At 39.8% G+C, this 72,089-nt stretch overlaps 1 protein-coding gene across 2 annotated transcripts; it reads left to right on the forward strand.

Moving 5' to 3' along the window:
• The first annotated feature begins 6,881 nt into the window (after nt 1-6,881).
• Nucleotides 6,882-33,817, forward strand: insyn2ab (inhibitory synaptic factor 2Ab). 2 transcript variants are annotated; one of them, XM_027008884.2, is made up of 5 exons: nt 6,882-6,968; nt 14,100-15,192; nt 19,388-19,462; nt 32,147-32,622; nt 32,749-33,817. In XM_027008884.2, exons 2-4 carry the CDS (start codon nt 14,105-14,107, stop codon nt 32,328-32,330), a joined length of 1,347 nt encoding a protein of 448 aa, XP_026864685.2. In that variant the 5' UTR covers nt 6,882-6,968; nt 14,100-14,104; the 3' UTR covers nt 32,331-32,622; nt 32,749-33,817. The 2 variants fall into 2 exon arrangements, with proteins under 2 accessions (XP_026864685.2, XP_026864686.2); XM_027008885.2 differs by having other exon boundaries at nt 19,391-19,462.
• Nucleotides 33,818-72,089: the final 38,272 nt, after the last annotated feature.

Below are 72,089 nucleotides of genomic sequence, written 5' to 3' on the forward strand. Positions count from 1 at the left end.
CAAGATGAAATTTATATGTACATCCTGCCCTGTCCTGAGTGTCTAATTAATCTGTGATAATTATTCATAGTACTGCAGAGATTTCCTGTAGGCAGCTGAACTGGCATGGAAGATGTACAGCACATAGAGTACCCTGTTCTCAGACAGGGAAGAATTCAGGCCAGCCGATTTCTGTTACTTTCACAGCTTGCATGCGTTATCTTCATATAAAAGCACAGGTTTAACTGAGCAAGCACTGTATGTAACAAATGCTTTGGAGCATTACGCCAATCACTTTTTTTCAACTGACTCCACAATTCACAGATCTGGCACAGTAAAAAAAAAAAAAAAATCTCAGTCAATAGGCAAAGCACAAATTTTATCCAAAGCCTACTGAAAACCACATTTGTTTAGAAAACACACCATTTTGCACCCAGGCAAGCAGAGTTTGATGGCACTCCTTTATCTGGGCACACTCAAGGGTACTCACACAGCTTTGAAGCTTGGCAGTGCGAATGTGCAAGCCATGAAAAATCTCGCAAAGTTCAAGTAGATGAGTGCAGGCTAGTGGAGAGGTTAATGCATTGTCTGTTCTCTTCTGTGATCTGCGTGACAATGCACTGATTGTAATTGCAGAGCTGTAATAATGAGGAGGTGCTTCTGCGACTCTGGCACTAATTAACTTTCAGATGCATGCCGGCCCACTCTTCGCACCACAAGGCTTAGAACACATGCAACACTATTATTGTGGCTTAAGTCAGGAACTCGAAGGAAAAAGCAATTGCTACTGTGCTACTGATGAAAACTGAATGCACTTCAACTCATCTAAATGGTTTCTATAGTTACCAGATAGTAGCAATGATTCAGATATGTTTGGTGAACAATTTATTATTGATTTTCACACACATAATTAAAAGTGGACTGGAGTTTAAAATGACACTATAGACACCTATGCCTCAATTGTTTTTATTGCTTCATAAAAATACTTTTTAGAATCTTTTATAAACAACCAAAGAAAGCCATGCATTTATTAGATCAGGGGCAACCTATGCATGAAGGCTATTGCAAGATGACATGTGAGTCATAGAAAATCATCCTTCAGTAGGGGGTGGGAAAATCTGCAAAGTGAGCATATAGCATCATGCCTAAGTATTGAACCAAATGCTGTTGACATCGCTGCACTCTCAGAACACATGGAGAGTCATGCTGTTTCTGTATCGTAAATGTGGCAGGTTGCATTTCAAACCATCTAGAAAAGGTGCCATAGGCCCTATGACATGACTGTGACACTGTACCGGGCTGAAACACTCACAGACCTGCCAAAATCACCAGACATCACCGTCACAGCAGGCTACTCTGCAACTATTATGTCTCAAGGAGTTTTGTTAGGGAAACATGAATAAGATGTGTATTGCACTGAGAAAATTACTCATAAAAGACTTGACTCACAAAAGAATTCCCACCTTGTCATGCTATTCTTTTTAAAAGAACATTTTTTAGAAGAAAAAGGCAGACTTGTTAAAAAAAAAAACTTACACAACAGAGTGTCATTGAGTTTATTTGCTAAGTGTTAAAACAAGCGTCTACAATCTACAAACGCCAAGTCTCTCTATCCACAAGGGTCAACGACTTTTATCCATTATTTGTTAAATCGGACATCTCAATCCACGACGGCTAGGCCAGTCGGTTATTGGTAGAGCCTGCTCAGCTCATTCAATAAATTCATTTGCCAGCATGTTATATCCGATTCATCTCTGCCTATATTTTAACAAATCCGGCAGCAGCACAAAATTAGTTTACATCATAATAAGTCATAACGTCTGGAGCTACGGCTTGTTATAATGTATTCCGCAACCCAAAGTAACAGTGAATTGTCCTGATTTCTGACGATGCCTGATTGCACACAGTATAAGCGCAGTGTCCCAGTACATTTTTTTCCAATGTGTTGCTTTTACCGATATTGACGAAGCGCCCTCGGAAGCAACCAGTGGATGAGTAATGAGGTAATCTGAGACCATACGATCACTTGAGTTTATTATAGCGGTCTCAGTAGCGTGCTTTGCGCTTCCGTCTTTTCTCTGGTCGCTTTACCCTCAGGAGTAATGCAATGAGTGCTAACACGCTGTCATGTCACGCCGCATGTTATAAACAAGTGCGTTTTGAGAATACTTGTCGGCTCATAGGTTCTGCCGTTGGCCATTTCCATTGTTGAAATTTTTTTGGCGCTGGGCGGCAAGTTCAATTTTTTATCTCGAGGTGGTAAAAAACCCTGTGGGGACGCGAGGTAACATGCTCTTATAAATCTCGCCGGTCGTCTGCTACCGCTGTTCATCTTGCTAGCAATTCACCTAGTTCTCACATGACCACCGTTGACTCTTTTCACTTTCACAACATTTCACAGTCATTTCAAACAATGATCCCAAGCGTTCAGGAAAGTACTTTCATCTCTCCGTCATGCATCTGCTGCGACTTTCTCCACAAGCAAAGACAGGATAGTGCTGCATTATAGACAGAATTAGCTTTGATACTTTACAGTTGTTGGGTCTCTTTAGTGACACTGGTATTTTTGACAGCAGCATGGTGCTCACCTCCAGGAACCTGGGCCATTGAAGCCTCTCCTGATGGAAAGATGTGACATGTGGCATGCTTTTTACGTCTGTATCCGTGGTAGGTGGAGAGGTACAGAGACTCCTTGTTGAACATGCTGATGCATTGTATAAGGTGTGCCACAGGTTGACATGCTTACCACCAAAGCTTCCTCTGCTCTGCCAGAAGGCAAACATAGGCTGTACTCAAGTCATAACATGGTTATTGGGATGGGGGAGGAAGACATTGAGAAAAGTGGTATGATACATGGTAACGACTCATTTACACAATGAGCTGGAGGTAGGAGATTCGGCTTGTTATAGCTGTTCCAGATTCACTGACATTAAAACGCTTTTGGGCTTGGAGTTAATGCTTTGAGTTTAGCCTGCTGAGATACACCACAATGCTTTGTGGCTGATTGTTAAAACAGATACATTTTCAGGCTGCCTGTAGAAAAAGTTGAAAATGAAGAAGGAATAATAGAAGAAAATAAGGGAAAGACACATATCTATAAGTACATTCCATCTGCAAATGCTAGTTGAGCTGCATTTAGCTGAACAAATGTATTTTAAACCACATGCACTTAGCATCCAAAGCAAATGGCTCTTCCTCTGTTATTGAAATTAAGAGAAATTGCTGAAGAAACATAAAGATGAGCCCTACTGTGCAAGGACCAGGGGGTATCAATTAAGGGCTACATGACAGAGTTGCAAGCCTGAATAACCAGTTGAAATCTTCCTGTGGTCATGGGGAGATGGCGGCTTTACCCTCTCTGAATGCCTTACTCAAATGTCAGTCCTTCTCTCGGGAGAGATTGGGGTCATTGTGACCATAACAAGTAGAGGAAATTATTAAAGTTTGGCCATTTATTCAGCCACCATCTGTGTCTAACAAGCCATACAGTCCCTGTTATTAGTTGGATAAATTTGTGTGTGTGTGTGTGTGTGTGTGTGTGTGTGTGTGCGTGTATGTGTGTGTGTGTGTGTGTGTGTGTGTGTGTGTGTGTATGCATGGACTAGTAAAGAGGTAAAAGACTTCTAAATGTAGAAGCCGGTATTTCACTAGCTCTAAATGTCCAAATGTGAGAATGTGGAAGACAAAGACATTTATGTCTCTACAGAGATAAGATGTGCATGGCTAGCCAACAGGGAAGCGACTTTGTTTACCATTCAATTCTTACAGAAATGTCTGGCAGTAGTTATGGGGCAGTTGTATGGTATCTATGTATGGTAAGAGTAGCAAAATGGCCATTTTGTTTTAAAGGTACTGTCTTTTCCTTTTCTACACTGTGTGAATCAGATTTTTTAGTCGTGATGCATCCTAAACTGTATATATTGCTTTAAAATGCTTTTAATTATAATCATCAGTGTAACGCGTGGTGGCCTGAGTTCCGTAGGGCAAGGGGCAGGACGCACAAACTCCTGTGACATGGACGAACATTTAATTACATAAATGACAGCGGCACTCACACGTATTACAAACGATAAACATGAACATGAAACAATTGACATTAAACAGACACGATGAACACACAAACGTTTAACAATGACGAAAACACCATTAACCTTATATTAATACATTACATCAACAATGACCAACAACGCTGCACACCCTGACGTGAGTTTTAGTACACACAGACGAAACGAAGTACAGATGTGCAGGCGTGGCCACAAATGAAAGTCCTTCCACTGCACGTGGCTGGCCAAACCACGTGCCTTGTGGGAGGCGAGCATTCCGTGACAGTCAGCCTCTAGAAACCTGCCATGGGCTATCTCTGAGCTATTGACAGCACAGTGTTGTCAAATTCATGTTCATATTCATAACTATTTAATGTAAAGAGGAAATAGTCAATGGCATAATGAAAAGGAGGTGACCTATACTGCTCAACAATTAAAAAAAGTAAAATGGCATTCCAACCCTTGGCTGAGTCAGCAGGGAGTGAGCACATGCAGCATCTCTAACCCTCTCAGAGAAGAAAGCCTGAGGATAGAGCCAGAGCCTTTAGAGTGGTGGGGAGCAAAGGGAAGGACCTCCCTATTCATCTTTGCTCTTCTCATTAGCCCATTGAGCCTGGTTACAAATCTCAAGGTATGACTGTAAAGAACTTGATGGCCTCTCTTTCACTCTCACAGGCTTATAGGCACGTTCAGACAAGAGGAGAGGCAACTCCAGCTGCAGGGGATTTCCTCCCAGGAATATTCTTGTTCTTATTTGCCTGCTGGTCTCATGCAAAGGTCTGTGTTTTGGTCATTCTCAACCAAAGCTGGAACAAGCTAGAACTGAATGCTCTCAGATACATTATTTGTTCAGCACATAACTGAACATAACTTAGCATAACTATGCTAAAGCAATACATAACTTAGCTAAAAGGAATGGAAAGTTAGGAAGGATTATGACCTAATTTGTGTAATACTAGGTTACCTGACCTCTAGCAGCTTTTATTAAGTATCAGAAAACATTTCTGGGTTACATTCTTTAACTCACAGTTCACTGTAGGACAGTGAGAGATATTTCATTTACTTTCTATATTATCAGCAGTTATTGAGGAGATGTTTCTTATGATGTTTCATTATGTTTCATTGATGTTTCATTATGTTTCTTGCAAGGTCTCCTGCACTGTATCTCTAGAGAGTTCCTCCAAGAAGTTGAGGATATTGAGTGGTGCTCCACATATGCAGCGAAGCCCACCAAGGAGGCCCAGTACATTGAATATTATGCTTCATTCTTTGAGAACCATGAGCTCCAGGTGTCGCTAGTCCTTGGTGGTCTGGGCCATGGTGTCCAAAAGAGTATGGAGTTCCCATCATAGAACGGCAGAGACCGTGCTTACACCAGCAGAGCGACAGTGATGAGCTGCAAATCTTCTTCTCCTCTGCTCCTGCAGAAAGTAACAGGGCTCTCAGAGACATTTGACAGACAGCATCAATGAAACTCTCCCAAAAGCACCCCCCAGACTTTCCTCTTTGGTCATATTACAACAATTTTGAATGAACACTTGTATGATAGCTGTCACTAAGCTTGCCTTTAAAGAATGTGATTCTCACAGAGTGAAGCTCACAGTGTACAAATATGTAAATCTTTACTATGACAAAACTAGGTTATTTAAGCAAAGTTAGGGGTGTGATAGATCATTGTCTTGTGACAAAAGAGGCTGCTAATAAGAGGAATAAGATACTAACGAGAAGAATATTCTGTAATGCAAATGGTGTTACAGTTGCCAACCTGTGTTATGCGTGTGGAATATATGTTTGCTATGTCAGAAGCAGTGGTGGGCAACCATATTGATCCCGCCCCAGAGGAATACTTCTAATTATTAACCACAGCATTGACACACATTAATTAACAGTCTAATTACTGTTACCTCTACCTCTCCTCTTTTCAATTGTCATCCCCCCCCCATAATATATGTCATGTTATAATAAGTTAAAAACAGTATGACAGTAGTGAAGATAAGCCAGCTACTTATCCCAAACGCACACACATACACACAAAGACACATGCACACATACAATCTTTCTTTTCTCTCTCTTCTCCTGCCATATCACTGATTATATAACCCTGTTCTGTAGGCTCAGATCACATCAGCTCCCTTTGCTGCTGGTATGTGAGCATGCTGACTCAAATAACGGTGGGCTTCCCCAAACAGCTTGTGTTCTCGCGCTCTGTCTCTCTATCTTTCTCACGCAATCTCTTTCATTCATTTTTCTCCTCCCCCTTTCACATACCCCTTCCCTCTCTCTCTTGCTTTCTCTCTCCCTCCCCTACCCCTTTCCAACTCTACCTCCTGCTCTGCCTCCCCCGTCCACCTCTGCTCCCGCCCACTTTTACCCCTCTCTCTCTCTCTCTCTCTCTCTCTCTCTCTCTCTCTCTCTCTCTCTCTCTCTCTCTCTCTCACGCACTCACGCACTCACAAACACACACACTCTCCACACAAGGACTGCAGCAACGGAAGACAGAGATCCTCTGCGCATCTGCGTGTGAGAGTGTGTGAGTGTCGTGTGCTGAAAGCGCGTGTGTGAGTGTGTGTGTGAGTGTGTGAGACTCTCTCTCAGCGTTGTGCAAGCCAGAGTGGGATACCCTAGACCCTTCTGGAATTTGAGCACTCCTTCCCCCAGGGCAAACCTCTCACCAACGCTTCCAAGCCCTTTGGATGTGCAGCTGCATCTGCACCTCCAAAAGCTTGACCCCTGTGCCGCGCAGACGTACGTGTGCGTGAGCTGGGTCTCTGCCATCCACCGACCCCGCAGTGAGCGACAGCGAGCAACACCTTGTCCGCCCGCCAGCCACCCGTCGTACATGGCTTGCCTTCCCAAGCTCTCCTGGTGTGATCCATTAGCTGCACGGATGAGTCCCAGTGCCTCAGGAGGCTGCCGCTCTCACTCCGCTCTCATGGTCCTCTCAGGGTGAGTCCGCCATCCTCCTTCTCCTCTGCTTTCAGATCAGGCACTGTGGCCGGGAGGCTTCCATGGTTGAGCTTTGCACAGAGCTGTGAGCTGATCTCCAGACAGTTGTTAAACGCTTGATGGAGATCTGTTCGACTGATGGTTATTTACTGGGCTGGAGCATGGGGAGTAAGTCTTTGGTAAGAGAGTGGTGAATCACACTTCAGCTGCCGTTCCATTATAAACTGATATTTCATGTTACTTTTTGACCTTAGGGTACAGGAGCAATACAAAGTGTCTGTGCAAGACCAGGAATCAGTATTCGTAGTAGTAGTTGATTTATGTTTTTAGGATGATTGTAACCATAAGTTATGAAGGACCACGATGTTGTGATTGAAGCTGATTGTCAGTTATTTGTTCTGCTTTTATGATGTTTGTTTCCTAAAATGTCAAAATAATGTTTCAATTTCTTTTTACAAGAAATCCACATAGAAATAAAAAATGCAATTTCAATATTTAAAAAACAAATAGCATTAAAATATTGAATTTTTTGGCTAAGTATTGGTAATTTAAGGAAGAGGATATGCGTCAGCCAATGGATTGATTAGTTGATGATGTGACGATTTGTGTGCATTTACTATATGCGTTTAATGTGAACGCACTTATTTTATCCTGTGTGTCATGTAGAATTATGTTTAGGATTATTTTGGTCACATATTGCCTTTGTCTTGTGGTCCAGTGTGTGAGCAGCAACCTCAAAGACCTCAGGTAAAATCTCGTCTATAGGTTTTAGACTCTGGAGAAGTTGTTAAATTCAGCAGTGTTCAGCAATAAAAGCACTGAGTGGTCAGTGATGAGTGATGGCTGCTTTACTGGAATATTTACCAATGCAGAATACAGAATGTGTGTGTGTGTGTGTGTGTGTGTGTGTCTGTGTGTGTGTGTGTGTGTGTGTGTGTGTCTGTGTCTGTATCAGTAGACTTTAAATAAGGAGAGAAACAAAGGAGGCAATCTAGGTACTAGTTACACATGGTTAATAATCAGGTGATTGAGAGTGGGTCAGGTGTATGTGTGTGTGTGTGTGTGTGTGTGTGTGTGTGTGTGTGATAAAGAAGAGAAATTTCCTCCCTGTCACATTCTGAGCATGTGATGATATGCTCCCCTCACTGTAAGAGAATGATACAGTGCCTCTGTATGAAGCAGCAGATCACATTCTTCCTCAGAAAATAACTTGCCCACTCTAAGGCTTGCTCACATACTCTTCAGTGGGAGAAACACCCTATTACTTTTCTTCTCGTTCTCCAGGAAGAGATTAAACTCACCTTTATTTCTCCTTCTCAATAGCCAATTCACATCTTTCTCTTTCCCTTTGTCTGTCTATCTCTCTCTCTTTCCCTCTGTCTGTCACACACACACACACACACACACACACACACACACACACACACACACACACACACACACACACACACACACACACACACACACTGCTTACCTCCTTCTGCTGCCTTCCAAGAGGACATATTTGAATCTTTTTGTCTTGTTTCCTGACATTCGGTCATGATTCCTTCCCCTGGCAGGATACTAGGCCAGGTCAGGTGGTGTTCCATCACTCGCATCTCTCTGGTTTTCTGTTTGTGCCATTGTCTACCTCTCTGCTCCTCATGAGCCTTTCCCTTCAAAACCCACCTTTTGCATTTCTCCTTCTCTGTGATTTCTCAATTGGCGTTTAATATTTCAAATGCTAGTTCACATTACATTTGGTACATTAGAAATAATAATTCCTAAAGATCTATGACATTGATGAAATAATTAGAGATGGACCAAGATGAGCACAGTCAGTCAATAGTTAATAAACATCAGCAAGCTTTGCCTCTTTACCTTCTCTCTCTCTGATTTTCTCTCTCTCTCCCTTTCTCCCCCCATTCAAAAGGAAATTAATCACTTCTCTCTGTACATCGAAAATCCAGAGCAGGATTTTTCAGCACTTCAGCTTGTTAGCAGGATTAGCCCTGCACGACTCATTTGTTTCTCCCTGCGCAGGGCAGCTGTAATAGCAGCCATCTGATCCCACTGGCTTCCTCCTGTACTTTAAAACTGTGCCTTGCCAATAAGATGGCTAATCCAGTGTCAGGAGGAACATCTTAACATGTAGTTGCCAGGCAGAGAAAGAAAACATTGGTCTTTGTACAGCAGGAGAGAATGTTAAGGGTGGGAGAATACTCATTCATCTAAACAGCTGTAAGTGTCTGCACAAGAACAAATGCTAACCTAAGTCTTGTGAATATTAATCCACCAGTGAAGGCTACAGCAGGCAAGCCTCGTCTATATGGGTCATATGATGTGTGTAGCAATACATTATCACATCATGGTTATGGCAAGCCCATGCAAACAAATATAGCATACTGAAACATGGTATCTCTGTACCAATTAGTAATTTAAGTACTGCAGGCAAAATCCACCATTTTACCATAGTTTTTGTTCCAGTTATTCAGTTATACCATCAGCTGGGTGGCATCTTGATTAAGGCTACCTAAAATGTTCACCTTTTAGGCTGAATTCTTCAACAGCTAATTGTATATAGAGGTGACACTGATCTAGCAACTTTACTTTTCACTTGTTGGGGATTTTAGGTTGGGCAACCATGTGGAAGAAGCTCAATGTTACGCTAGCTTGAAAAATCATTACACTTTTGCCTATGCTAAGGCTTATAGATACAGTCCTGTCAACCTTGAATCCTGTGCAAAAAGAGAGGTAGAGATCATTTATGTGGAGATAGGTAACCAGAGAGAGCGAGGGATTAAAATACATTATGTCTAATGAAGAGAGAGAGGGGTCAGTTAATAGATAATTTAATAAAGTGTTTTGTTTTTTATATATAGTAAAGGCAATCTTAACGTGCATACAGTCTCTACAGGCCACTGTCTTTATATAGTATTACTGCAGACCTGCAGAGACATTTAAATGTCTACCAGCATCTACTGGAAATGTGTGCTCTTATGGATGGCCAGAATACAGTCTACACAAAATGACTCAAATTCAATATTATATTACAGTAATGTCTTTTTTAAAGATAGAATGAAATATGACATTTGAGTGTGTTCTCAAACGAACCACAGTGCCAGGCATGGCTCGAGACTAACCTGGTTAGACTGCTTACCATTTACACTACTACTATATGTCTGGGGAGTAGCTATGACATTTCCCATTACTCACATCATATTTAACCTTCGTAATATGACCGAGACCAGTCCATTTGTAAAATTACTCTGCATTGTAAAGAGAGAAAAGCTGAGGAAAAATAAAAAATTGTGAAGAGAAATGACTGGAACAGATAAATCATTGAAGTGGATTAAATGTGCCTGTGGGGTAACACTGGGCTCATCAAATAGTACGCTATGTTGGCCATTACAAATAACAGCCTAACCAATGATCACTAGAGGTCCCTTGACCACCTTATTGAAATGATTTTCTCCATGAAGTCATGTTTCTGTGAAACATATTATTGAATATGATTTGACTTTTGATAATATGCTGAAAGACGAAATGATTGAAGACAATTTTGAAATGGACAAAGTGTACCAATTATAAGCACACAGAGATATAAGGTAGAGTGAAAAAACTGTTGATCGTATAGGAATGAAAATATATATGAGATGTGGTTTTAAAGGAAAGAACAAACAGGTAAAGTTCAAAACCTTTCTTCCACTGCAAAGAGATATCCATATCTGTATTTAAGACTATTACAGTAATGGACAATCATCTGTAGAGGGTGAAGTATATTTAATTTCTATTGAGTGATCTTATGAGAAACTGCCAGCTCGTTTGCACAGACAACACGGTCTCTTAAAGTACACGAGGAGATTTAAGAGGATTACTTTTGCAATTTTAGATTCAATACATTATTCATAATCCTGGGGATGACTGTGGCCAAATCACCACTGTCGAAGGGGGACCTCTGAATAATAGCACTTACATAGCGAGAGACAGAGAGAGAACAGAATCTCTGCTCTGTTTGCATTGTATGAATCCATATCGGGTGCTTTAATAACATTAACTGTATCAAAATAAATCAGAGTAAATTATTTAATAGATTACTGTTATCAAGCAGTATTATTATAAACACTGAGTATTTTAGGGGCCTCTGATGTTTCTGATCCATGCACACCAAAATGAGCAACCAGAAGTCAAGATGGCCAGATATGACCAGTGGTCTGAATGGATGAATTACATACTAATACTAATCAGTTGAAATTTCTGCAGTTATATTCCTGCTATTTTATACTTTCTAACAATTATTCCATGCAGTATTTCTTAAATGCTTGATTAGGTGAGAAGACAAAGTTATTATATTTATAATTTGGGTTTAGAGACAAATTTAGAGACAAATACTGAATCGTAATCCACAGAAGTACGTAGAAGTCTAAGGCCACCCAGGAAATATGTTATTATCTGGACAGTAACTTCAGGCCAATTTATGCATGTGTATTCATGATAAATATTACTATACATTCTGTTATACAAACCAAACTACAGCTAAATTATGTTCTAAATAGAACAGTACTGATAATGAGTGAAATGAAATTTTTCCTTAAACTTAATCCAAAATTAATTCCACTTCACAGGTGAGATACAAATGTGGCATTAATTGAATGATCAAATCAATTAATCAGTCAGGCATGGCCATCTGTTTGTAACAAGTAGATGATATTAGCAAATGAGACATAGGTGGGACTGCAGATTCTACTAGAGCTCAGGCATGCGTTGCATTATCTGCATTTAGTTCTATCATAGTTCTGATTTCTAAATTTTGTCAATGGATTTTTGGTATAAGATCATGAGATTCAGGATCAACAAAAGCGGTAAATACATGAAAGCTTCCACATTTTGTATCACATTTTGCAGCAGTGACTACGTGAATGTCTCTCTTCATATTTTCAGTGCTTTAGCAGTTTACAATCGACATAGTACTCTGCTCGTTATTTTGAGAGGTGGAATAGAACTGATTGTATCTTGAGAGAGGACAGCTCAATGCCATGGCAAGCAAAAGTGTATCACCGCCAACTCAGATAAGCTTACGCAGTGAACATCAGACACATAGAGACACTGAAGCTGCCTGACGGCTCAAAAGCCAGGTGTTCATGCTCTCACTGAGTCGTGCCTAGATCACTCTCACTGATACTGATCGAATGTCCAAATATATTGATGAATTAACTATGCTCACAACAATCGAATTTCTTATAGGATCAAGTGTATCTGTGGATAAAGTGCATGCAGCCTTTTAATGTTATTAAAAATCTTAGTGATCTTTCAATTGGAACAATTTGTTAGAGGAACGAGGTGATGGGAATGAATCTATTTCTAAATCTGCTGCTGTAACATTTATATTCTAGTGAGATATTCCTAATGGTGAAATACCTGTTGAACTGAACATGTAAATGATGTACTCTGAAATGACTGAATTTGTATTTGAACTGAGTGAATGGGTATTGGCTGCTATGATGTACAGTTCATTTGTTTTGTTTCGGTCGGGCTTTGGTTTCTAAGGACCAGCTGATCACTGGTTTCCAGTTCACTCTAATCACATATTCATGTCTAGTCAATTGTGGGTTATTTCGGTGCATACATAATTTATTTGTTAGAGCAGTATAGTACATTAGCTACAGAATACAATACTAAAAGTATGCTGTATAAATTTGTCTATTGTAACGTGAATGTACAATTCAACCATTTTTGGCCCATTTCATTTCTGAACTGTCAAGAGATACTCTTAAATTTCATCTATTACAAAGTGCCCTCCCCATTCTAGTGTAACTAGGGATTTGATTTGGCATTTCCTATTTTGATGTTCTAAAGCATCCTTGGATTTCTGAAGTGTCTTATAATTTCTTATGATGATGCTTTTGTGACATTTTTGGTAATATTACTATATATATTCTGTTTGGATTTAAAAGTTGATGAAGTGGATAAAGATATCAACTTCCCTTTGTTCTAATTTATTTTGTCTTCAGGAAATGGTCTTATTGGAAACAGTTAGAGATTACTAAGGATTAATGCATGCCTCTGCTTCTAAAAGGTTCAGGTTCCCATTAAACCAGGTTGCAAATTATTGGGCTTCAGGTTTGGGTTTTCTAAATGGCAGCTCTTCTCCAATGATCTGTTCTGCAAAGCTGACACATTGTGGCTGTTACAGAGTTTTTTCCCCAAAATACTTTATTTATGTGCCTGACTATCCCTGTCAGTGAAATCTGAGTTGTAACCAACTGTTCCTTTTTCCTGAGGCAATGCACTGGACTGTGCAGCTATAACATTTCCCTTGACACATTAAGGGAACCAGGTATTCAGTCACTTGTTTGATTATTTTTGCACTCTGGTAATATATCTAACATTTTTTCAAAACTCTATATAACTAAAAAATGTTTACAATTAATATAACCATTAGCAAAGTATATGTGAGGCTTTAAAATGGGATTTAGAAAATTCTAAAAATATGACTTTTAATATTTTGTTCTTTCACAAGCCAAATTGTCTTGTATGTCCAGACAATTTGCCATTTCCAAGACAGATCAAATGGTGAAAAAAATGTATGGACAAATGAATAATCAGTTAAACCAAAACTTAAACCAAAACCAATTTAAATGGACACCATTGTGTCTGAGGTAGTTGAGTATGTGTCAAGGGGAGTCTGTACTCATAAGGTATGCATCATGAGGAGAACTGCATTATGATGATGATGATAAGCGCATTCCCTTAATGCTCCCTGCTAGAGTGTTTGGCATACTTTTTTGTCATCTCTTAATTGCATTTTTGTGGTTTTTTATTTGCTGCTGGGTGAGGAGCTGCATTTCTGATGCAATGCCACAAAAGCATTGTGTCACTCTGTATGCTGCAGCCACCTCATTCACAGCTCTTCAGCAGACGTCGCATCATTGAAGAGATGAAACCGGAGTGCACTGAATCTGAATACGGGTCGCTCTGCGTCAGCTGTGACTTCCACTGCTCAACAAAACAGTGGGGGGAAACGAAGCTTTGACTGCCAGGATGTTGCAAGCTGGTGAACACATGAAACTAGGCCATCTGCGCTTGAGCTGCAATCACTACCATTTTACTCATTGTACTCTCTCTCTCTCTTTCTCTCTCTTTCTGTCTCAGGAGTGATGGTCAGTAAAGAGGCAGGCCGCTTTGCCCTGTCAAACTCTGAGTCAGACTCAGAGTGTGGAGGTCCGACCCTTGGGGGAGAGAGTGGCGTGTGTGCGGACGTAGCACGCAAGCGGAACAAAGCCCTGCAGGTCCGCTTCAAGGACATCTGCGAGGCCCAGAATGAGGTGGCACGCTTAGCCCGGGTCACTAGGGGGCGCTCTGTCTCATGCAAGATTGTACACAGGAGGTACATGACCATGCCAGCACGCCGTTCCATCCCCAACGTGACAAAGAGTACTGCAGTGCAGACCTCACCCGACCTGAGGAAGCGCTATCAGACTTTCCCCTTCGAGCGTAAGAAGGGACACACTATCAAACACACAGCTTTGGTGGAGAATTACCAGGGCCAGAACAATGGGTTCTTGAGTGATGTGAAGGGTGGGGAGGAGGAGCAACCATGCAGTGACAATGTACAGAAGACTCGAGTGCTTCTGCACAGCATGCCACCATGCAGCAACATGCAGGACTTGTGCACTGGGCCAGACTGCCCAGAGAACAAACTCTGCCCCAGCAGGGAGATGAACACAAACTCTGACCAGTTGGATCTGGGGATAGAGGGAGGAACCCAGGGAGGCAGGTCAAAGCACAAAGGATTACCTAATGAGAGTGAAGAGGGGGCAGGACAAGGCCCAATCTGTTCCAAGACCTCCTCCTCCACTTACTCAATGCAACCTCTGCAGGACAGGGGGGGCACTTCAAAGGTCACTGGCCCCATTGCATGGACATCTTTGACACAGGTAGAATGTCTGGAGAGTCCTTCTACACATTGCAAGCGCATAACAGAAGCAGCACAGTTGAACGGCCTGCAGTCCCAGGCCCGGGAGGCCCTCCAGGCTCACTATCATGGTGGCCACGGGAGCATGGACCCTCAGGTGGCCACCAGTGCTCGCAAGTGTGTGCAGGTGATTCCACTGCCCGGGGTGGAGGGGGATGTGAAGGCTAGGTTGCAAGCCATGGAGACTCTCATCAGCTCCAGCCAGGAGACCATCAAGGTGCTGCTGGGGGTCATTCAGGAGCTGGAGAAAGGAGAGGCACAGCGGGAGGGGTGAGTCACAGCCTATATATAAACACGCATGCCATTCAGCTGCAATCACCGGCTTCTTCGAGGCTTGGCATCCACAAAAAGGCGTGAGATGAAAAGCCAGTGATTACATGAACCTGAGATTGGTTCACAGGATGGTGTGTGAGCTTTTTTAGTGATAAAGCTTTGTAAGACATCTCATCCTCTGTCCAGGGGGACCTCTGAACCATACCATTTGGTTTAGTCCCTACTCTAACACATGATTAATCTCATCTGGTAATTAGTAAATCAAGTGCATCAAGTATCAAGTACAACAAGAAGCAAGTGCATGAAACCAAAGACAACAATAAACTGTGCAGTTAATTTACATTATGTTAGGCAAGTTATTTAATTGAAAAATATTTCAAATAACTAATAAAATTATTAGCAAAAAATTCACCTTCAGCTGACTAAATACGTCTCAGTATTTACACAATTTTCACAACTTTCCCATCAAATCACCAAACTTCATGCAAACCTGCTATTCATCATTTTTTTGCCAATACCTTTAAAAATTCTAATTAAATCTAAACAATATAATTAGATATTTGGTCACAATAATAGTGGGGTTAAGCTAAATGACCCCAGGGTGATTCTACAAGGCTTGTTTTCAGGTCAGTGGTGTGAAAACAGGGAAAGCTCAACTAAAGTAGCCTCCTACTTCACTGTGTGGGGACTTTCACAGGCATGAAGCCAAACTTCACCTACCATCTCCTACCACCTACCGTCACCAAATGCCAACCCATGAAGAGAAAAGAGTGGGATACAGTGAGAGCCCCTCATGTTTAATAATGTCCCTCTGTTAAAGGCTCCTGCCCAAGAAGCTGAAAGTTCAAAAATCAGAACCTGACTCAGCTCTTGAATAGACTGGAGTTACATTAGGAGATATTTCTCAGCAAAAACCCCAGGGTTGAATGAACAACTACAGTGTTTAACTCTTACAATGGTCATTGTGTCTAGTTTGACTTATATAAACACTGAAGGTGTAGGTGTGCAGCTGTGACAGAGTTAGATATAATGTGTTATATGCAAAGAAGCTTTTGTTACACTTGTACTAAGACACCAAGGTACACATTAAAGACATCACTCTGCCTGACTAGTCAGACACTGCAGCATTATCATTAATAGTAGAAACAAAGCATGTCCACTGGTTTGTTTACCCTTAGGACCTTGGGTAAATGGCTGTGGGTTTCATGAATATAAACTGTCCTTGACGCCTTCCTTGAAGTATGTCAAATTGCCAACTCACCCTGGGCAGTGAACCTGGGATAAAAACCCCTCTGTCTGAGCATTAAAGGGCCCTCAGGCTGCGTGTAGGGCAGCTAATGGCTCTTAAGCCTGCTCCATATAGACAGGGGAGCAGCGGCACCCTGGCTAATCCTGCAACAGGAGAAAAGCAGGAGCCCTGCCTGGTCTCAGAAGCACAACCCCCCACACAAACAGCCTCAATTAGCAGTGCCTCATCAGGCAGGCCTTTAATCTTATGGAGGCGCATGGGCCTGTGTGTGTGTGTTTGCATTTGTGTGTCAAAGTGCCTTCCTGCCATTCGGGAGTGAGGGTGGGGGTAAGGGTGGGGGTGGCCCCTCCACTCTCTCTTGTCTGGAGCAGCAGCGTTGGAGGTGGAGAGTGGTGCTCCGGGAGCACATGAAAGGCCCGCACTATGCTCTGTGGGCTGGGAGAGCCACTACCGGTCGAAGGCTATTATGTGCCTCTCAGGGTGCGAGCAGTCCAGTATTAGAGCACAAAAACTGGCTGTGTCCGGACAGGCAGGGCGGGTGGGTCTGGAAATTGCTGAGCCCCCTAGCAGTTCCAGCAAGCGTGCTTGCGAAATGGCAGGCCGTGGTGCTCAGATGCTGCTCAGATGTCTGTTTTCGTGTCACCTGTGTTGGGTCTAAACTGAAAGAGAACCTCAAAGTTTATACCGCTTGCTTTAGTGAGATGAGCTGATGTTAACGGCTGCTGAACCAGACCTACCAGAGCATTGCTGCACTTAAGCCAGGGTGTCAGAATCCTAAGTTTAATAGCTTTACCAGTACAGCTCAGAGTTAGAGACCTGGATTTGAACCCAGCTTTATCCTGTGTTCCCTCAATTGGCCATCACAGTCCATCACCGCGAGCAGTCATTCTGCGGTCACATTAGCCAATGGTGAGCTTTTTCGTCAGCACTGACCCTTTCCAAATAGAGTCCAAATAGGGATTCAGCCCAAACTTCTTTTTGATTATAAACTGCTGGTTCATTAGTGTGTCAATTACTCCAACAACCTTTCCAGACTGGCAGCAGATTTTCAGTAGCTGGCTGATGATCGTGATACGACTGTGTTTGAGAGGACCTGTAGTCTCTCAGGGCCTCCTCATACATTCATACAAAGTACCAATGACTGATCCAAATTTATAACTAAATCAGGGATGATCGGGCTATATAATTGGTAACCCAATACTCCAAAAATAGCTATTGGTTTGCAGGTTATTTTAGGACACGGTGGTGTTCATGGTAAAGCAGGTCTGTTCTTGGCAGCAATGTGTTTTCCGGTGATCATAATTTCCTAAGTGCACAGCAAGGCAAGCGAGGACCCAATGGATCTTGCCAAAGTAACACATTGGAACACAACATGTTCACACTTTAAAACTACGTTAGCATACTTTTAACTAAGTGTGTAATGTCAGGAATGCTGCAGCAGCCAGGCCACACTTCACAGGTTTACTGACAGAGCATGGCATCATACTCCCCTACTGTACTGAATCCAGGGCTCGCCTCCAACCAGTGAGCACAGAGTGCCTTTCAGCCTAACTGACGTCCGCTGTAATGCAGGGGGATGTGCCAGCTACTTGCAACAAAGTGAAGCGCTTATGCGAAAGGCAGGAACATTTTGCTAGCAAGATGTGTCCAGCATCTATTTTAAGCCCTCTTGGTTCATGGTTGACAAGCTTTTTGGAGTTAAAGAATAAATACCTTTTCGACTCTAATTAAGGACTTTAACTTTTTGCCAAAACAAAGTCAGTGTGACATGCCTGTTCACATGCCAATTCACTTAGGAATTGATTCCTTATGCTGTCAACATCATAATGTTGTTATTTGGATAGTATGCCAATGAGGTCTTGCATTGCATTATAATTTCTGTCAGTGTCTGCATGTCAAATTATGAGTCAGCTGGCCTGGTCAGTTTCCACAGAAATGTTGTACTTTCAGGTAGAGTGAAAGGTTCATAGCAGAATGTCAGCTATAAAACCCTTTCTTACCTGTCACTGAAATTACACAGAGCAATGCTCATGCTTTTGTAAGCTTTATTTATCATACCATCTTCTGAGATGCTACAATACCTGTAATTACAGTGTGTAATTAGGAAATGAACAAAGGTTTTCTATTAAACCTGACATCAAGAAGACATTTAACTGGAGGATATTTCCAAAAGTGGGCACTCTTGCAAAGTGCCTGTGAACCAAAACCAGATTTTGCCTAGTACTGTATACTTAAGTGATCTTCAAATAATGGTTTGTCAGAAAGTTCCGTAAATATTGCATGTACATCAGAAATTCTTGAACAATGTCTGCATCACTCAAAGGGCCTCAGTGCAAGGTTATATAACTGCTGCACATATAAATACCCCAGCCGCATTACATGGAAATGGGTGCAGAATATCAATAGTCTTATGCTTCAGTGCACTGAAAAATAAAATGATCCAATTAAGTTTTCATTAAGCTGTAATGAAAGTGCAAAACTCTATGGCTTTCAGGTCCAGCGTGCTATTGTCCCAGGAGAAATGCGAGTGTCATGTCACTGCAGCACTCAAATAATACATCAAACCATGGCGACTTGCCCTGGCTGGTGCATGATCCAGCTTCTCTGCTCACATTGACAGTGCTGTAGCTGGAACGACAATGACAACATCGGACACCGGACAATAGGCAATGCCGATCCATAGCTCTGGGAAGGTCTCAAATGCTGCTCCCTTGCAGCTATGAAGTGAGCTTGTGATATTACACAAACTACACAAACTTCAAAAATGAACTGTAGTGAATTAGATGTCTATTGTTTTGATTGGGATTGTATATTTGACCTTCAGCAGAACAAAATTTCATCACTGAAAAAAGTTGAAAACATTTGTAGATAGATGATATTTGTGTGAGACGGTGTCAGAATAAGAAATTGACTTTTCACGTGTGTTCTGTATTTTTGTTTCAGCAGACTGTCATACCGAACAGGGCAGGATACAGCCAACTGTGACACATGCCGGAACAGTGCCTGCATCATCTACAGGTGAGACATTGCAGACAGTGGTTAGCATAACGAATGTGTATGGTTTGAGCCAGATAAAACCTTGGAGCATGACTGCTATTCTCTGCATGTCTTGATTTTTTTTCTTTTTTTAAAGATCTAAAGAATGCTTTGTAAAGTATTAAAAATGTTTATTTGATCCTAAATTATAGTAATATATTAAACATCAAGCAAATATTTAACAAACAACAACAGCAGAAATATAATATTTCTCATCAGAAGGGGAGAAATTCTGGTGAAATAACTTTTATCATTTACTGGATGCTTGAATGGTATTCAGAGCACGCACTTTGTATATGTACAATATGCACCAAGATGAGCAAGATTAACCTAATTAGAAAGAAAACATGATTTAGGTTTCCTGGGGCATGAACTGAGCCTCTTTCTCTATATAACCTTTATGTTATAAATGTGCATTGAAATGTGGGTAGGTAAAGGCTTTTATGTACAAAAAGCCAGTAGCAGCAGAACATGATAAGATAAGGGTAAAGCATGTTTGCTATTAGGGCAGCTATACAACAGTTTAGTAGCAGCCAGCTGGCCACGGGTAGGAACTCCCTCAGTTCCATCATGCTGCTGCATTGCAGCAAAGCTAAAAGGGTCAAGAGAAGATTTTCTTATCTGATATGTTTCTTTATGGTGTTCCATGACACTTTACAACACTTCTTAACTTGCATACAACTTGAATTCACACATATATCTGGCAAACATTCCGTGACCATCAGAAAGGATAGATTGTTCTATAGCCCTGCTGGAGGAAGGAAAATCCATTTTGTAGTCTCTAGCCCTTTTAATCAAATGTTTTTGTCAGCTGCATTGAGCAGGACATGTGAATTGCCCCACATGTCTAAACCCACTAAGCCAATATTGCTCTGTTGCCGTTTTTGCTGTCAATTTTTTTAAATGAATATCACTGGTTGCCTTTGGGGTTGCATCAGATAAAATAAAATAAAATAAATAAAATAAGATAAAATAAATTCTGTAAGAAATTAACGTTTTACCGTTCACAAAAATATCATAATCACACGCAACTTTAATTTGGCAATTAACAAGAAAATCAAAATTAAATCCTTATCACACAACATTGGGCAACAAAATTTAATTTCCCATACTAAAATAGTTAGACCTTATAGTACTTTTCATGCTGAATTCAAACCTACTTTTAGAATTTTTATATCATGTTTTATATCAGTTTTTAACTGACAGGGCACTTTTACATGTGCTAGATTAAGTATATATGACTTATCCATAAATAAGGCTGTTGTTACACTTAAAATATGTACAAACTTGCTTCTAAAATGTACAATGTCTGATTTTTGCCCATATGTGGCCTCTGGAACATCCATCTTCAATGTATAGCAACAGTCCGCCAAAATGGTACTGCTTTTCCATACTATACACAATGAGATACAAGTACAGTATACCAGGACAACAACAACAGCAAAAAACTGTGGGTGATAGAGAAATTTTGAAAAGATATTTGGGTTCAGTGTACATATACATAAGAAACCAGGAAACAAAATCATATTGTCTCATATAGTCTCAATCAGTTGTCAGTGTTTGTCTCATACAACTTACCTCTGAATTCATTACCTTTTTTAAAACAATTCTTTAAACAAGTATAGTCTCTCTTCAGTGAATTTCAATTCCTTTAACATATATACACAGACACATACACAAACACACACACACACACACCTCATTCAACCCTGCAAAGTAGACATATTCATGAAGTTTTTTTCAGGATCACCCCTCACATTGTGCCGCTTTAAAAAAAAAATTATTCAGTTGGACCTTTACATCATCAGTGCTGAAATGTATGTTAGTGATTCTCATTAATCATTTGGAAAATGTAGCTCTCCCCCCCTCACCTTTCAGACAGTGGTGGGAATAATTTATCTGGATTTATCACATATCAATTTAAATGTATGCATCTCATTCACATACTCAGAGAAATCAGTTAATGCTCATATGTGCATGTGCACATACATTAGCTCAAAGCAGCATCCTGTTTTTTAGAAAAGTACACTCAGTCCCATTTCTGTTGCATACACAAATACACACACACCCATGCAAATGCACACACACACACACACACACACACACACACACACACACACACACACACACACACACACACACACACACACACATACACACTTATTAGTGAATATCATAGCGAATATCATGGGGCAAAACCAAAGTATTCTTTCACCAGTTTAATTAACATGTAAAAACATAAGGGGAGATGTATTACTGGCTGTAGTTGTGTGAACTCAGTGTTGAATAGCAAGGGCATGCATATTTCTTGTATCTTTTTTTATTGCTAATTTTCATGACTTTTAATTGTTCAGTATTGTAGCAGATATGCACAGCTCTATATTATTATTATTACCTGGGCTGCATCACTCTTACTGCAGTTTACATTTGGAATGGAAAGTGAATTATGCGATATATGACACTGTTAATGTAAACCATTTACAATTACTCTCTACAAATTGCAGATGAGGATAAGTGTGTAATTAATATGTAATTAATATACTAAGCAGGACAAAGTGATATATTTAGAGTAAAGGTTCACTCACTGTTTGCTGTATTAGAAAAAAAAATATTAGAAACCCCTGGTAGGTGTACAATTAGAAGGTAAAGGCCATTTGTTACCATGCACAATTTGTTAGTCATTACACTCATCAGAGCAGTGACACTGATGCATAAAAACATAAAAGGATATATGTAATAGATGAGGATATATGTCTAAGTCAGTTGTGTTAGGCTGAATTTAATCATAGTCACTAATCTAATCAAGAAAGTGGTAGGAGTTAAAACAAAGGTAAACATTTACATTTACATTTACTCTTATCCAGAGTGACTTACAAAAGTGCTTTGTCATTTACTCATAGAATAAATCCTAGCCAGTACAGTAGGTTAGAGTTCAATACACCAATGCAATAGAATACAGTTGAAATACAGGGATCAATGCTGATGCCTAGAAGTGTAGAATACACAAGCTCTATCTCAGAAAACAATAAGTGCAATAAACAATAAGTACTAGAGTTTGTTAGTCAACTTCAGTGTAATAAACAATACCCTACAACTAGTTTCAGTTAATCAACATATGAGCAGGGTCAGTGGTAATTTAAATATTCCACAAATAGGTGGGTCTTCTTTCTGTGTTTGAAGACTGCAAAGGACTCTGCTGTCCAGACAGCAAGCAGAAGTTCATTCCATCACCTCGGAGCCAGGATAGAGAATAGTCTCTATGTTTGTCTTCCATGAGACTTGAAGCAAAGTATTTCAACCCGAGCTGTACTTGAAGTACTCGAGGTATGGATCGGGCTTTGAGCATTGACATAATGTATGGAGGGACTTGTCCATTTTTGGCCTTGTACGCAAGTGTCAAGGTTTTAAATCTGATGCATGTAGCCAATGAAGGGAGCAGTGAAGTGACATGTGTGAACTTTGGAAGATTAAAGACCAGTTGTGCTGCTCCATTCTAGACAAGATGTAGAGGTCTGATGGCTCTTAGAGGAAGACCAGAAAAGGGCCGAATCCTTTATATGTTACAAAGGAGAAATCTGCAAGACCAGGTCAGATTTGAGACTTGAGTTGAGAAGGACAACTGGTTGTCCAAAGTTATGCCCAGGCTACCAACAGCTTCAGATGGTGATACCAGGGAGTTATTGATGGAGACTGTGAGGTCATGGAAACGGTTAGTAGTTCCTGGGATGTTTAGAAGCTCAGTTTTACTGAGTTGGAGATTCAAGTGTTGGGCTGTCATCTATGATGCAATTTCAGTCAAGCATGCTAAGATACATCTGGAGACCTTTGTGTTGGAGGGTGGGAAATAAATAAATAATTGGGTGTCATCAGCATAGCAGTGGTAGGAGAAGCCATGAGAAGATATTACATCACCAAGGGAATGGGTATACAAAGAGAAGAGAAGAGGGCCTAATACTGAGCCTTGTGGGACACCAGTGGTGTCTACATGGTTTGGATGTGGATCCTCTCCATATTACCTGATAAGACTGTTGCTCCACGTAGGACTGAAACCATTTCCATGCAGTGTTAGTCACACCAAGGCTGAAGAGGACAGAGAGGAGAATGTTGTGGTTTACTGTGACAAAGGCTGCCAAAAGGTCCAGAAGAATCACCAGAGATGACAGTTTGGCAGTTTTAGCAGCATGAAATTTCTCCATCACTGTTATGAGGGCTGTTTCTGGTGTGCGGGTTTATAGCCAGACTGATTGGTATAATGCAGCTGGTTCTGGATAATTGATTGTAAACTGCTCATTCAAGGCTTTTTGATAAGAAAGAGAAAGGTGATACTGCTCTGTATTTGATAACGTTGGAGCCGTCAAGTGTGGCCTTCTTGAGGATTGGTACCACCCTGCTGGTTTTGAATGCAGTTGGTACATGTTGGCACAGAAGATAAGGAGTTGTTGATGATGACAGAGAGAAAGGAAACAGATCTCTTGAGATCATCTGGAACAAAGTGGAAGGAATGGGATCCAGCAGACATGTAGCCCGGTTGCTGGAAGTCATGAGTTGATAATAATCTTAGGCAAATCTAGAGTCCATACACAGGCAACATTGTCAAATATCAAGCTAAAATATAAAAGCCACAAAGGTTCCCAAACAAGAGTCTCCATGACAGAACCCCCTTACCCCTAAACACACATCATTTTCAAAGCATGGGAGCAACCGCTGAGATGGTAAGACTGATGGTGGGACTGAGGGGAAGGCCAAAGCCAGGACCAAGGCTAAGTGTACAGGAAACCAGTGCACCATCCTACAGTGGGGATCCAAACATGGTTCACTGTGCAATGCCATATTGTAGCAAGCAGGACATAGGGAGAGAGTGAGGACAGGACATGACAGCCAGATTAAGAGGCTGCAGGGATAACAGTTCCCCTGTACCACGCAGCATGGGTCATCCTGCACAAAAGCAATGGAATCCTAACAAAGGCAGCATACTCAGAAGAGCAAATAGAGACAGGTATATATTGATGTATACAAAAACACAAAAGTATTGGATCTTTGGTGCAATTATAACCAATTGTTACGGATCCTCTACCTGATTCATGCTTACATTTATAGTTGAGCACAATCGGCCTTGCTCAGGAGCGGCAGCAGTGGGGCTTGAACCAGCAAGCTTCTAATTACAAGTCAAGTACATTAACAACTGAGCTACCACGAATGCTCTCATTAGGTCTTCTATTTAATTACTCACTATTCAGCTGTTTGTGAATATGAGTATATGTGCAACCAAGCTATCATTGGGAAGCCACTGAAGAACACTGACTCACCAAATCATGATGTCCCAGCCTCAGTTTCTGGGCCAGTTCCTGTTTGATTGCTGGAGCAACATGTTTGTTGAAGTTTATTTTAAAGTGGTGGTTCTTTATGAAGATAGCTGATTGCTGTTAATTAGACCTTAACACAAAGTGGGGCCCATGGCATCTATCTAATTGGGAAAACGGCAGTTGGAAAAACAGACAGAGAGCCCCAGAAACCACCATGGAGCACAGTAAATTCCCTTGGTGGCTAGCATTTAAACCAATAACCTTTCCCAAATGTAGCCTATTTACTAGAGCCTTGGGATAACTATTGGACTAGGGTAGGGCCATGGTGATATTAAGGGTCAGCAATACCAGGCATCACATTATAACTAGGGAGTCTAGGACAGAGTAAGAAGACAGAGGTTGAAAGGTAAAAGAGCAATCAGGAATCAAACTAGAGAAAGCAGGAGCATTAGTATGAGAAAGCAAAAGCAAAAGGGCAGACAGGGCAGACACTGCTGAAGCTAACCCAGAATGGAGACCTTGCTTATGAGCAGAGTGCACTGCTGAAACAATGAGTGAGCACTGGCCTGCATTAGAATTGGATTAGAGGGCACTGTTGGAACCAGCAACTTGGTCTGAAAAATGAGTTAGGGCTCATAAAATCTCTAATGAACACAGCTGGGATAGCTGATCAGTAGGAGAGTAGAGACACAACCAAATGGGAAAAGTAGCAATTGTAGCAAAACATTCCTACATAACAATTTACTCGTCACTGAAAGAAGGACCACAGTAATGTCCTTAGTGTGCACCGGAACACTGGTTTGGACTAGAATAGGCCATGGTGTAGTTTGTGTTGTGGAGGCAAGGAATGTGTAGTCAGCAGCACAGGTTTTTCTATCTCCCCTGTTATGGGCTCTTGGCACTGGGCCACAACAGAAAGATGGGACAGGACAATATACAGCCAGACCAACAGTGGTTGGAGGACTAATGGCCATTAAGGAGAAAGGTGGACAGCCCAGACTATTCAAGGCATCAACAGGGTAATAGGACATCTTAAGTATATGGAAACTGCAAGTTGTTCCTGCACAAATGGAGGCTGAGTAAACTGCAAAGCAGCTTTGGAAGCTGATAGAGCTGGACAGTGATGATGAATCAGGGGATTCAGGACAGCAGTCAAATGCAGTAGTGGTCAAGGAAAATAGAGTGAACTGAACAGTTGAATTAGTGATGCCAGCAGCAGTTAAGACAGTTCTGATATCTTTTCTTTGTATCTGCTGTATTATGATGTGTATATACTAAACTTCAGTTTGTTATGTACCTGTCTGGCTGCATCCATTGACATGATGTCTGACTTGTTGGAAAGTACAATTTATGTGAAAGTGAAATTTGTGTGAATAACCTTGCAACTCTGTATGCTGCACTGCTGTGATGAGGACATGGGGGGGAAAAGTGCATGAATTTGCAGTGTGAGTATTTGGACAGCTATATATATATAGAGAGAGAAACAGAACACTTCGGACAGAGGTCCTTCATCAGCTGTGCAAGCACAGTTCTTTTATATATATATATATATATATATATATATATATATATATATATATATATATATATATATATATATATATATATATATGAGTGAGAAAGAGCGAGAGAGAGAGAGAGAGAGGGATGGGCTTTGAGTCTTGTTCCTCTCAAGGTTTTTTCCTTATGCTGTAGGGAGTTTTTCCTTGTCACTGTCACCCTTAGCTTGCTCACTGGGGGCTTGGACTTGGACATTTGTAAAGCTGCTTTGTGACAACATCTGTTGTAAAAAGCACTATATAAATACATTTTGATTTGATTTGATATATATTATATGGTTTGTTTCTCTAGAATCTCTAGTAATTTACTAAAATCTCTGTGTAATTTACTAATATTTCTCTCTCTCTCTCTCTCTTTGTAGTTTGCTGTTAGCATCCAAATTAGCTTAACTGATGTCACTTTATACACTGGTCTTTGAACCTTGCAGAACCTTGATACACCCTGGGTGTCTTAAAAAAAAGAAAAAAAACCCCATAACATTATGTAACATGGGTACAAATTTCAACAGAAATTACAATTCTGTTAGTTAACATGTCTGCACACTAATTTATACTCCTACTCTGAAGCAAGTTAGATAGGCTGTAGGCCTAAGCCATAAGCTACATCTGCTACTAACAGTATTTTATGTTTAAGGGTATATTAATTTATATTTTAATGATTAATAAGGGAAAAAGGGAAAATAACAAAAAGATATGCAGACAAGAAGACAACAGAACTTTTAAACTTAAGCCAATGAGAAATGTACAGTTTCCCTAATGCTTTAATAATATCTAGCTAATATTGTCAAATTACAAATAATCTATAAATGTTCCAGTCTTATGCCCATTCAATATTTATTATTATTATTATTATTATTATTATTATTATTATTATTAATAATGATAATAATAATAATAATAAACATTATGCACCTCCCTAGTCCATGCAAAAAGTTTGATAGAATTTTGTTTTCCATAAAGAAGTGTTGTCACTCATTGATTGCTGAAACAGTAATATGTGAAAAGAGTAATATGTAGAGAAATGGTAAAATGGTAAAATGTATAAATATAACAAACTTAATTAAGAGTGTAAATTGTATTTTGTTAATTCCCTAAATTTATTTTAAAAAGTGAAATCATTTTTTATGGGAACAGATATTGCCAAAAAGCTTGATTGTATCTTGATTTGATCAATGTTTATTGCTATTTGCCTTCAGTCTCATTCATGTCATGTCTTAAAATACACAAGTGGGTGTCAGCATACATTTGAAGAAGAAAAAACAGAATTACAGAATTAGATTTTTATCCCTTTCATCACATATTTAAAGAGTCAACATAAACTGTGTTAAATATATTTAAGCCTTGTAAGTGCTATGCATTATTTTTCATGTCTTTGTCCAACACAAATATCCTGTTAGCATTAGTTATTTACTCAAAGAGGGATTTCTTTCACAGTTTCTTTTATGAATCATATTTCTCATCATGAGCTGCAAGTCCTTAGCATTAAAGTATTTATTTTGGTGGAATGAATTGAAACAATCTACCACTTTAGGAGGATTCAGATGATTTCTTCTAGTTTAGGAACTCTCTGTGCATGTGATTACTTTCATTCCTCTAAGCTGTTAGCAAAGAAAGAAAAAGACAAAGAGGAGAGAGAGAAAGAGAGAGGAAATGGAGCCCTGCTGTGAGCCACTGATCACTTTCCTTGAATGCTATGCTGTAGTCAGCACTCATGATCTGAAACAGAGCAAAAAAGAGATTGCACTGTGCTGATTCTGAGTCATGTGTGGAGTGTGACCTGGTAGAGTGGATGGTTAGCGAGTTTGGTCTGTGAAGGCTGTTGGCATAATATACACCACAAGTCTGTCCAGCGCCTCCCACACCCGACTTCCTCTTTTATCCTGAAGGACTGGTCTGCTGATTGGTCAGCCCACTTCTCCCTTTTTCCTCCCTCTGTCTGACTGTAATCCTCTGAACCTTTCAGCATCGAATCCAGAGTAGTTTTGAGAATATAAACCGAAGAAGATGGATCCTAGGGGAGAATAGGAGTGCCAGTTGTTAGTGAGGAGCAGCAGCGATAGCCACATATTATAAAGCTGCAGGAAAGCACTATCATGAGCAGCTGTTTGCAGGCCAGGCTTTAGGACTGTAGTAAAAAGGTCTTTGAACAACCAAAACATGCCCAGTGACATGATTGACAGAGACAATTACCATGCTCTGTATCAAGCTGACCTAGACCTGGTCCTAAGGTAATAATGGGTTCAAGACACTAATTTCTGATTGCAAGTTTTGGGGGGACATGGGGCACACACTCCTCATGAAAAACTTAAAGCGAGACCTGAATAACCTGGCCACCTAGGTAATCTGCTCAGTCACAGGCTGATCTTCTAGCCTCACTGACTGCTTAAGAGCCACCATTGCCAAGCAAACAGAACACAATCAGTCTTAATTGAATGATCTCACTTTTTGCCAACAAAGACACCATGACTTTATAGAAAACCAAGTGTTCAAATATTTATTGCAAAATACAGAGCTATGCCTGTCACTCTTTTAGTGATAAAATACACTGGAGAATACTCCCTAAATCCTATTTAGTGAGTGTTTATGTGTGTGTGTGTGTGTGTGTGTGTGTGTGTGTGTGTGTGTGTGTGTGTGAGCAAAAGTATCCAAGCATAAAATTGAGAGAGACCTGGCGTTTCTTGTATTTGGTGTTAACAACAGAGGGACTTTTTTTTAACATTCATGTATCCATAACTATGCTTTCAGTCAAAAGCAGAGTAATATAAACCAGAATATTACAGTTTTCATATGTAAAGACTGGAAAGGGCATGTGACCCATAAGACAAGAGTTCATTGAATATTATCAGAAGAAAGTGATTCATTTTGATACCATAATAAATTTAATATATGCATGCATAAATCTGTATCCAAATTAAAATTACGTTTTTCTCAAAAGTCCTTTTACTGATTTTAGTTCATTCTCAATATGATGACTAAGTCTCTTGTTTGTAAAGAAACATCATGCAGCAGTTTATAAGAAGCACTAATAGGTTCCAGCACAGATGAATAACCTTATTATATGTCCTCCATTCAAACTCATCTGTGCAAAAACATCAGTTTTTTTATATTGTTGCACGGCACTTTTTTCCACTGGCCACCCACTTCAATGTGCAGATTGTGTGCACAGGAAGAATTATCCATCTACCCAGTGATTAATTATTCAACTGAGCCTGTGCACATGCTGGAGCACGACACCACTATCTTGTTGCCTTCCATCTGTATGAGCTGAGAATTGCTGAGCTTTCACAAGGGCCATGAAGGCACGATGCCCCTGCCGTCTAAATTTATCACCAGTGTGAGACGTTTTCTCCAGTCATTTCAGAAATATGCTAGGCCTTGTCACATTCTGTGGCTGTAATGAGAAACACAGTTGTTGACACACCAAACCGTGCACTGTAAAATAGGACATGAATTCAGAGGCGTTTTAGAGGAGTTTTATTTGCTGGGAAAAAAAATCACACAAGCAGCCATTATAGATGATGATCACAAAAGTCTGATATTCACGAATTGTATCTGCCCTGTGCCAAGGCATCCTTTACCAAGCAAAATAAACCAGAGTTTTCATTTAAATAAATACAATTGACTGTCACTGCTGTTGTAATTTACTTAGAGCTCTTTAATAAATGGATGTAATTGATGATCATGACTATATTGATTTGCATTCCATCATGTCTGTTTGTAACGTAATAAATAGGGTGTGAGGGGGCAGACCTGACGTTTAGAGTTACAGACTGCAGTGCTCCTCTAGCTCCATTCTGCTTATCAATGAGTCATTGCACACAAGCTGCGGGGGTTTCTGTATTTTATTTAGATCATCTTAAAAGAGGAGTAGGCTGCTAATTTAGAAGTTTAACCACTGCGGTTCCCAGAGATCAGATGAACAAGGAATTATGACTGGAGGGAGGGGAGAATGTTATATGGCTCAAGACAGACAGGCTGACACACATGACTACGTTGAGCCTGTATCCGATTCCTCACCTGTATCAAACCTTGTGGTGTAGCTCAAGCGCTTTCTTTTTTAAATACACAATTTTCTTTATTGAATAGCTCATATTCCAAGAAATATGTCATTGTTATTCATTTTTAAAATCTGAATTGTGGGTCTTAGAGACTTTGCTTTCTCCATTTTTATTTATGAAAACATTTTTATGTATGAAAACATAAAACAGCAAGTACAGGTATGTTATGTGCGGATTTATTGCTTTATTATTAATTTATTTTAAGCAGTAATGACATGCAGTAACTGTAATGCTGCAGACAATACTCAGACACTGGCAGAGTGGAACGAATGGTGGGACTGAATGGTTGTATTAGTCAGATAGCCAGGCAAGGATTGATACCAAAAGAGAAAGCAACCAAAACATATGTGGTAAATGAGAAGGAAAATGAGAACAGTCCAAGGTCAAATACCAGAGAAGGCAGAACAAACAGGCAACCAAACCAAAAGGAACAAGGGCAGAGACGAATATCAGAAAACAAAACAGATCAGTACAGACAGGCCAACACACAATAAACCCTTTGTATGCACACAGTGGTCATGGCAATACTTGCAAAGGCACATTAGAACGGAACAGGCTATATAGGTAAGCATAATAATGTACCGGTGAGGATGATTAATAATCAGGAGGGTGAACAGAGAAGGGAGCAGTGGTTGGTAGATTGGGGTGGAGTGACAGACAGGCTGCTGGCATTTGAATGCTGGGAGATGCAGTTTGAGATGGTGGTTGAATCAGTATCAGGGTTTGTGGGAAACGTGAGTAAGTAGGAATCCTTTTAGTAGTTCTTAATTCTAATCGAATTGCTCTCAAAACCTATGTTATGTTGCTGTTGCAGACACTGGGTGATGTATAGGTAACCAAAGGCACAATCCTCATCTGAATAGATAAAGTAGAGCTCCAATCTAGTGTCGACATTGGCCCTGAATATAAAGTGGTTTTCCTCTGTCGATCATTTTGCCATAGGCTAGCTTCATGCAGCAGGTAATGTGAAGAAATAAACAAGAGAACACCAGATGAAGCCAACGAAAATCAAGACCCATGAGAATCAGGAGAGAAGCATGGGTTTGATTACTAATAAAGTGGCTTACTTCTGAAGAAGGCTATGTGAAAGACAGCAAAGTGAAGAGAACAAATCCAGGACCACAGCAGCAATACAAAATAAGGGCAAAAGAGGGCACTCCTTATCCTATCCCGTGGACAGCAATTCAAACATAAAAGGACATGAAGAAAGAGTGTTATTTGGAGAATCTATGAGATCAGGCAAACTGAAATCAAATTGATGCTGTTGTTGAAATCAAAATTAGCCGTGGAATCTTATGGGGAGAGCATGCAGTATGCATTATGCAGCACTGCTTTGTCAGTGATGTGCTCTCACAAAGTGTGACCTTAGCAATTGACTTCTTTAAGGAAATGGCATTTTTAATTTATCATTTACATCAACCTGTCATTCCCCATCATATGCCTAAAAAGGACAATGTGTGCCTCCAAAATTCTAAAGCAATAAAACATAACCTTTTAGTAGATTTAAATGGTTTTTCCTTTATTTTAGTAGTTAGAAGGACCTGTTCTTACAGATTTGTAGACGTTTCCTACAGGCTACCATTTTGTTATTCCTGCATTTCTGTTGATTAAATCTTTATATTATCTTACAACATTTGCCTATATTGTGTCAACTTTCAGTAACCAAATTATGTGTTCTTTGTCATGCCTATGTTATGATTGAAGAATAGTTATAGCACAAGTAATCCTATCTTTCTTTCTCTTTAGTGTGGAACTGGACTTTAAGCTGCAAGAAGACAAACTGCAGCCCTTGATGAAAAGACTGTGTCCAACAGTGGATTTGCCCTACACATCCCTGCCTTACTCCCAAGAAGTGTTCACGTCCACCCCAAAACGCAAATCTAAGACTGAGGCCAAGAAGCATGCACGCTGGAAACTGTGGTTCCTCTGATGGATGTTGTTCTGAACAGCTTCCTTTGATCCGTGAATCATGTTCTATCAATATTTGGAGACCAGTATATAAAATTCTGCACTGAGAAATGTATATGAGGAAACGCTGCTGTTCTGTGCTTTGTGATTGTAGCACTGGGGACTGTATCAGTGGTTGGATTTTACTGAGGAATATCCTTTGTTTTCATTTCACAATCTTTTATAAACCCTGAGACTGGGAACTGCTGAGAATTCACCTGCTATCATATTTGCTGAAGAGGATTCCACATAAGGTTCCATGACTCATTTGCAAAGTAAGGAATGAAAGCTTTTTTGGATATATTTGGGTTCACATTATTTGTTTTCAAATCAATTACTTAACTAATGAAGATTTTGTCTTTCTCCTCTTTTCTCACCCTAACTCTTGTCTTCTCCTCCAGGCGCCCTGTAGAGCAGACAGGAACTTCAAATATAAAAGCTAACTCACCAAGATGCCAATCTGGATGTGCACCTTCACTGGCATTTAATCACAAGAAAGCACAAACTTTGGGAAATATAAAGTGGACATTTTATCTAAAACTCGTTTTTTCCCTTCCCATCTGTCTTTCTCTCTCTCTATAATGTTTGCCCATTTTTTCAGTGAAAGAGGGTGTTTACATAAAAATTGTCCATATTCTAAGTTATTCTGAAAGAAGGTGTGTGAATGCAGAATCAGTCAACTGCATGCACAAACGTTATGACTTTATAAACATATTTTTTTCATTTAAAAAAATGTTGAGGAATTAAATGAGTAGTTTGTAATATGCTGTGAACTAAATAATGATTAAATTTCCCTGTGAGTGTTCTTGGAAAAAAATATTTCTATAAAAGATATTGATTTTTTTTCTATTTAAAGAAAGAGTGTCTTTCACATTGAACAATGCCTATGGTAGTGTGACAGAGACAGCAGATTTTTCAAACACAATGAAATTCAGTTACATTGTGTCTTCATAGAGTAATTTAAATGTTTTGTACAATGCCACCCAAGTAACAGAAATCCTGGGTACATATCTAGCTGTAGCTGTCAAAGAGTACTATTCCTAAATCCACAAAACCGAAGAGTGAAATAATACTGGTGAAAAAAGAGGGCTATGTAAATATCTTATTTATGTTTTCAAACATTACTCAGACAGCTTTGCATTGGTTCCTCAAGAATTTTTAAATTCTTTCAAATGACTGCCTAGCCTACTTTGATTCCTGTGTCGACTAAATTGTTTTGTCTTGCACTCCACTAAACTAGAGATATGACCATCACCTACTACAAATTTCAGTTGTGTCCAAACATGAGCTAGATCATATGTTTTCACATTCATGAACATATTATTGCAGAATTACATTTAAATTGCATCGTCTAGACTAGCTTTTACTGTAGCATAATGAGACAGATGCATCGCTATACCTTGGGAAAGTGCAATTGATTTATATTGTGCAATATATTCTACATTTTATACTCTTTCTACCCACAAACAATGCATTTACAATAAAGAAAGAGCTGCAAAATTCAAAGTCTCTGCTGTCATGTTCAACCTGAACCACTTTTTCAATGTGATCCAAAGGAGCACTAGGTTGTTTGGGGATACTCAAAAAGTAGATCACAGCACTCAACTCATGGAAATGATTGAATAGTGTCATGAACAGGACTCAGCTGCAGAATTAGAAGGCTTCTTCACAAAAATTGACTGGCTCTGGTTCTGGTGTGCTCTACCGACATGCCCAATGATTGGACTGCCTCCAGCAGAACAACTGCTGTCCAGATATTGTTAGTCAGCAAATAAAATGTAAGTTAAACTTCACTCTCTACACCATACAGTGAATATTGTCTCATTAGTAAGTGAGCACAAACTACATTCTTTTCTGCATATACTTGTTAGCCATCCAATTAGTGTAGTGGGACATCTATACTCTTGCATATACTGAAAGAAAGCAAAGGTATGATAGATACTTTACAGAAAAAAACTACAGTTGAATAGATAACAGCATTTCATTTCAAAGTACAAGGCCTGTTCTTGAGAAGAATACTGTAACTGCAAATGACCATTTATCTTCCCAACAGCTGCTGATGCTCTGAGGACTTTCAATATTCATGGCATTCTTCATTTACAAGTTTATTTTAATGGGATGAACAGTCCGAGAAAGGATATGATATTATACAGGATATTGTGACCAAGAGCTCAAAATGTTGAGCATTGTTCTAGATATTTACCTCTGAGGATTATGTTTGTACTAATAATATGTCATACTGCAGTACTGTTTCATTCTGTATTTGTCACAGTCCAGAAATAGAGTAGTCTTAAAGTAACTGCACCATGGCACTTCTGTTGTTTTGGCTCTGCACTCCAGCACATGGGACGTGGACTGAAACAACTATGAAATGCAGGCCTTAAAAGAATACCCCAGTGTAAAACCTCAAACATATTTCATCCAGCATTCAGAGTAATTTAAAATGACAGTGTTTTTTGCCAAATGCTTGGTTTTTGAGTATAATTCTACAGATGCGATAAAGATTATCATGTACATAAATAATGGAATGGGGAAAGTAGAGGAAAAAAAACTGCTTATGATCTAAAACACACCACCTCATCTATAAAGCATGGTGACATGGTTATATATGATTGCCTGTGGAATTAAATATATGGTTGCCTGTGGAATTCACTATTAGGGCAGTAATTAAAACATTTCAAACAACTGGAGTTCTGATCATCCTTTGGGGAAAAGAAAAAATATAGTGGGTGATATACAGAGGCCTGTGTGTTTGAGGGTACAGCGAAGTATTTTTCCTGTTTCTAGGATTTCACTCTTTTGAACTGAGATGATGTTGTCATTCCTGGCATCTGTTGGAGCCACAATTCCAGCATAGGAGTCACAGCCCCAAGTGCTCCTATCACTCCTGTATAACCTTGGTGTTAACCTTCCATATTTAGTCTGTTTCTTCTTTCTGTCCTTGATATTTTTCCAGCTTCACATGTTCTTTTCTTTGGATGTTTTCATCACTTAGGACTGGCACATCTAGCTGTTTTCTGGATCTTGTCTACTAGATGTCTGGTTGGTTCACCACTATTTGTTTATCTGTCTGGATTTGGAGGTCCCACAGGAATGCAGCCTTGTTGTTCTTCACCACCTTCTGTGATTCCTCCCATTTGAGAGTGTCCAGCTCATATGCCTTGCATATGTTCCTGTCTATGATCCCTGAACTTGGTCTTGTCTCTCAGTGTATACTTTCCTGCTACTAGTTTACTGGATTGTCTTCTTTGTTTAGTTTGCATCTTTTCTGATGTAATTTAACCCTGCTGCAATTGACCTAGTACTTAGTGCTTGTCACCAATATTTTAATATGATGTTTATGCTTTTAGAAGAGAGACCAATACATTACATCTGTCTGCACATTTGCCATGAGAAATGCTCAGTGACATACAGTATTGTACTGGCTTATGGAGGTGAACTGAAGGGGAGTGATGTCTTCACTATGCCTGTGAGAACATTTACATGAGCTGCCAGGGTCACCTTCATAGATTTTCCCCTTAGAGAGAAAGTGAGAGAGAGAGAGAGAGAGAGAGAGAGAGAGAGAGAGAGAGAGAGAGAGAGAGAGAGAGAGACAGAGACAGAGAGAGAGAGAGAGAGAGAGAGAGAGAGAGAGAGAGAGAGAGATGATGACACAAATTAATGCACCAGCAGTGAGATCTCAGATAGCATGAACAAGGTCAAATGGGCTGGACAAAGGAATCCACACACTCTTACTCTAATGAATTACAGCTAAGGGTTAGGATTAATTACAAACACAAAAGAGCAAAATTAAGAGAGAGACAGAGAGAGAAAGAGAGAGAGAGAGAGAGAAAGAGAGAGAGAGAGAATGTGACAAAAAAATTAATAAACAGCACAAGAAAGGAACCAAACAATCAAACCTGTACTACGCCCCTTTTACAGCCTTCCTAAGAGCTCATTTAATAATGAGTGCTGGAGCTTGGTGGGCCTTAATAGCCAGCCTCCCTGACCTGCTCCTTCATCCCTACACATATTTATGAGGCAGTTCAAAGGAGAAAATCCATGAACTTTGTATAATATAGGAGTTCAGCAGGGTGGGGAGGTTTAATGGAAACATCAGGTTACGGTTAAAGTGGGTGAGCACCAAAGACATTGCCACTGGGTAATACTTACTCTACATCCATTTTGAAATCTCTGTATGCACCATTAAGTAAACACAATGATGCATTGCCCCAGAAATGTACAGCTGTGTCATTGTTATTGAGCTAATACCATTAGCTGACTCCAGGCTGCACATTACAATGTAGATACTGCATTGTGATTTGCTATATTGCATAGTAGTCTGATTGTTGCTATCAGGCCAGGTAGCTGACTGGTCAAGATATGTGACTTGTAAGTGGAAGGTTGCTGGTTCAAGTCCCACCCCTGCCAAGTCAGGCACCTGGGCAAGGCCCTTAACCCTCTGTTGCTCAACTTGTACTCTGGCATGATTGCAAGTTGCTTTGGGTAAAAGGATCACATATATTAGTAAGATGAAAATAAAATGCAATTCTCTTGCAGATTAACATGCTATACTTAATATGAACAGTACACTAGTCCCAATAGGAATGGACACTTTATTAGAGACACCTATATAGTAGTGCACTAGACTTCCTTTTGCCTTCAGAACCATAGCAATTCATCATCACATAGATGCCACTAGGTGCTGAAATCGTTCTGCAGGAATCTTGGCCTATGCAGACAGGATAGCTTTTTGCAGTTGCAGCAAATTAGATGGAGGTACTGTCATGCTCTGAACAGCCCATTCTACCTCTTCCCAGAGGTGCTCAGTAGGATTAGGATCTGGGGACTGTGAAGGCCAGGGAAAGAAGTAAAACTCTGTCATGTTCCTGGAACCAAATCTATGACTATATGACCTTTGTGGCATGGAGCATTGTCCTGCTGAATGTGCAACCATAAAAGAAGGATGGCTACTTGGTCGGTCACGTGTCTAATTTCCTTATACGGAAGCTACAGTCATGAAAAAAACAGTGGCCATTCAGAGTGTTTGTGTTCATACCTTAGGTTAATTGCTTTGGTTTACAAAAAACCTCAGGAAATGCAATAAAATAATGATTTAATCAAAATGTATGTCACGGACCATAATAACATTGTCTTTGTTTTCAATTAATTACTGGCATATTTGCCTAGTTTGCATATTTAGAAAATATTTTCTGAGAAGGGAGAAATTCCTCTTTCTGGCAAATAGGTTTACAGGTGTTAAACCAAACACAAGTTAAAACCAAACACAAGACTATGCCTCTTAGAACCCTATGTCAATAATGGCTAAAAGTGCTAGCATTGCTAACTAGATTGTACTAGGTGCAGTGTCAGAGTTCCATGTGATTCTGAAGATCATCAAAAATGTACACAAATAATTCCTACGCAAGACCAAACAGTACCAACATGCACAATGATATTGACATAAGAATAATTAATAATAAGTCAGGCAGCAAAATGGATAGGAAAGTCTCATTCTTTATAGTGTGAATGATAGGGTGGAGCACTGGGAGAATGTGGGTGTGAGCTCGTTGATAGACAATATCAAAACAATATGCCAGAAGAGCAGTTATACAGAGGCAGAAGAGAAGTTATACAGGATCTCACAGCTGACCATAATTTGCCTAAATGCTGAGCAAGGGCCTAGCAAGAGTCTAGAAGTTCAGCTGACGTGTGTTATGTTAGAAAAGATAAGGAAAGCCATTTGACAGTAGGGGACATGGAGAATGATATCACAGACACACTGTTACCCTACTTCATCACATCCTATTTCGGGTCTGACGCCTGTGATAGATGAGAGAGCCAGATCTAAATTCTCTACACTGTGGAGGACGGAAGGATAGAGGACCCACATTAACTAACAGGATTCCATGTCCTGTTTTCCTCCTGCTGTTTGTCCTTTTGACAGGTTCAGTCAGGATCTTTATATCATATAAATTATAAATAGGAAGCTGAGAGAATGGACATGCCTATCAAACACAAGTGAGATATGCGGAAAGTGCAGTGAGAAAGTATGAATTCACATTTTTGTACAAGAGGCACCAAACACACCTAGGTTTCCCTACTTGTGTTCTTGAAGTTCCACAGAGAAGGCTGGTTGAGATTTCAAGAGTGAGTCAAATGATGGAATTAGAACAATGATACTAACAGCTGTGCTACCATTTTGTCCACCTCTCTTGCCTCAGCAGGGTTTATTTACAGTGGAGTACCAACATCTCAGTTCTCTCAACAAACGACCCTCAAACCCTCCCTGCGGATAGGTAAGCACACAATTTCACACCTTAGTGCTTTGAAAAACACCAAAATGTAAGGCTTGGGAGAATTGATTTATAGCATTGCCTCCCAGTCCTGGGCCAGGATTCTCCCTGCACTACACTTTTTAGTGCTTTCCCTGTTCCCACATTTGATTCAGTTCATCAGCTAATTCGATTCAGTTCATCAGCTAATTATCAAAGTCTTCATGGGGTGTGTTCGAAGCAGGGAAATTAGTGTTAAATCAGGTAAAAACACCCAAATAGGCCATGCAGAGGTACCCCAGTACCATGACTGGGAGACACTGACAAGTAACTAAAGCACTGGTTCCATAAAATCCTCAGAACTCCAAACCTTGCAGTGATCTAAAGAGACTGGGAAGATGACAGCCTAGAAGGTAAGACAAATTATTTGGCATGAATAATGCAAAGCTCATTTCAGCAAGTTAGGAAAGAACAATTACACAGTGATCATTCTTTCTGCTCAGTTGAGTTCAAGTTTCCAGACTTTTAGACTTGTCCAGAGAGGGCCTCAGTATGGAGACATGCTACCTGAGCTGTGTTATCTACTACCTTCAGCATAACTCATCTCTGGTGGCCATTTTGTGCTTTGTTCCATTTCACCCATCGATCTGCATGGCCCTCAGATCTTCCTGTCTGCGGGAAGCAGGCGTTTCAGAAATGCAAGCGCAACATCAATCACTGCAGTGGCAGACAGAAAGGATAGCTGACAGTCATGTTTTCTCCACAAATCTCATGTGGGATGGAGCAGAATGTTTTGGCCCTGTAACATGAGCATGTGCAGCTTCTCCCCATCCCATGCACTGGTCTGGAGAGCCACCTTGACAGTGAGAAGTGGTTAATAAAGCGTGAGGGTCATTTAGATGGTTCAATATTTTTTTATTAAACCTCTAGCGGGAGAGCCCAATCTGGAGCAGCACAGCTGTCAGTCTGAGAAGCATCTGTCAGTTTACTTCATCATTACTTATTGCGGTAGAGGAGACTGCTTATAGTCTCCATGGTCAATAAGAAGACACTAGACACCATGGCTCCTAACCACACGAAGATAAGTAGTTAGAGTAAGTGAGTTAGAGTGAGTTAGATGAATTTGTGCTGGCTTGGCCCAACAGACTGACACAGCAGCAAAGCAAGAGGGAAACAAAAGCCTCAGCTTCTTTCCCTTCTGGAAGAACGAAGATGGATGTTGACATAAGTGACTTTAGATTGTATTCCTAAAGATGCTGAAATTCTTTGCAAGGCTTTAACTGATTCATTTTCTTAAAAAATCCATCTGATGTAAATTTAACATTGTCATTTCAATTTGTTGTTTTCCTTTTCATGGATTCATATATTCCACTGTGGATATTTTCAATACACTATGCAATATGAATTATATAATATAGTATAAATGTTGGATGTGACATGCAACACAATAAAATGAGTGGAACAATGGTGTAAATGACATTCAAAACCTAGGGATGGGATTGCATCCTATTTACACTGGAATTGATTTCTCAAAATTGATATTCAGTTATTCACAAGGATAAGGATTAGATCCAGATATTAAATGATATCATTACAACAGCTTCATGAAAGAAACTAGAATGGGCCTAACATATATCTTCAGCACCTGGTGAAAAACTCCCCAGCATGAGGTGATCTGATGATTAGAACACCCTCTCAGTCACCACCCTGAAAGGATGCCTCTGTAGAGAGTCCTGCCAAAGCAAGCTTGTCTGTATGCACTCCTTCTATGGTGATGTTAATAATACAGCATAGGACAGAGAGGCCCCACACAAAGAGTTTTTTAATCTTATTAAAAACTAAAAAAAAAAAACCAGTCACAGTAAAGTTGCAACCTAACTTTTTTAATACAGCAAGGCTGTATATCATCTGTTTAGTAAACCCTGAGCATTTATTGTGGTCTGAATATATTTGCTGGCCTGCAGTATCTAGACACATGACTACAATGTATCTAACACATGACAAATCTAAAAAAAAATGTACACAAAAGTTCTAATATTCCTGGAGGGATTCTTGTAAGAATAACTTGCTTCAGTGTTTCTGTGAGAAGAAGAAACTATAAACATTTTAAATAATAGAATGACTGTGAGGCTGAAATGCAGAATTAATTTATTTGACAGTATTTGGGTTAAGATTAGGGAACTGCTAGAGTTAGGGTATTAGAGGAACCATGAAAAAATCAAGCCTTTAGTCCCTTCAGTTCAGAAACCCTTAAGTAATTGGACAGTTGGCTGATCAGTTGTTTTTAGCTAGATTTGTGATATTAGTTCATGCACCAAAGAGATAATAAAATTGCTGATTTGAATTTGGAGTCAATTGTTGTTCCCTGATCATCAGAAAAATCTGAATATATTAGTCAGAGGTATAGTCAGAACATTGTCTTATGACCTACTTGACTGCAATATAAAAAGAACATGTATAATAAGAGATAGAAAAACAGTATTGCAGTCATTTAATACATAAAATACATTTAAAAGTGAATAATAGATAATAGAGAGCATCCTGAGCAGTGGCCTGGTTTGGGAATATTTCCGTCTCAGACCACAAGACCCTGCAAAGAATAGTAAGGACAGCTGAGAAGATCATCAGGGTCTCTCTCCCCTCTATCATGGACATTTACACCACATGCTGTAAGCTACCAGCATTGTGGATGAGCCCACACACACCTCACATTAACTCTTCTATATGCTACTTTCTGGAAGAAGGTATCAAAGCATCTGAGCCCTCTCAGGCAGACTTTTCCACAGTTTCTTCCCCTATACAGTTAAACTCCCAGAGACTGACAAGAAATATTGGTGTACTGGCTGTAACATCAGTGAATGCTGTAGCCTATAAGCATATCTGCTAAATATCACATTATGGTACATCCTTTCCATATCCAAAGGGAAGCTCTGGGAAGCTCCGATGGGCCCTTTTGTTGGAGTGTGTCTCTGCTGCCCCTGCATCCCTACTAGGGGAAGAGAACACACTCTCCCTGTCACTGATGGCACCCCTGCTCTAATAGCCAGGGTTACCTTGAGTCTGGAAGGAGAGGAATTGAGTTTTTTATGGTGGTCTAGGCGCTCTTGGGTTGGGTCCTCCTGGGACCAACCAGTCCTCACCTGACCTCTACCTAGGTGGGATGGTTGGTCTAAGGGAATTCCCAGGAGTCTCTTTGTTGGGCTCTGTCTGTCTCCTCCCAGACTACAGCTTCTCTAATGCCACCGTGCACACCAGAGCGTGCCATCTTTGAGGCAAGGCACCTTGCTCATTGGAGGTGTCACCTCACCCAAGCCCCATGCCCAACATGACATGTCCCCCCTGCTGTGTCACATGCCCAGGAGGATGTGGTCAGCATTGCACCCTACACCCTGGACAGCATGGTCTCTGCCTAGCTCCACACACCTGCTGTCATTGCCTTCAAGCCTCCAATGGCTATCTCATTGGCCTTCTCGTCCCATGTAGCCACTCCATTAGTCTTCAAGCCTCCTGTGACCACCCTACCAGCCTTCTCTCCTGCCTTTGTGTTTATTCCTGTCTCTGTCCTTAAGCTAATTCCTGCTACCATTTCTGTTTTTGTCCATGTCATTCCCTTTTTCTCCATCCATGTTCTTATTACTGTCATAGGCCCTGTTCCTGTTTTCCATTGTCTTTGTGTGCCTACTTGTTCCTGACCATTTCTTTGTTTACTATGTATAAGTTTTTTGATTACCCTTTTAGGCTTACCTGCCTGCTTGTTTTGTCATCACGATGTTGTAGGGCATTTTCGCACTTGTCGCAAATACTTGAGCCAAAACATACAGGTGGTGAGGATCAGTATGCATGTAATATCACCATGCTACTGCAAAAGGAGCCATTCTTGTATGAAAATACTTTTGTTGAATTGTATGTCTATTGACTGCTTTTTTTTCCCTGTAAAATGTACTCTACATTTATGTGCAAAAATTTTAGGTACCTGATAAAAAATGGATTTAAAAGGTTTATCTGGATAATCTACATTTCCTCTATTTTAGATTTTAGAAAGACAAGAAATTGGTACTCTGGACCAAGCTCGAAAACCACTTTCACACTTGATCAAATGTACCAAACTCGCAAAGCAAGTGGACCAGGGACCAGAAAAAAAGCTCTAGTGAAAAGTAGAGGTGTTAAAATGAGTGATAAATGGGATATTTGGAACTATGTGGATCACAGAGGGTGTTGTAACAGGCAGGGCTGTTGCACTTCCACTGTGAATTCTTGGATTGGTAAAGAGATCTGTTGTAACTGCTGAGCATGTTTGGTGAACTGCTTACCTTCTTGACCCAGTGCAGATCTGACTTACTGCATCCACTGATTCCTGCATGGTGGCAAAGTCTTGTGTAACATGCAGGAGACAAGATGAGGGTGAAGAGTACTAATCGGTATCTGAAAAATCCATTACAAAAATCCAATATAATAGTACAGTACCAGGCATGGATCTAAGGGCTTTTTCCTATTAGGCTAGAGACAAAATCACAAAATCGCTATGATTCTTTCTTTGCTGACCAGGAAGGCACTGTCTTGGGCCACTGCACTGTACCATGAGCAAACAGTGCTAAATCAGTCTTATTCAATGTTTGAAGGACTGTCAAGAGAGGTATTTGAATCTGGTTAGGATGCTGGCAAATAGTTCATGATCCTCAAATAAGGGAAAAATCTGGCTTCAGAGTACTTCAAGCTTTTCTGTGTTCAGCAGAGAGCACATGCATTTTGATGCAGGTTAATTGAAGCTTTACTGCTGTAATTAGCTTGTCAAGACTGGAACCTTAATCTGGCCCAATATATGCAGCTGGCTATAAAGACTGGCAATCTGTTGAGAGGCCAAGAGCCTAGAAAACAATCCCAGACAATTTACAAAGCTGAAAGTGCTACAAGTTTGTCAGGTGCAACATTTATGGAATTTGATAATGCAGCTAAGACCAGAGGGAAGGGTGACAATTTGCCTTATGCTACTATTACAATTAATGAGGACACATTAGAGTCTAGTGCCAAAGAATACACCTAGTCAGGGCACAAGTAAGTTCATATAACTTGTACTGTTTGATGGTACATTGGTCATTCAGGTTTTATTTTTTTCCCAGTGCTAGTGGACTCAAGAGCTGCTGGAACCTTCTTGGTCAAAATGGTAATGTGCCAATTACAAATTCCTCTGTGCCCTTGTCAGCCTCCCCTAGCTCTGCATGGCTTGGACAGAAGACCTGTGGTGAGTGGTAGTGTTGTACAAAGTACCATTAATGCTGATGACCACTATTTCACAAAGAGAGGATATAATTCCATATTACCTATTTACCCAATAATCCCATCATGCTAGGATATGGTTGGCTAAACATAATAGTAAAGTCAAGGCAGTAATGCAGTAGCCCCAGTCCCAAACAGTGAAAGAATTACAGCATTTTTCAGGATTTGCAGACTTCTATAGAAATGTCATTACAAATTTTAGTATGGCCACCCCACTAAACTTCCTCTTGAAAGAGTCCCAGAAAACTCATTTGGACAGAGTCTGCCAAAATGGCATTTGAAGTATTGAAGCCAAATTCACCACCACTCCCATCCTTAAGCAGCCAGACCATTCTTGAACTTTTGTTGTAGAGGGAGATGGCTCAGAAATTGGGTAGGGGCAGTGTTATCACAAAGTCATGGCCAGTCAGAGAAGTTATTCAAATATGTGTTTTATTCACGAAAACTCTCCACCAAGTGCAATTATGAGGTCAGCAACAGGGAACTTCTTGCTATGAAGGATGCCTTCAAAGAGGGAGCAGAACATCCATTCTTAATTCAACATAAATTTAAAATACATCATGTTGGCCAAGAGATGAAGGTTCACCATCTTCTATTGTCTTGATAGCAAAAACACTAAAGCTGAGTCCCTGTCTAGACAATTGGACCTTCTAATGTACACTTAAATGCTTGTCATTAGATGGCTTATCTAAAACCTGCAACCTTTTTCTTCTCTGCAAGTTTCATGACACTGGAGACAACAGAACATGTATCACTTATCATTGAGGGATCAGGAGACTTCACTGAGGTATTTCAGTTCACTGCTCATGTATAGAAGGCCATCTATTAGAGACTAGAGATTAACATAAACCTCACTTAAAGCTACCACCTCTGGAGCAACACTCAAGTGGAACCATTTATTCAAAAGGTTGGAAGGTTTCTCCTTACTGAAGTAGAAGGCAAAATGACTGGACTTGCTACTTAGCTTGGGTATAATATTCTGATAACTTTGTGACACATGCACCTATTGGGCTAACTCCATTGCATGCTGCTTGTCTATCAGCATGCTGGGCTACCAGCCCCATCTACCAGCTACCAGCCCCTTCTAGTCAAGGGATGCCCCATCTGAGAATTAGGCAGCCTGTGTTGAAGTGAGCAGGTCAATGAAATAGGTCACGTGCAGCTTAAGAGGGCTGTATGTCACTTTAAATGATTATATTATTAAAGATGATCAGCCCTGTGACATGGTCTGGCTGTCCACCTGTCATTGTGAACGTTGAGGCCTTGAGTTGTTGGCCTTTTTCAGGAGGGGGGCCAGCTCTTGCAATGCTGTTTCTGGCCACCATAGGTTGAGCTCACAAGAATTCTCAACTGATTACAATCGTGTTTTCTTTTACTGCCTACCAATTCCTGACTATTGCATTATTCACTATGTAATGTCACTATGTACTAGTTTTTTGACTACGCTTTTGGTTTTTATGTCTGGTTGCTTTGTCATCTTTCTTTTTGATCCTCGGCTGGTAAAGGTCTTTCCTGTTGGAATTGTGTAGGTACTCAAATAATGCTCATTTCTGACCACTGGTAATCTATGAAAAAGAACACATTACTATTTGATTTTAAAAAGTACATTTTAGAAAAACTGTAGAGTTCTAGGACAAAGGTTTATGGACCAGCGAGTCAAAGATTACCTGTTATGGTAAAAGGAAAGTGTAGAGAAAAAGGTTTCCCCTTGTGAACCAAATCCACTTGATCTGTGAATCATAGTCACAAGTATGGCTGCCAGTGGCTCATTTGTTTGTGTTGATGATGTGATTGTTGATAGCAGCAGCCATATTCATTCCAAGGTGCAGGGAAATATCTTACCAATTCACATTCAACCAAATTCCTCAAATCTTGCATGTCTATCAGCAGAAAGATCCAGTTAATGTTTTCTTACCTCCAAGGTGGTCCATCCTTCAGTTAGGCTCCTGTAGCAAGCTGTGCTAGCTAGTTGCCTAGCTAGCTAAGCATTTAGTAGTCACAGTGAAGCATGAATATCATTCTAATAAATATAATTTTCATTATTGATATCTAAGGATGAGTTTGAGTCTGTCCTTTCCAAGGTATGTGAGACTGATACATTTTTACAAAAAAATGCTTTTGTGGTTGCTGTAAACAAGATATACCTGAAGTGATTATTAGTGTCTTATAGTAAAAGCATGAATGGACATGTCCCAAGATATAATTGTGTTACCTCCACTGATTTTATATTTGTGATGTATTTTCTAAGCACAAATGAATCATTGTTTGATTCTCCACCTTGTTCATCTGATATTCCTTGAGACGCTGATACTAGAGCAGTTGTTTTATGTATCAAAGCATTATTATCCTAGCTGAAATTTTTGGCTAGCAACAAAGTCCTAATCATCACAATTTTAAGATTGATAGTTTGTTCAGTTACTTATAAATTAAGGATTATGAATAAAGGCAGTGGTGATATATGTAAATATTATATGCAAATACCCTCAAATCAAAGATGTTATTCACCACCACTGTTTTGTTTCAAATCTAGTATGCTGGAGTGCAGAGCCATAAGAAATTAACTTTGCTTCTGTCCCATTACTTACAGACACTACTGTATTTACAACATGAACAATTGTCTCCAAATTTAAGAACAGTTTCCTACTGTTATGGATTACAATCTAATCCAATATCCTGCAGAAATAAAATTAATGATCATGGGTTAACCATTTACTTTCAGAAGAAGGGCATTAGAGCCTTTATAAAAAAATCACACAAACAAGGATACAAAACAGTGGAAATTAAATCCATTCATAGTAGAGCAGAGCAACAAAAGAGATTTCAGGGTCAAGAGATGATTATTTCTTTGTGACCCTCAAGGTTTCTCCCAGTGCCAGTGTAGTGTTGCATACTACACAGCTCTAGTCTAGGAAAGCCAACAGGACATGGGTAGCAGAGTGGAACTATCACAGCCTAGCAGCATTCAAATCTCTCTCTCTCTCTCTCTCTCTCTCTCTCTCTCTCACACACACACACACACACACACACACACACAGACATTCTTTAAAAACAATATTAGACTGTGCTAAGTGATGTACTTAGCAACTTAGCAAAAGTGATGTACATTTTGCATGCACCTGTAAAGATGGGGATAGGGAATATAAGTAGTATGGCAGTAATAACCCTTTCTTCTAAGCAAAATTTGTTTAGTGTTACACTTATTTATTGCCGGTTCTCTCAATTTTCACACTGGATGTGATAAGTGTGAGACATTTGAAATTGAGTCAAATTTGCATGTTGATGTAGGTCATCAACATCATTTAATGTTGAATGTTGAGTGTTGTAATGACTTGGAAAATCTTGCTTTCAATATACAAAGCAATCTAGGAAACAAAATGTGGATTTTATCATCAATGATGTTTACGGTGAAAGGCAGAGAATATTTTTACATTGTGGTTGAAATATTCTAAATAAGATATAACCTAATGAATTCTTCACAATAGAGGCTCTGAATAGAAGGTCATACAGACCACTCTAAATTAGGGAGAATAATGTAACTGTGACCTTGTAGACTGAGTTCTTCAGGGTGACTCAGGATATCACAGTGGGTATATTTGCTCTGTATCAGAAATACTTGGATATGTGAGAACAGCTTCACAGAGCTGCACCTTCCTCTGTCGTTCCAAAGGAGATTAAACCATACAATGTGCTCTTTCACCAGCAAGCAAAACACTGATGACACACAGTCATATGTGTAGCCCATGCATCAGCCCAGAGTGCAGTGTGAGAAGAGCTCTTCCATTTTCTTCTTCTATGCAGTATGACTAGTGAGACATAACACCAATATGCTGGTAGAAGTGCAAAGATAATTTAGCCAGCATTTGGCCACATTTGGTGACAGAGCAAGACAGACAGAGAGAAAGTGCACATATGTGAGAAAGAGAGACAGAGACCAGTCCTTGGCTGGTTGACCAGCTGTAAGCATTTAGAAAGGCAATCTGAAAACAAACGTTTTGCTCCCAAGATGTTTCTAATCTCCAGAGAGAGGTCAGCAACAGGAACATGAACAACACTTCATCTGTTTCTGTGCTTCCATTAAGGCTTTTACATTTCCATGGGAATATAATGATGTTTCACATGTGTGGTATTACAAGATGTACTATAAGCCCTGCTATGAAGATTGGTGGAGAGCTCTTTTTTTGGGGCAGAAAAAAAAAGATTTAAAGAGTATATAGGAAAAGGAGAGAGAGAGAAGAAGAGAGTGAGATAAGGAGAATGAGAGAAATGGGCAAAACTAAATTACTTTCAAAGCAAATAGAATATTTCCAATGAACAAGAGATGTTTAACCCCTTCTTAGCTTTTTTCTCTTTGCCTTTTCTTGTGCCAGACCTCACGTTGACTCAGAACGGTTTGTGTGTTTGCTGATGACAGTATTCTGCCATCACTAGGATTCACTTCAATAGCCACTGTAATTTAATCATGATCAACAGCTTGGAGAAAATGAAAAAGGAGTGAAGGGAAAAGGATGTGCTGTGACAATGCAGTACTGATTTTGGGCAGCACATACCAAAATGTCAAGTAAAGTTGTATACAGATTCCTTGCAATCAAACTACCTTATGACTATGCTTTTCTGGTATGGCACTGTATTATCTGACTGGCAACTTGTTTCATCTGTGTTAAGACATGACCTTCAATGTGATTCACATCATTTCTGAGATTTTAGTAATATAAGTCACATTCAAGTATTAGCATCCATACCCATTTGGTAGATTAACCATCTACAAGTGAAATTACTGGTGAACATGTAAAGACATCAAACCAGATCAAATTGTTTATAAAGTGATTTTTACATTTGTTGTCACAAAACAGATTTACAAATGTATGAGTCCAGACCTTTATGAGCAAGCCAGTGGCAACAGTGGCAAGAAAAAACTCATCGGGTTGGAGAATGAAGAAATCTTGGGAGGACAAATACTCAAGAGGGAAACCGATCTTCCTTGGGTCCTTGGGTTGCCTGGCTAATAAACAGTCAATTTTTTTCTATTACATTATGTTTCATCCAAGTAGCCACTTCAGTATAGATGTAGGAGTTTCAGCTACTCCAGTGGCTCTGGGCTGAGCATGTTGTTTCTGCATCTATTAAAGTAGATGGAGGGTTTGAATGGATATGGCAGCATCAGTTCATCCACAGGTTGCAACAGGACATTTTATAGCATCATCTTAAATGCCTTGCCACTGAAGAGCAGGTGTAGTCCAGTATTGGCATCATCTTTCCAGTAACATGCAAATAAAACAAAAATATGTAGTTAGATCTGTAAAGATGAAATGATAAAAAAATATTTAAACAATGAAAAAAGTAACCAGTTTCCTCATCCACAGTAATTAGCATTCACACATCAAGAAGTTTATACATCTAGAATTAATAGGTGTGGTAATCCATAACTGTCTCCGCAGATATTTATGTCTTGAGAATACAAATATGCACACACCCTCTCATGAACTATACAATCTTATTTTAGTCAATTTGCTCCCAATCTGCTTGATGCTTTAAAACTGGGTCCTTGCATAAAAAGTGAAACATGTAGGACATTTTATAAAAGTGTCAAAGAAAGACATATAAATGAAAGTAAAAGACAATGGACATAAATAAATACGGTGTGTAGTTTGCCGTGATGGATGTTACAAGGTGCATAAAGATCTAGTTCACAAATGCACTGGCATTTACAGAGAAAATGATGTAACTTCACTCAAATACAGTTGTTTGTGCAACTCTATTCAAATACAGTTGTCTGTCTAAGAATCAGCTGTTGCATGTTGACAGTGCAAGCCACAAGTACAGGCCATTATTCTGGATACCCCTGTCCCTTGAGTTCATTACACACACATTCTTTCTTTTAGAATTACTAAGGTTGTAGGAAGGACTTCAGAATCTAATCCTAGATCAACTTGAAGAGGGAAGTTCTACACAGAGAAAATATGTCCAGAGAACAATTGAAACACTTGAAAATGGAATTAGTATTAATGGATTTGCATGTTAAATGTAATTTGTATGGTATTTCCCCACCAAAGCATGCCATTGTCTACAAGCTGGTGAATGTGGAACATCTGCTAGGGTTTACAATTGATGACAATTCACAGGGACCTAGAGTAGCCACTAGTACATGTTGTGAATGCTTGTCTTGGTCATGGTGTAATTTAGACCTTATTACACATTGATTAAGCCTCAAATAACAGATTTACTGTCACTGCAGTTCTATCTGTGTACAGCACTAAGGCAGTTGTACCATGTTATTTCAGCAATTTCAAAAGTCACCTACTGGGAATAAAATGAAATTACTAACATACATCCACATTAACAGGCACTCGACACTATTGAGCTGCTAGTTGAAAATTTGGTCACAAACTGAACTGTGAAGACCTATGATATAATTTATAAGATATATTTATATATATATATATATATATATATATATATATATATATATATATATATATATATATATATATACATACAGTGGTCAAATGAAATCAAATCAAAGTTTGACACATATGAAGTCATATACGGTACAACTGTTCATATGAATGATGATTTAGAGATATAATGTAGAGATAGGAAATATAAAGATGTAAAGAGAGATAATATAACAGATTAAAATACAGGCTGTTGTTATACACTAATAAACAATATAGGGTATACAGATTGGCAGTAGTGTGCATTGTATGGTTGAGTGTAAAGTACAATTAATTGTTGAGAGCTAGCATTACCACATAATGCATTTGAAGGATGCAGCTCAGGACTGTGTTTTTTGGTTGGGTCATTTATTTGATTTACATGCCAGTTTCTTATTTGAATCATATATATTCTGGGTCAGTTAGCCATAGTTAATACCATCTCTTACTACAGTATTCAATATCAGCAAAATATTATTATGGATGGGGAGGTAACAGGATTTGTAAAAGTTTTTTTTGTTTGCTAGTTTGTTTGTTTTCAAAAAAAAGAGATATTGCTAAATTATCTATGATCTGTTTTCAGAAACAGCCCACCACCGAATGACAATCAGGCATTGGGAAGTGATCAAAAGTCATGTGATTATCTTAAGTAAAGAGGGACTTAAAACAAACTCTGGAGATCAACAGGTATTTTGCAGTTATTCAGCAACACAGTACAGGCTTGTCACTGAAAAACCCATAAAAGAATGCACTGCTGCTTTACACAAATGTGAAATAACAGTTGCCACCTTCTACTTCTTTCAGCAAAACCAAGAAACTCCAGTTTTGGTGTAATAAGGAAGGAAAACATTGGACGCTGGAGAATTGGACAGAAATGGCACTGACTGATGAGTCCTTCTGAGCCTGCGCACTGGTGGGTCTGATCAGAGGATGGCTGTGTTGTCAAACCACAAGAGCCTGTGTCCCCATTGCACTATGTGTCAAAATTGCATGCTGACGTGATTTTGAATTGCTGACACACCCTCCAGGCTTGCACTTTGAAGTTCATGAGCCACTAAAGAACATGTTTATTTTCACAACATGCTATCCCTGAGGAGTCACTTGTTGCTCGCAGGCTTTCAAGTACAAAAGGAAGCTCAATAAATGACTGACACATTCCACTGTGCATGGGTTTGCTGCAGGAGCTTTCTTTTACTGTTAGCATAACCAGGCTTTTGCTGTACTGTGCAGTGCACTATAGTTAGTGTCAGTTTCTCAGGTTGTGTCCTCTGAGGAGCAGAAAGACAAGACCCTGTATACCCATCAAGCCCTGGGTGGCCATATTCCCCCAGCAGAATTTCCTCACTCTTTTTAAAATGGGGGGAAAGAACATTGTCCACCATTTTGCACGCTCATAAATCGCATATCTCAGATAGGGCTCCTCCTCAGAAGAAAATGGTGCAGCAGTTTTCCCAGAGCAGCCACTAACTCCCATGATCCCTAATTACTCTATGCAGATGATGTTTATGACTGTCTCATTGCTGAGAAGAACGATGCAGTTAATTAAGTGACAAGGCATCACTGGCAAGGCAAAGGTCATCCCTTATCTTGTCACTTTGTGACAGAGGGGAGAACATGTAAGGATCTGGAATAACAAGTATGTCTGAAGTTACACAGTAAGTTAAATAACATGACATTAGTGAATAAATGGTAGCGTGGATCACTGGCTTTTTCTCATGGCCTAAAGCAGCTTAATGTGCTGCAGATGGATGTACATAGGGAGATAATTCGAATTAGCAGGTAATGCATGTACATGCAGTGTAATGACTGCAAAAGCAAAGGTTTATGAAGTGATGCAGTATCACTGTCAACTCTGACAAGTGTTTTCTTTTGATGAGGAATGACCCATGAGGAATGGTGCCTAAATGACATTACTGTGTGTGTTGGTGGGGGGATTTGGGGGTGGCATACCTGAGAGGATGCTCTCATTGACTCACTGCGGAATGAAATCTTAGGGAAATTATTCACTATCTGTTTTCAGTACCCCTTCTGACCTCTGAGCCAAGAGCCTGAAGGCAGTGTTCTCTTCTTCCAAACAGTTCCCCAAGATCAATTTTTAATTTACCGACAGTTCAACTAATAACAAATCCAATTACACAGCAGCTGCCTCTAAATATACTTATTGGGGGCTTCTTCCTGATTTGCCCATTTGAAAGTGAGAGGAGGATGGCAGCCGGATGGAGGCAAGTGTCGTATGCTTCCACTCCACGGCTGAAAGAAATGAGTTGGCTCTTATTAGCATTCAGGAGGGAGGCATATGGTTTTGTGCTGGAGGAGTCTACCCTTCTTAGAACTAGAAACCTGAGGACGCTGCCTATTCCGTCTCAACAGGATGAACTCAAAGGTCAGATCCAGCAGCTGGCGTCATACAATGCAATTTCTTTTTTTTTTTTCTGAAGCCAAACTACTCACGATGGACTGAGCTGTCAAGTCCCAGGATTTTCAAAGTCAATTTGAGGCACATTCTGGTGTGAGAAAGAGCATGGCTCTGCGGAGCAATGGCCATAAAGCACTGTGGAAATGAAAAATAAATAAAAACGATTGAGTAAACACAGATGATTATTCTTTTGCATACAGATTTGATATCTCATCATAACAAATTGCTATTAAGGCATTCCATGACACCTACACCAAAAGACAGTTCAGGCTTTATGCGCTCTTGCAGGGTCATCAGCTCTCATCAACAGGAGACAAGTTCATCGCAGACATCCTCCTATTAGTGGACCCTGCATGCATGCCAATTACTCACCCATTATCCATTCTGAATGTTCTTCAGAAAGTTATTGATGGTACAAATGGCTTCTTTGACATAAATCTCCCACAGGCTGCAGCCAAGCCCCCCAACCCCCTCCCCAACTAAAAACTACACACCACCTCATTTACAAAATGCCGCCTTCATATAAAAATCAAATAATCACTGCAGAAGACAGCAGCATGTCACCAGACAGCCCCCTCTACCACCACCACCACTCTCTGCGGTGTACACCAAGTTTATTCCTAGAAGCTTGTGACCGATACCATTTAGAAAGCAATCAATCAGTTTTGATGTGAGAATAAAAACATATTAAGACAGTAAAGATTAATGTACCAGATGTTTATTAATCTGTATTCTGAGGTTATCTTTTTTGCATCTTTGTGGGTGATGGTGGAAGATTTCTAGAAGTGGTGTATTGATGCAGATGAGTGACTCAGTAGATAGGCCATATTTTCAAACTTTTACTGCTGAGCTAGAACATCTCCTAGATACTGAATGAAAGAAAGAGGTAATCAGATAAGAAGCCTCTTTCAGATTTCTCCCAGGAAACAGAAATGCAGTGGGGATTACAGTGGGGATTACAGTGGGGATTACATTTGGCCATCATGTGCATACATCCCTGGGCTGCAGGGGAATATGTTGCCTGACTTCTTACAACCTTTTTTCTTTAGCTGCCTTAAAATCAGTTTGTTTGCTATCTAAAATGAACAGGGGAGACACTTCCATTGTCAAATATAGAATAATTCTGTATGTGATGGTTCAGTATTTGCTATGTGCATTGCTGTGTGGTTTTCTTTGTCTTGTCTTTCTTTCACTCATCTCATCCTGGGTTTCTCTCGCTCTTTGCTCCCTGCATGCTATCAAACATCTTCTGTATAGTGAGGAGCTGGAAAATTATTACATCTAATTTATGCAAAAAGAAAGAAAACAACAGCAAAAACACTTCTTTTGATACATCAACTACTAACTAAAGACATTGCCATAAAACATTGACAAATATGTTTCTCTGTATATGTGTGTGGAATGTGGAAGATGTGGAAGGTATAGGCAGCTGTGACCCCCAAACTAGGAAAATGGCTCCAGCCATTGTCACGGAACGCTTGCATCCCACGATTCACGTGGTTTCGCCAGCCACGTGCAGTAGGAGGGTCATGTTCGTAGCCACACCTGCAAACACCTGTATTGTGTTAGTCTTTGTATATTTAAAGTCTTGTCATTGTGTGCATTGTTGTCGGTTATTGTTGGCGTAATGTGTTAATGTTAAATGTTCTTCTTGTCAATGTTAAATGTAACCGTGTTTGTCCTGTTTGTTCAGTGGTAACCGTGTTGTGTTCATTGTTTTTAACACATGTGAGTGCCATCGTCTTTATGTTTTAATTAAATGTTTGTCCATGTCGAGGAAGTCTGTGCGTCCTGCTCCATACCCTTTGGCACTTGGGCATTCGTTACAGATATATAATATAAGGGGTCATTCTCTGATATAGAATGCAGACAAAAATGTTTTCACAGAGACACACAAGACATTGTTACTACATATAAAATGTAAAAAAATAGCTCTATCTAGCTTGCTTCTTTACAAAGACATGTAGGTAAACAAAACAGAAAGACAAGAGGTGTACATAAACAGGGAAATTGAGTAGAAATGAGACACAGGTGAAAACAATGAAGGGCTGTTACTGCCATCGGAACTGCAACGCCAAAGAGGGGCAATCATGACACATTAAATGCCAGCATTATGGAGTAATGTAATAACAAAAGTTTGAAACCATGCCTGAAATGTCTTCTTACTAGCTAATTTTCTTATTTCCCATATAATGTCTGGAACGCTCTTTTGCCCATTGTTGCTGTGTTTTCATGTTTTGCCCTTTCATCCACACTAAAACAATATTTTCCAGCACTAGAAACAATATCATTTCAAATCTGCTCTCCAAAGTTAAAAAAACAGCTTTGGAATTGTAGTGTGTAAGGGAAAATGTTGCTTTTAGAAAACACTGATTTGGCATGGTTGTCATGTTACCTCACCAGTTCCAAAATGGCAGAACCTGCTGTCACACTGTTTACCACAGTAGATATTTCAACTTCTTGTTTAGCTGCTTGGCTTTATCTGTCCACACAAAGAAGCTGTTTGACTTTTTTCTCACATGTTGGCTGCTACATTGTATGTGACTGCAGCATCTAAACAAAGTACTGACCCTGACGCATGCTCACCATTCAACATTTTCCATCATTTGTGCATTTAATTGTGGGAACTTCTAGAAAATGGACTGAAATTGCTAGTGCAGCCAAAACACAAAAACAGCATTTTCCAATTTACCCGTGTTATTGTGGTCTTGGCCTCAGTTACACATTCATTCCTCAAACTTTAATCAATTAAAGGTAGTGCCTATAGATGTAAAATTATTGTTTAGCATTTATAAAACTTTCTCCTATATAACTGTTTTTGCACAGTTTTGAGGACCTACTACTGACACACATGCAGACGTGCAGACACAATCTTCTACAAAGCTCATTAATTTCTTGAGAAATGCTGTGTTTCTGAGGTGGTGCAGAGGATCATTTGGTTGCTAGGAAACACATTTTGGTGAGGAAAACCTTCAGAGTCTCTCAGTTGGGATTCCACTCAAAATAATCTCCAAGAGACCCCTGGATAGTCAGCAGTCTAGACTAAAGAATGGGATTATTCTGTACTTCATATACTTTAGCACACTACGCCTCTGTGTGTCAGAGGCTGCCAATTCATCCACCCAGTGTCACCATTATCCAAATGCTGTGTTGCATTACTGTAAAAGTGAAAAGCATATTTGCATACTGTTACAATGGAGGCACTACGATAACAGACAGCATGGTGATATAGGCCAATAGTCAAAGACATGGAGGCACTGAAAATGGCCCTGACTTATTAACAGTTGAGACAGTGGGTTGCCCATTGCATAGCACAGATTGATTTCCCAAAGGTACTGGGACTGGTGGTACAGCTCCCAGCAGTGCTCACTTGGAGATAGTGATACATGGAGCTGTGTCACTGCTAAATTCCCTCTGCCTCTGCAGGCCCTGTAGCCAGGATAAAATACCACCCCTTTTGTATTCAGGTTACAGGGAAACTGGGGAGCTCCGAAAAATACCCATGATGAGGATTTATTTTTAGGAGGTATCTATAGTACATTTTACTGTAAATATACATTCCTATTCTTCACAGCTGGTTTGGCTGTGGCAGCAGAGAACCTGGAAATTTTCTTTCACTCAAATTTGTACAGATTTAAAGCGACAATAACTTACTTTCATAGTATTATTGTGCTGCAGAATAATACTTATCTACTACATGCAATGTTTTATTAATCTTCTGGAAGTGCACTTATGTGCTAATCATCATTCAACAATACTTATTAAGTCAAAAGTAATGAAAATAGGGATACAGTGTCACTGTAATATTTATAACGTAACCCACTTTTTGTATGGCATGATTAACAGACAAAGCTTATTCAGCAGTCGTGCTGAGTGGAGCTATGAGTGGCTCTGAGTTAAAATCACCCAAGAAGAAAACTTGATATAATGTACAGTGTAAAACATGAAAAAATATACAGTGCTGTTGCTGTTTCAGTGCAACTAAGGTAATATGTTTAGTGGTCTTACTATATCACAATTTGATATAGGAATTCATTTGCTAGTCAAAATGAGTTCAAACTTCTTAACACATGATCTTATATAGAATACACATACAAAACAGGCAATCAGAAAAACATCTTAGTACTTGTTTAGGGGTCACAAGCAGTCACACACATTCATATTGGTCCATGGTGTATAACATAGGCATTCTTCAGTCTCCGGTGAAGGATTCATAACCTCACCATATTGTTGCATTATGTTTCAAACATTATAGACAATTGATCATTTACTTTCTACACGATTCCCGAAAAGAACTTACAGTAGTGTAGCAATAGATCTTGAAATACAGCTGAATTAATGTTTTTATTCTCACAACCAAATGTAGGCGTCTTATAATTATTATTATTATTCTGGCTTGGAGATGAAAGTAATGACAGTTACATCACATCTATTAAAAGTGTTTCCATCTTCAGATTGTGCAGAGAATTTAAATTTAACAAGAATATTAATTTACTTGTACTCTTCACATTGAACCAATATATATTATATCTATATATATTTAATTAATTCAGGTTATAACAGGGTTAATTCAGGTCTAACTGGGTTCCTCAGTACTAATAGCAGGACAGTCATTTAACTTGTCCTTAAGGACAGAGGGACTCTTAGCTGAAAATGGGGGTGGGACTGGGGAGCAGGAAGTGGGGGGTTGGGTGAGGCTGAGAAGTGTGAGGAGGGGAGTGGGTGGGCTGTGAAAGTGACACCAAAGACACCATAGTGTCTCAGTACCTGGGGTGCTGAGGTGACTGGTGTGAGAGACTGTTTAGAGCTCACACCTTCCAGATACTTACTCTGTCAAACACACACACAGTAATGTTGAGCGGTAAGGAGAAGGACGCATGTGCAGAGAGGCGTGAGATTTATTGTGGGCAAATCCAAAACCAGAGTCGTTATCGTAGTCCGGGGTCAAAGAGCCAACACGGAGAGCACGGGGATATATGATTAAACGGGACAAGGGTTAGGATACATGAGTAACAAAACACAGAGGCTAAAACTAAACACACAGAAGCAATCAGGGGAGCAGGCTATAACATAAACAAGGAAACAAGGAGGCTATCTGAACACAAAGACACAGAGTACTCTTAGTACCATAAGAATAAACATGCAAACACATTTAACCAACCACATACAATAATTCAAAGACCAGCAAAAACACAGGGAACAAGACATGGCTTAAATACACAAACTTAACAAGGGACAGGTGTCAAAAATCAAATGAGGGGCGGAGAAAATGAAACTAAGGCATGGAACCAGGGAGTGCAGGAAAACAGAAGATAGGGAAACCATGACAACATGGATGCCAGGAGGGTGGCCATTTGTGACACACACAAACATACTGTAGATCTGTCCTCTCTTTATCATTCAATCTCTTTTACTTCATACACACACCCTCACACTCAAACCCACACATTCACCTGTTTTGCTGGTGTCAGCAGACTGTTCCTTTCACCAAAAGGCAACTGTGCATGTGTCTATGCTTTTTCTTCCTCTGTCTCACTCACACATTTCTCATGTTTTATTTTTCTACCCCACTGTCACTCTCTTTCTTTTACTTTCCATTATACATCATCTTCTGCCCCATCCACTTGAGATCAGATATGTGTTCCACTTCATCTTACCACCAGTGCTCTATAATTCCACATCCTTTAATCTGTCAGTGGCCATGTGCCACCTCCAGTTAGGCACATGATGACAATTCCAACCTAGACAAGAAGTGTCTGTGAAGTATCATAAGAACATGTAATATATGGTAACCTAATTTGTGCCTGGCAGATGGTCCATACTGTCAGGCAAGCCACCTCTCCTGTACTCAACTCTGCACACCTAAACTGTTTACACCCCTTTACAGGTTACACCCCTTTACAGGTTACCCATTTATGATTGCTTATACACTAAAATTAAAAATAAAATGTAGTGAAACCTAATGATCAAGGATCTCAGTTTAGATCTGTACAACTATGCAACTATTTGCAAAACACACTTCTCTACATTAGGCATAGAAATCTAACAGAGTTTATCTGTCTTCAACAAAAATGGAAGTCAATGTTGCAGGAAGAGGAAGAAGAAGAGGAAGTGGGAGAGCAAGGATGATAGGGGGATCCTGCAGAGAAAGAAAAAGATCTAGACCTGGAGGAGGACATGGAGAAAAATGAGGACCAAATCTATCAGCAACATTGGTTGACCATCATGTAAACCATGCGTTGACAGTGAAAGGCTGGACAGAGAGTTCTGCTCAACACCAGCAGATATACTCTTGCAACAGTAATTCAAACAGTTTGACATGAGCACAGGTGAAAAACAACTTTTCTCTACTGTCTACATTATAATTAGTGCAATGTAGCTTACTATTACCAGTTTTCCACCAACAAAGTCCGGGTGCTTGTGCCGGTTCGTGTGAACTAGTGAATCTTGTAAGAATGGACTTGCATTTCCACCAGTGTGAGTGCCCAACAATTGCATACGCGGATGTTCACATTCCATTTTTTTTTCTGCAGCATACAGCACCACTTTTATAGTTATTTTTTATAGTCCCTGTACTTTTTAAAGTGTTTTCAGTTTATTTATAATGTGCTCTGAAGTTCTGCTGAACCCAGCTTTAAAGCATTTCTTCCTATATTTTATTGTACACCTTGGCTTTCCTTTGAGAGCTTTCTGGTTTATCTTGTTATTTCTTTTGCAGACCACTGATGATTCATTACTGCTGTATTTGCTGTGGTGCTCATGCTTTTACTTGTAACTGGCGGTGAGACTGGTAAATAACTCGACGAGGTGTTTCTAAGACCCCGCCTATCAGCAACCTGCATCACAGGTTCATTGGTTCCAGACCAGCAAGTTTACAGGTTCAGAATAGCACAGATTTTTCTAGCTAAAAACCTGTGATTTTGCACTGTACCGTTCGGGATTTTAGCACCAGCACTGGCACCATGCCTGTGGAACAGTGCCATGAATGCACTACATCAACATTTCTGGTACCCATTCACTGCTTTCCATGTTTGAACCAATGCCTTGTAGGTGGTCCTGTGATATTTTACATGTATTTTGATTGGTATAGACAGGATTGAGGGTCAAGAACAAGAGGGAAGGGGCACCATATTCTTAAAAGAACAAGAGAGATTCATCGTGAAGATGGTTTTGGTCAGTAATGCAATACATCCCAGAGAAATGCAAAAAATGTCCTCAGTGACCACAGTGTTTTCAATAATACCCATCGAGTCTCTCTAGGTGAATCCTTAAAAAAACATTACATGCAGATGAAAATAATCTACCAAGTGTCATTTGAAAGACATTCTGAGAGAGTAAAAGACCTGTGGCATAAATATATTGGGGTAAGTAATGTTCGCTTTAGTACAGTGCACTGCACAGGGAACCTTTTTTGCATGCATTTTTATAGTAGGCCTATTTTGAACTACACAATTTGTTTTTTCAGAGTTTTGGAAATGTTTGCTGATGCAATCCCACATTATTTAATTTTCATAGATGGGTTTAACCTGACAAAAGTAAGAAGAGTCAGAATTAACAATGACCACAGAGCTATTTTGATTATTTTGGGTGGTAAATATCATGGTGGTAACATCAACATGGTTGATGTGATGTTACCAACATGGTGGTAATATCCTACTTTGAACTGCAATTTCACTGAATGGGGTCCTCCACCACCATACCAACTTAGGTCCTTACAACATGGACCCTATACTCACGTTTTTTGTTTACACATTATCTTCACAGCAAAAGACAAAGTTGATGCAGAGCAGATGAGATATGTTGACATCTGGGACAATGCATCTTTCCACCAATCTGCTCTGGTCCAAAACTGTTTTTTTCAGTATCCAAAATTTTCACTCCAATACCTCACGCCATGTCCTCCTTACCTTAACCCCTCTGAAGGTTTAGGATCTTCAGTCTTATGTCAGGATAATCCTCATTCAAGCCATGGAGAAGACCTGTGACCAAATTGATATAGAGTCTGTGTATGGATGGCTTCATCATTCACAAAGATTCTTCTCTCCCTGTCTTGTGGTGACATAGCCAATGATGTGGACAAAATGCTATGACCAGATCCAGCTAGAAGAAGAGATTAAAAAAAAAAATCCTTGTCTCCAGAAATGTTTTCAATCTGCATATACACTATATTATATTTATAATGTTTTGAGTGCTAAATGCAACCTTTGGACATTTGTGGATGTATTGATTGATTTTACAATGTGGAGAGAAATAAAAATTTTCATTAGTATGCGGTACTGGTCTTGTGTTTGGTTAATATATTCATGCACTTTATTCTAACAATATCTCTGAAAAATCAAAGCCAGACTATCATTAGAAAAGCAGAAATGTTAAGTGTTTTAGAGCACAGTGTGTAACTGGTTCACACATTGTATGACTCCTGTTTGTGCCATATGCTGACAAAATTGGGATTTTATAAATTATTTTAGTTTTGAATGAAGTGTTTAATTTCGCAAAACATCTGAGGTGTTCTGCTACTTGTGTGAATTATAGGTAGTGTTTTGACAAAATGTAATGTTTTGGAAAATCATTGGAATAAAGTTGGAAAAGCTGCAGGTTTACAATGAACAGTCATCCCTAAATATCATTATATTATGCAACTTACATTGGTCAACAAGAAACTTTGGTCAACCAACAGTTTCTTCTCAAAAGGCTCCCTCAAAAGATTCACTCACAAAATGCTTCAGCAAACCATTATAACTTGGCCTTACAGGACTAGGGGACCATGCATCACTGAAACTCATTAACTCACCTAGGCTAGACAATTCTTTTACACAGAGCAATAAACTCACTGCTGACTCCAAAGTAACACGATGTGTGGAGGAGAGGATCTCTTCAGACAACCTACCTCTAGTCCTTTCTTGGTGTGTTTAGCCCCTAGAGTATATAATAGCATTTTCTGAATAATGGTGGTCCAATCTGTGTTAATGTGAAGGGGAACAATGCATAGTGTTGGGGGTGGGGTGAGGGTGGCAGGGTTGTAAGATGCTTTGCAACAGGATACAAGCCGACTATGAGTGCGTTTGAGTGATTAGTCAGAGAGAAAGGAGCTATCCATGCAATGGCTTAGATCAATTTAAAGTGCAGTTTAATATAAACCCATCAGAATTCCACCAGGCTCATTTGGACCAAATATCATTTCCTGCTTTTATTCAGAAGCATTTGAAAGTAACCTCTCATATGAAGGCCAAATGGCTATTAACTTCCAAAAAGGTTGTATCAAAGTGCAGCTGCTATAACAAATATAACAATAAAACCATCCCTAGAGTAAATATCATTTCCAGCTCCTTTTTGTGGCAATGTTCAACAGCGAGGGCCACAGAGTGTTAGAATTCAGGACAGCCCAGCCTTCATCTAGGAATTTAGATGCCTTGCTGGTCTCTTGTAGGTGAAAATGCCACAGACATGGTAAACCATGGTAAATTGTGACAAATCACTCCAATAAGCTCTACTGTAAGGCTGTTACAAATGTGCCGACAAAAGAGATGCAATCTTGGTCTGCAATAGTTGAACATTTGCCTCATGAAAAGGGTTATGTCATTGCAGCAAAGCACCCAGACTCCACCCCAGGTACCCAGCTCTCATTTGAACGCTAAGAATAAGCTGAGACTGGCACAAAATGTGTCAGGCAGTGGGAGGAGGGAGGTAGTGGCAACATGGAGAACATGGAGAGACATTAAATGGATGAGAGTCCAGATGTGAACACCCAAGTGTGGAGGCACATGCGCACGCACGCACACACACACACACACACACACACACACTCACACACACACACACACACACACACACACACACACACTCACACACACACACACACACACACACACACACTCACACACACACACACACACACACACACACACACTCACACACACACACACACACACACACACACTCACACACACACACACACACACACACACACAAAAAGGGTCCTGGCAGAGCTCTCTGCACCTGCTCACCTTTGTTAGAAGTGTCAATCAAAATGACCCCCTGGCCACTCTATCTCCATGGATGCGGCACATGGGTGCCTCTTAGGCTCATGCACAAAAAGGAGGGAGTAAGGACCTTTTTATAAATGATGAGGCACATGAGTGTATCTACGTGCACATGCCAACCACATGAATAAGTAGGACGAGGCTCATAGCGGGAATCCAGACTGCTTCAGCTTCTAAATGATATCTGCACTTCATGACTGTGCCTGAATCAGAAGTGAGTGCATACATCTCAATCTCAGATCGAGCATGAAGGATATGCTGGTTATGCTACAAAAGAATCCATGTAGGCCACAGGTTTATGGTGTAGTGTGTAGAAATGTAAGCCATGATCTTCCCAGCAGATTCCTGGTAAATAATTATTCAACTCACAAGGAGAAAGAGACCTAATGTTGTTTGGTAAGGACTATCCATAATGCAAAATGGAACCATGTGCGTGTGTGTAAGAGGGTCCAGTGTCATATCACATCTCTTATTTACTGCTGTGGCAATGCTCACTCTCCTCCCACATGTGAGTTTATTTGAAAAATGCTGGACACCAAACTGAACCGTGAATCTTCTGATGCCTGCGAGCTGCCTTGAAAAAGACATCAGTCCTCTCACGCACATCAGTAAACAAATGCACGCATGATTTATGAGCCATCGCTGCAGAACGCTGTCTAAACACACATGCACCACCCCTCAACACACCTTTCACTCAGCAAGCCACGCATTCACACACAGTAGCGCACACTAGCACACACTATGGTTTGGTGAGAATAATTTATGGAATCAAACTATATGGACATCCTGAACAACTTGTATTGTCGAAGAGCAAGTGTGCATATGCATGTGTGCGCACGTGTGTGTGTGTGTGTGTGTGTGTGTGTGTATGTTGCTTACATGCGCTTACATGTGTGTGTATGTTGCTTACATACACGTCACAGCTGTCAGGGGTGGACTGAAGATTCGGGGAGCAGGATCGTTCATCCTCCATGCTGTTTGTTGCCAACATGGGCATTCATTTGGCCTGCTGCCTCTCGCCATCATTTTATGAGAGCAACAAAGCTGAACAATGCAGAAGCCTACATGAGAGGCACACTGATTTGGAAGCAGCACAAAATATATTTTAAATTGGCTGTCCAACAATGGGATCACTATAAGAATATTACTGGAAATTACTCAAATTTGCTTAAAGAAAGAAGCATTTAAGCCCAGTATCACATCTTGCTGAATATGCCCTGCATATGTATGAAGTTTTCTTAAAGTTCTGATTTTTTTGTCCAGTCAGTAGGAAATTATACCGAATATTAATCTTTATGTACATGTTGTGAATGCTATTTTTATAGACAGTGGCGATGCAGAACCACATAAGCTTGTTCAGATGTATCAGTTTCAATAAACCACATTTAGGTTTCTGCTGAATGGACATTTGAACCAGCTGTTCTCTGTGTCCTGTAGTCTTGCCTTGCCAGAACAAATAGCAAAGGTTAATGGTGCATGAATCAACAAAATCTTTCCAAAATAAGCAAGGTGTCTGGCTTTTGCGAGCATTGTGAAAAACAGCTCGACCTCTAGAGGAACAGCTACCGCTCTGTACCATCCATCATGCTCCATCTTTTCCACTCTCCTCATCTATCCATCTCACCTCGCCTCCATCACCTAAAGTTATTAGCACCATGACAACTACATCATGACAAACGAAAGGAAGCGGTTGCCTAGCGTCTTCAAATGATCCGTGAGAGTACTATGAGATTCAGAAAGCATCTCTACACTTCTCATGAGCTCAATGTGGCCTGTTCAGTCATCCATTTCAGCATTACAGGACAAGCTAAAGGTACATCTGAATCTGAACTAGCAGCCCTACTTTCATTACTATGAATGTTAAGTAAATCAGGTTAAATACAGTGCATGTGCAGAGCACAGCCTTTGTAAATTTGCATTTATCTGTGAGCTATGACATTGGCATTGTAATATAAGAAATATAAGAGTAGGCATGATTATCCTAAAAGCTCACCAGTAAGATATACATGATGGAAAACCTAACTAAAGAATGTTTTTATAGTTTATCAAAGCAGTCGAAGAGAACTGTGGGTTCCTTATTGATTTGGGGTAAAGCAAGTTTTATGCTGACATTGCAGCTAACCATGTGAATGCAAAGTAGCCTTCGAGACACACACACACACACACACACACACACACACACACACTCTCTCTCTCTCTCTCTCTCTCTCTCTCTCTCTCTAATAATAATAATAATAATAATAATAATAAATCATCATTGCTGTCAGCACCCAACCGTAAAAGAATGCCTCATGCTGTGTATTTTGCCCGGTCACCCCATCGTCTGCTAGATAGTTTGATTTAATAACGTTACTGTGAATGCTGAAGTGTCGGGTTTTAAAGTCATGAAGTGGAAAGAGCGAAACACGATAACGTGCTCATCTGAAATGGATGAGAAAGCTGATCAGACTATTCTTGGAGGAATCAGTCCTCATCGTCAAGTAGCACGGGGCTTGTTGGTAGCACTCAGCGTCTGACAAACGCAAATGAATATAAATGCTGGCAGCGGTCAGGGCATCACCTCACTGGGTGCTCTGTCGCGCTATGAACACTGACCTTCAACCGTCAGCACTACACGCAGAGATCTGAAGCGAATCAAAGGCACACGGATGACGAGGTCAGTCAGACCCCTTATGAGATCGAAGGCTTGCGTTTGTTCAGTATCGGTATTACAGAGTAACCCGAGGCAGAGATAACAGCATGAGGTAATGGACCGAGTTTCCTTTTTGTTGCCAGCATGACGCTCGCTTCAGTTACTGACGTCAGTGATGCCATGGATGTAAGCTTATCTTTTTCGTTCCAGGCTTTTAAAATGTTTCCGCAGTCCATTACTTGGTCTACAGGATTCGTCTTGCTGTTTTGATACTTCATGGTTGGCATATGGATAATCTACTATCAATGAATGAACGAATGGAGTTCTAACCCGATGACTGAAAATATCCTGTTAACTGCCCAGGAGCAAAATAGTTTAAAAGGGTGCTTCAGAAAATGTTTTCCGTTACAGTTTATTAGCCTCCTGATCACATAGCTGATGTTTACCGAAACCAGTAACCATGGTTGGTCATGAAGTATTGCTGATCACCTTGACTTGCTTGGAAAAGAGCACTCTATTACAAGAACATGCAAAAGGAGGACTTGCTGGAACATGGCGTAACTAAGGGAAAGTGACCTTCATTGCACATCCTGAGGGACTCAGCCCGAATCCAATCATGACTTGCAGCTATACAATGTAGTGTGGGCATACACTTGTGGGTCACCTTTAAAAAGTCACAGAGAAATATGCAGTTACATGGAAAAGTGAAATTAGCTACATTTCTGCATTAATGGTACCAAATGTTTGCAAATCAAACAATATCTGTTTAGAGATAGTTCTGAGATTCTTATCTTGAAAAGATATCTTCAGGTCATGTCACACATCTCAGGGTTGAGGTCCGGATTCGAGATATTTCTGAGATTCCTAGCTTGAAAAGCTATCTTCGGGTGATGTCACACATATCCGGGTTGATGTCTAAATTGAAGCCATTCTGTTGTTGATTTTGCTCCTTTGCTCTGGATCACTTGTTGTATCACCAAACTTCTATTAAGCTTCAGGAGACAGACCATTACCTTCACAATCTTATGTAGAAGCTATTGATGCAGTTTTAACCTCATTATTCCCTCTAAAATAGCAAGTTGTCCAGGCCCTGAGGCAGCAGGGTTGCCCCAAGCCATTGTGCTCTGTCAGCCATGCTTGATGCCTGGGATTTTCTTTTGCCCTCTAAACATAGCATTTCACTTTTCTGCCAAAGAGGGTTTTTTGATGTGTCTAAAACCCTAAAGAACATTGTCCCAGAAACACCGTTGAAAATTCAGGTAGCCTTTTGCATACTTGGATGTTATATTTTCCTATGAATGTTTAGATCAGTGGTTTCCTCCTTGGCATCTTACTATCGACACCATTCTTGTTTATTGATTTTGCTATATTGGTTTTTCTTGCAAAATGACAAGATCAACAGATTTCTGTGGGCCCTTTTTTGTTATCATATGGTTCTTTTTTTTTTACCTTCTTTAGCACTGTCTGCTGAACACGTCACATGGTTTTACAGGATGCACACTCCCAGGAAGAGTAGCAATTTCTTTCCAGAATTTCTTTCATTTGTATATTTTGACTTGATGAATGCACTTGCCTTTAGAAATGTTTTTGTATCCCTTTTCATCTCCTTTATGCTTTATGTAACTCCACAGTTCTTTTTTGCTTTTTGTCATGGCATATTTTACATGAAAATAACAGGATCAGAGAGGTTCTTTTTTACACTTATATGATGTATGAATGTCACTTTAGCTGACCAATTGAATAGATGAATATTTAACATGTTGCTGAGCCCAAACCAGTTTTCAGGACCTGGGCTGTATTTCATCCAAGTGCCAGTGCCAAATTGCAGCATCTCTCATAAAACATCATAGATGGAGCTTGAAGATCTGTAAACAGTGATCCTGAGAGACTATTTCAAACCAAATAGTCTAAGTAACCTACCTTCTTTTTTTGTCTCAAAGAGAAATCAATGTATTATTTTTAAAGTGACTGCTTTCTTTTAAATTGTGAGAGACTGATAAATATTTGGGGGTGATAATCATTCTAAGATAAATGGCCACAACAAATAAAGAATAATTTAAATAATTAATACTGTTGTAACACAGCAAAGCACTCAATCAAGTTGTATGATTTAAATTTAAAGTACCAGAGTTTGATAACATTTAAACTGTCACTATATATTGACAAAAGGTATTTTTTTTATTAAAAACATTTAGTGGTAAACACATTAATCATAAACCCAAACATTCAAATTTCCTCTCACACTTGTCATAGATTAAAATGCCTTTCTTCTTTCTTCCTTCTCTCTTTCTTTCTCTTTCTCTATCAAAGACATATTGCAGGGATTTTGTAACACTTTTGCAAAATAATGTATCCATTTTTAGATTAAGGTCATGAGTCATAAAGAATAAATCATAGGGCTGGCTGGCAGAAAGAATCTAAACTCCTAATTACAGCATTCAGGGCTTGTGTGTGTGCATGCATGTGTGCATCTGTGTGTGTGTGTGTGTGTGTGTGTGTGTGTGTGTGTGTGTGTGTGTGTCTGTGTGCTGTGTCTTGTGTCTGGTAAGGTGATTACCCATGTATTTGTAATGAAGCCAGGGAATTACCAAACATGACCTTCTTAAACTTAGGCTAATCAGCCCTGACACTGCAGAGGAGGAACCAAGAAAGCTAGTTTGAAAATGAAAGTAGGCTCATTAAAAGCATGCAAATGGTAATACACTTATTGTGAGGCCTACGCTTACTATGTCTTATATCAAGCCTAAGAATGCCACCAATGGAATAATCTCAAAGTGGTTTACATTGATTTACTGTATTTAGCTTGGAAAACTGCCTTTTCTAATTATGAAAATGACGAGCAAATTCAGGTATAGTACAAATTCATGTAGGGTATTGCAACTACAGTTAAGGAATGCAAAACAAATAAAGCAACTTTACAGATATCCGGTTCCAAGCGAGCAAGCGAAAGGTGACAATGGCAATGAAAAACTCGTAAGAGCATACGAAACCAGAACCAAGATTCAAAAGGGGAACCTACCCTCCTCTAGCTGACACCAGATACCCCAACAGGAACAACCTAAACAACAAAATAAACTGTAAGAGCAAACTAAGCAATAGAAGTCTATTCTGGCATCCTAAAAGACCTAGATTGGGTTCTTGAGTGTGTGTCCAAAGCCCATCTGGCACAGGAAAAACTCAAGAACCTACTGGATTCCAGTCAGCCTAGCACCTTCTTGATGTTCTTATTCCAGTTTATTCCATTTATTCAATTATATCTTATGACTGAGTTGTTCATTTGAGCGCCAAGCTTGGCAAAGTTTAAACTCTATTTAAAGGTGAACACTTGGACTGATCAGCGCAGTTCAGTCTGCACTGATGATGTCTTCTCGAATGGGAATGAAATGTCTGCAATCAAATTGCCAAACTCAAACTCAATTATCAACCTGGGCTACCAATATTTCAATACATCTCTAATAGCATATGATGTAGCATAGTTTTATTACTCTAGTTTAAAAAAATAACCCCCACAGAAAACCAGTGAGAAAAATCAGTCAAATAAAAATAAAAAACAGTATATGAGTAGACATTGAAGATTCCTATTTTTGGCCTTTCCACTGAATGAAAGTGCAGATTGGCTGCTCGGTCTTGCCGGCACTGCTGCGACCAGGCCACACTCTGGGAAACCAGGGGCTGTGACTAAACCAGCCCTGGCATGTGTGGTCAGAAACATGCGCTTGGTGTCTTGCATTGACACAGCACTGACCATGCTTCCGAATTCGGCACGAACAGGAGGTTCCGCTGCAGGGTTGTAATGAAAGTATCATGTGCAAGAAGAGTTGGAAAAGATCCTGCTTTTAGTCTTGCAGTGACACCTTGGTAGCTAGGACAGAGTGGTAGGGGGTGGCACGTGCTAACAGGTGACAAGTATGAGAAGCTGTTTCAGGAGCACACATCAAACATTCTTTGATGTCAAATCATTCTCGCAAATCAGAGCCTCCATATTGGCACTGAGACTCAGTTCTGCTGGTGTCATCTGTGCGGAGCTGAGATGCGACCTGTTCCAGGTAGCATTATCAAGGAGGAGAGGTCTGGAATATGAAACTTGAGAGAGTTGGGGAACTGGAGCAGACTGATAATCATTTCCCAGTAATTACATTAAATGATCTCAGCTTATTGCATGTTTTTGATACAGTAATGTAATTTGGATTTACTATTAAAAAGTGATTAGGAAAGTATAAAGAAACTATAAAGGTCATATAAAAAGAAACTGTATAATGATTTTTTTTTTGCTAGTGTTGAGATGAACATCAGTTCAAATTTATAATTATTTAGAATAATAATTATTTAACAAGTCAATAATATGAATATTACACACATCAACAAACAAATGATAAACTAAAATGAAGTAGAACGTTGTTTTTAACAATATTTACAACACCATACAAAGCATTCAAAATCTCCTTTGACCACTTAATAAATAATTAAGGCATGATTTTATCAGCAAGACCTGGGAGGTTCCTGAGCACACTTATCCTGCTGTTCTGTCTGTGCTCACATCACCTAATCAAATAACAAATGTTTGGGATTTTGGCTATATTTTGGAGACTGGAGTCAACAAACAGGGCCATTGGCAACATTTTTCCATGTTGATAAACTGAAGGCAAGGAGCCAATCTAATTAGTTTTGCACAGGCCAGGCATACAGCCAGCAGAAAAGACTGGGGCAACCAATCTTCAAGCAACCCCATGATAAATGTGCCCTTTTCCTTTCCAGTAGTTTTAAATGAAGGCAGGCAAATACATTTAAACATTTCATTTGCAATCTGCAGTGCAGGGAGATATGGAGCAATGTCACCAAACAGGCTAATACCATCCCAGCCTTGCAACAATTAAAGCTAGGGCTTTATCTAAGGACAGAAATATATCACAAACTAGAACTCATAAATGTACAAAACAGACAGTCATCTGAAGTCAGTGGGAAAGTGGATCAGTGTCCTCAGTATCTATATCTGATTGAATGCTGATATTTATAAAACAGATATTTATAAATGCTTGATAATTCATTCATTTGTTTATTTTTACTTAGTTTGGTCATAACTAGTGGCAAAGTAGTAAGTAAGGAAGTGCAGGAGGAGTGTTCCAGAGGCCTGTGGAAGGTCAGTGCTCAATTAGGTGACTTGGTCAGTCTCCAATGAGTACACAATCACATTCAGGATCCAGGCAGTGTGTAGGATTCCAGTTTCAGACCTGGTGGCATTACTTGTGGCTCCACTGCTAACAAGTGCTCTGGCCTGGTGTGTTTGCCTCAATAATTATTCAAAACATTTATTATTATTATTATTATTATTATTATTATTAACATTTATATAGAGCCTTTTTCAAACTAAAGGTCGCTTTACAGACCGATATCAGCTTTTACAATCATTCACACACCTATATATACACTGCCAGTCAAATATGTGGATGCACCTATATTTATTGGCTACATTTTAGAAAAACAGTGAAGGTATCAAAACAAATCAAAACAATATGTGATTATACCATATTACAGAAATATTGACCACCTCATATTCAAATTTAAAAGATTCAAATTTAAAAAATCGATTCATATATAAGCTATCTACAGTTAGATGTGTCCAAAGTTTGGATATAAGTTGTACTGTACTTAATATATATGAGCTACCAACAAGTAGCAGAGACTGTCCCTCAAAATCCTCTTTTATAGAATGGAGATTAATAGACCAATACAAAATTGTTCTCAGAAGGAGATGTTTATTCACTCCAAACATATCCCTAACATACAGCAGAAAGAAAACACTCGCCTCTCTTCCTCTCTCTAAAGCACTGCAAAGGACTAATGTCTACCAGTTGTGGCCTCACTTAGGGAGACACTGAAGAATGTCCCTTTGAAAGAAGGGGACATGCCTTCCACCTGCCAGGTCATTTTTTGAAATGTGGATGTCTACACACATGTCCACTTAATGCCTGAAATCACTGGCATGCGCCCCGCAGCACTGCTGAAGTAGAATGTTGTACTAATGCCCTCTCAGTGCAATGTGGCATCAGGCTGTCCCACCACACTACATGATGCACAAGTGACCAGTTTAAGGTGGCTCAGGCAGGAGTAGAAAATGCTCTTTACAGAAATAAGTGCCCTACAGCTTTTTGTTCAGAGGTCCTGAGCTGTATTGAGTACCAAAAAATGGCATTTTCCGTCTTTCATTGCATCATGTATTCTCTTTTTTTCTCCTTGGCTTCTGTTCTGTTGCCTTATTGTCTTCTGTAAATGTATTGCTGGCTCTCAAGGGAGCTGATCCTAGCAATAGACACACTGGGGGTTGGGAGGATAAAACGGTTTATTACTGCAACTGAAACGGAGAAGGAAACTACATGCTAGACTAGCATGGAGTCACAGTTCATTCGTATCAAGAAAATTGATGAGTGCCATCAGAGACACACACCTTTGGCCTGATGTTTACTAAACCTAATACTGCACTACCATTTCCATCATAAAGCTCCTATATATCTGGTTGCATTTCCCCAGGGCTGATAATGGAATGTATACGATGTATAGCCTCATGCGTATTTCCTCCATCAATCATTGTCCTTGTTTCACATATTCAAGAACAAAAAAAAAACAAAAAAACCCACACTCTCAGGCTCAAATTTGGTGAATACACGTGTATGATCCAAAGGTAGTCTTGCTCTATAATC

Source organism: Electrophorus electricus, chromosome 13 (genome assembly GCF_013358815.1).
Source record: "Electrophorus electricus isolate fEleEle1 chromosome 13, fEleEle1.pri, whole genome shotgun sequence".
Lineage (NCBI taxonomy): Eukaryota > Metazoa > Chordata > Actinopteri > Gymnotiformes > Gymnotidae > Electrophorus > Electrophorus electricus.

What these genes read in the sequence shown, in the direction of transcription:
- insyn2ab (XM_027008884.2), top strand. Translation starts at nt 14,105, where the DNA reads ATGGTCAGTAAAGAGGCAGGCCGCTTTGCCCTGTCAAACTCTGAGTCA. An exon ending in GGAGAGGCACAGCGGGAGGG is followed by an intron (nt 15,193 to 19,387) that starts GTGAGTCACAGC and finishes TTTTTGTTTCAG; the next exon opens with CAGACTGTCATACCGAACAG. An exon ending in AGTGCCTGCATCATCTACAG is followed by an intron (nt 19,463 to 32,146) that starts GTGAGACATTGC and finishes CTTTCTCTTTAG; the next exon opens with TGTGGAACTGGACTTTAAGC.